General features: G+C 36.3%; 3 protein-coding genes across 3 annotated transcripts; 2 read left to right on the top strand and 1 right to left on the bottom strand.

The window, feature by feature from the left end:
- The first annotated feature begins 23,885 nt into the window (after positions 1-23,885).
- LOC138316022 (kelch-like protein 26) lies at positions 23,886-41,239 on the top strand. Its single transcript, XM_069257495.1, has 4 exons — positions 23,886-24,034; positions 28,449-28,633; positions 29,745-29,869; positions 31,708-41,239. The coding sequence occupies exons 2-4, from the start codon at positions 28,467-28,469 to the stop codon at positions 33,174-33,176; spliced, it is 1,761 nt and encodes a 586-aa protein (XP_069113596.1). The 5' UTR covers positions 23,886-24,034; positions 28,449-28,466; the 3' UTR covers positions 33,177-41,239.
- A 5,640-nt stretch (positions 41,240-46,879) lies between these two features.
- Positions 46,880-52,476, top strand: LOC138316736 (mucin-2-like). The gene is made up of 3 exons (XM_069258396.1): positions 46,880-46,963; positions 48,236-51,264; positions 51,300-52,476. Exons 1-3 carry the CDS (start codon positions 46,880-46,882, stop codon positions 52,474-52,476), a joined length of 4,290 nt encoding a protein of 1,429 aa, XP_069114497.1.
- Positions 52,477-67,282: 14,806 nt separating this feature from the next.
- Positions 67,283-70,542, bottom strand: LOC138317027 (uncharacterized). The gene is made up of 5 exons (XM_069258658.1): positions 70,524-70,542; positions 69,472-70,159; positions 68,922-69,068; positions 68,206-68,252; positions 67,283-67,403 (listed from the first exon to the last, which is right to left on the bottom strand). Exons 2-4 carry the CDS (start codon positions 70,145-70,147, stop codon positions 68,206-68,208), a joined length of 870 nt encoding a protein of 289 aa, XP_069114759.1. The 5' UTR covers positions 70,148-70,159; positions 70,524-70,542; the 3' UTR covers positions 67,283-67,403.
- Between the last annotated feature and the right edge of the window lie 1,547 nt (positions 70,543-72,089).

Raw genomic sequence — 72,089 nt, forward strand, 5'->3', positions numbered from 1 at the left:
CTGTGGAAATTGTAAACGGAGTCATTCCACAATTACTCCCTAACGATTTGGCACCTGTAAAGCCAATTAATCTATCTGCCATCATTATGAAATGTTCAAATAAAGCCAATAATTAAAAAAATATATAAATTGTGTAAAAACTCACCATATAAACAAACGCCAAACAGATTTCCTTGGACCCTGACCACGTTGCACCAGTGTATAAGTACCAGTTTTCGTCACAAGTGCGAGAAATTTCCCACACGTGTACGAACACACCGTCACTGTGTAAGGTCAACCCAGGTTCGGGGGCCCAAGGTTCTGTCCGGACTTAATTTGTTAGCTTTACCAAAAAGGATACAAATGGATGACAGGAAGACTATATCTAACGGCAATGCAAATGTGTATGACACATATATTTATTAGAAATAAATGAATGATACAATGCCTACATAACAGCCCCATCTACCTATAAATAGATGTGATTAATGACCTTCTCAGCTTCAGTCCCTTACTCCCTACATACCGCTACTACACATACGAATCCCTAACCACCACTACATGGGGTAACCACTACACTGGGAGAAAGGGAGGGGGTCATAAATACTCACCTAACTATAATATACAGGTCCACATGGGAGACCTAAGGGTACACAGCCAAATGGAGGCTTTTGGGAGGGGAGGTGAAGTCACAGCTAAATGGAAGCCTTAGACTCTACTAGAACTGGCTGGAGCAGGCCTTTTTATACCCCTACCCAGAGAAGCCCAACTCCTACGCAAAAAGGAACATACAATTATCCAATCACAAAGGGTTTTACTCCCTAACTTTGGTTTACCCTAAATTGAGATGCCCGTATGAGGGACAGCTTCCTGTACAGGTATCTATACTGCAAATATATATCTCTAATTCTAAAATATGGATATATTCTAATATCTAAAATCCAATTCTTTTACACTAGTAAAAGTTTGAAAAGTAGAGAAAAGACCCCTCTTTCCATTGTTCGACGTAGATCATTCTTTGGTGGGCGCCAAGATCTCTTTGGGATCTCTTGTTATCATAGTTTTTCATCTGATATGCTTAAAACACAGCTTACGAGGCCTGCAACAACGACACTGGTCAACACTTGTCATCAAGTAAACACAACACCTGTAGGAACTTTGTTTGGTAAACTACATAATGATCAAAATAATATTTTTGATAAGGGTAATAATAAATAATATTAGTAAATGGAACACTCAAAACGAAATAAATATGACCCAATTCTTTCAGTACGAAAATATCCGGACGAAAATTCCCCGGTACGAAAATGTATCCGGTACGAAAATCCTCGACACCTTATTGTATATGCTGTAGCTTATGTTTTCGTTGTTGAGAAATCGGCAATAGGAGATTTCAGAAAAGATGGCGTGACGTCACAGAAAGTTTACATCCGGGTCATCAAAGGTACAAACAGTATGCTCACATCCCTGCTATACAATCGATATTTTAACAAAAGTATACATTTTCATACTTGCAAATTCTGATTTTAAAATGGTTTCTTGTTGTTTCAGAGGTTATAGACATTTATATTTTTATATTTACAATTGTTTTATGCTAAATACATTTGTGTAGATTTAGTGTTGATCATGAAGCCAGCTTGCGAAGCGCTTGGTGCGGGGCCGTCACGCGTACCCGTTTTTTGTTAACACGTAGAAATCCGTGTTGTGAAAAAGTTATGAATAGATAATTGATTTTATTGTGTCATGTTTCTGTTATTGATGAAAAAGCTGTTCACAACACTATTTAATATAAGGAAATGTGAACTACATGTACCTGGCCAGACCACGGACGCTCGTGCATGGCTTCGCTGGTAGATCACCTCAGGCCACAGCCCCATAGTTGGGGAAATTAATAATATTAATACGTAATTACATGTATCAACACATATCTCAATAAGTACTTGTAAAAGATGTATATTTCGTTATCTATCGTGTATATCTTGTTTTAAAAGAATGCTATAAACCACTGTATTACACGTACATGCAGGTCTAAATGTGTACGTACACGTACATGTATGGCTGCCAATATCTCGAAAAATAAAATGATGAAATCGTTCAGTTTTAATGCTGTAGAGTTTTGTTTTTTAGTCGCTTTTATTCCATGGACTGTTATGTGAAGTCTCAAATTTAAGTATTGTTACTATTATAATAATTTGAATACATGTTAGATAGACTTTTAGATTTATGAATACAGATCGTAGTACGGACTGTAAATGCCGACCCGGACGCAGCACGCGGCTTCGAGAATCCTAAATAACTCAACTTTTGTTTGAAAATATGATAAAAAGTAACTATAAACTGACTCATTTGTATGTCATAAACTAAATTCCAAAATTTCTGAGGAAAAAGTTATCCAGAATACGTAATTCTGTGACTCTGAAAAAGGACGAAATTCGGTATCTTGGCAGTACTGTACATGTACGTAATGACTGCCGTGCGCTTGGGGTGATCTACAAAAGCATATTTTAATTTGGTCATAATCACACATCGTAGATGTTTACCAAGTAAAGTTTAGAAAACAGCAATCGCTTATTAAAATGCCAATATGATATATATTTTGGGGAACTTTGAATTTAATTTGTAAGAGCGCAGCTCTCTGTGAGGCCGAAGGCCGCATAGAGCGAAGCTCTAGATCTACTAACCATAACACGTGTGAGAGCGTATAGATTCCAATACACTCCAGTACCCCTTGGACTTTGAAATTGTGTCCCGCGGGAAAAGTCTCGCGCCTCCATGTAGGCAGCCATGTTTTAATTCTCGTTATCAACACGACGAGATTTGAAATTTCTGTACTAGACTAAGTGTGTTATCAGTATACGCTTTAAAATTACTGTAAGTAGTTTTAATTTACACATATACAAGAACAACGCAATAAATGTACTGGTCCAATATATACTGTGTATGGTCTCAAGCGCCACTAAACCTGACGCCAAAGATGACGACACAGATTCGCGCGTATTTTTGATAGCATGACATATTGCCAAGTTATCTCTGCATCTGATAAAAACGAGATTGAAGTATAATGAACTATTCCATTTGGATTGTTTTGAATTCTTTCAATCTATCGATAGTATTTGCATGTCAGTGAAATATTTTATTGTTAATCTCGTAGAAAAATATGGACAATATAAAGTTATGATGTTATAATCTTTCACATGTAGCTGCGCTCTTCTGAGGCTTTGCCTTAAATTCATATTTATTTCAAGTTGATATTCCGCAATATATCTGTCAATGTTTATACGTAATGGCGACCGTGTTTTCTCATGGTGGTCGAAAATGGAGTATAAACAGGGTAAAATATATGAATACCACATGTTTAAATATAGATATTATTGTTAAATATTGTTATTTAAACTTTTTGAAATTAAAATAACGCAATAGTTCTCGGATTGCCGTACTATTTATTACAATAAAATGTAAACAAACATCGCAAGCGGCTGTGTTCCCACCATGTGTATGTGTACAGATAAAAGTTGTACCTTTGAGCGCCCGGATGTACCTTTGTATGACGTCATCGCAATCACTGGTAGCCCTGTTCTGTTAATTTTCGTTCTTAAACTGTTATTTTAACCATATTCGTGATTTGTTAAATATTTATGTTGGTTATATCTGTTTTACTGTTATTATCAAAATTTTAGTTATCTTTAACTAAAAGCATGTTATTATTTTCTAGCACACGTTATATTTTTGCTGCTGTGTTATCTCTATCTTTGCATGCGTTTGTCTTTTTTAAATGATGTTAGATTTAGTGGCTGATGTTATTATTTATTTTGCATTGTTATTCATTTCATTTCACGTGTTAGTGTCAGCAATGATTGTTAATGATTTTGTTTCCCATGTTATTGCCAGAATGTTACGTGATTTTTATGTGAAACTTTGTTAGCATCAACAGAACATGTGATTATTTACGTGACCACGTTACGAGTATCGTTGGAAACGTTATTTTTTTTGAAAGCGTTATTTTTTTCGTGGAAATACCACTGCCTATTGTTCTCATTGACCCCCTACGGCGACAGCGCAGTGAGCCGGCGGGCGAGCTTCGCTAGTGTGTTGACCACTCACCCATAACGAGAGCACGGCTCCCAATATATAGTCGACTGGCGGTATCGCTGTCACTGTATCGCTACCGTATCGCATGTGCTGTGCAACTGAACATGGAATATATATAGTTTTCAGTTACTATATTTACAGTTCTTTTTCTCCAAAGTTTGCATTCACTGTATAAATTTATTGAAAATTCCTTACATATTAGGGTTGTGTTGGAATCGGCAAGGACGTTTAAATCCTTGGAATCGGTCATAGTTTAACTACACTGTACAAAGATTTGATGTTTTTTAACATATTGTGTTTTTCAAGTTTATTGATTATTACGTTATAAATATAATATATAGATATGTTTCTGATAACGTACGTAATCTGTTTTGATTAACGAAATTGTGTACATTTCTTGAATGGCTGATTAACAAAATTATTTGTCGAAGTTATGCATATTATGGAATCTGTTTTGATTAACGAAATTGTGTACATTTCTTGAATGGCTGATTTATATATATCACAACATTATTTGAGGCATATTTTGGAACAAGTGCTATATATTCAAAATGAACATTACAAAATCTACTATACCGATGGTAATTCTATATGATATGTCGTATCGTACAGGGAAGACACAAATAAATATCAAATGCACGTCCCTTGAATACAGTTACAATACGCATGATGCAAACTGACATGCATTTATTTAATTAAATACACTGTGTTGTACGTTTTGTCTACGTTATGAAAAGTGAAATATATATTCAAGTTCATGCTAAAATCACTGTCAAAACAAACTCCATTGTATCCGACTTGCTACCGCGCAGGGACATGTAACATGCGCAGCGACCCGTGAAAATTGCCCGCGGGTCAAGCAGTCGTGGATCTTTTATTTTCGTCAAGTATTATTATCTACGCTAGAAGGCCGTTACCATTAATTTGTATGTACTGTTTGGAATCGGCTTGTTAACTTAAGCCATTCACTTTTAACTTCAACAAAGATTTTTTGAAAAATGGTACCATGACATAGAGTCATCTAGCTAAAGGAAAACTATACTCTACTATCAAAGAATATGTGTCACGATAAAATGAGGTGTGTTCTCCTTTCAGGACAGTCGGAGTCATTAGTTGCCGGACACCTAGATATCCGCATTTCGGTGTCAGGACATGTATTGTGGTAACGAGACTTATTTGGTGCGTGACGTAATCAACCCTATGCGAGGCAGCGCAGCTCATCACTATCAATGCTTGCATACGGCGCTCGACACACCTACTATAACTGATGTGCTATAACTTACATCGACGGTCACAGGAAAAGCCGATCAAAGATTTTTTTATGATTACTTTTGAGTGAAGTTAATCGTACAATAACGTTGGCTCTAATATAAATAACTAAAAGAGTGAAATTCGATGTTTCGAATACTTTAATTTATGCTCTAATAGCAGGTATCTTCCTGTAATTATGAAAGAAAATCCACACAGAAATAAAAGTTTCAGATTTTTTGTCGAGGAGTTCAGCAACGAATAAGCTTTAATTAGATAACATTTTCCTGTAGTCTGTATCTTTGATACATTGTGAATTGCAAAGTTTGTGACTGTAAAATGAAATTTTACGTTACAATTTAGGAAATCCTTGATTAGAGCATCAAGGATATGATGCTTGACATACGTACACACCAATGTTTGATCATTACAAACATTGTGTTGTGTGTTGCTAACCGAATAAATCGAGATACATTTATTGCAATACCGTAAAACGTTTCAACATGTGGTAGAAAGAATTTACTTATGATATTATAAAAGATCATATAATTGAGATATTAAAGTGTACACGGAATGGTTTGGTATATAAGGCTTGATAAATGTGTCATTGTATAAAATTTAGAATGGAGAAAGTACGAGTTTCATAGCGAATACGGTATTAGAGATAATGCGACTTTTCTCTAGAACACACCTGAAGCCCCAAGCCATTGACCCCGATTCGGGACTCCTGACCTGTGACGTCACGAGGACAACGGGACCTACTCTACTCGCATAAGATAGAGTGGCGATTTTCTGCGTCTGCAATTTAATATAAACTATCTGCTTGTAAATATCGATCTTTACAGACACAAATACATGTGTACATATCCGATACCTATTTAATATTATCCTCAATCACATATATGAGTTTGGAATACGCTTGAAAATAGGGATTTATACCATGCATATATTGATGTACCTGTCATAGATAAATGAACATTACTGTGCATCATAATTATACATTTTTGTTATGTTTGACACTCTTCTCTTATAATACCAAAATGTATCAAATAGCAAACAAATATTAAAAAAAATAGAAATAAGAAAAAAATACATTGTTTTATAAAGAAGGGGCTTTTGTCCAGAGGGGCTTTTATGTTAAGGGGCTTTTGTCCGGAGGGGCTTTTGTCCTAGGGGCTTATGTCCGGGGGGGCTTTTGTCCTACACTCGTATCTTTGATACATTGTGAATTGCAAAGTTTGTGACTGTAAAATGAAATTTTACGTTACAATTTAAGAAATCCTTGATTAGAGCATCAAAGATATGATGCTTGACATACGTACACACCGATGTTTGATCATTACAAACATTGTGTTGTGTGTTGCTAACCGAATAAATCGAGATACATTTATTGCAATACCGTAAAACGTTTCAACATGTGGTAGAAAGAATTTACTTTTGATATTATAAAAGATCATATAATTGAGATATTAAGCAAAACAAACTATTTTTTCAGACCGTGCGGTCGCTTTCAATTTTTAATCGATATACGAGTAGATACACCGATATTATAGATATATAATTAGCCATGCCTTTGGTTTGATGGTTATGTAAGCGCTACTTCCTTGGCTCCGGAAAAAATGCTTCAAACGTGGCGACAAGAGGCGACCTTGGGTGGAACTCGTGTGCAACGAAACAGAAAATAGAAGTATGTAGGCTTTGGCTAAAACTCAAGTGCTGTGAACCCCGGCGTCTCATAAAAACAATTCATATCTGGTCACTCTCTCGAGGAAGAAGCTGGGATAAACGAGTGGAATCCATGTTAAATATACGGAACTTGAACTCTCTATTAGAACCTACCCCTTGTTATATATCAGGTCTCAATAATGCAAAACTAGTATTCAAACAGGAGGATGTAACTAACTGGTATAGACAACAATGGGGACAACCTACGTCATCGGAAGTGATATCGGGCACACAAAAACAATGAAAAAACACCCGCTTCAAGATGAAAATCGGCTGAAATTATCACATAAAAGCAATGCATCTTCTAAATCTATCGTGCGTCAAAGACAGTGTGTTGTTAGAGACTCTGTGAAACTATTAGAAATCGTCAAACTAGCTCAAATAATGCAAACACCTCGACACAATATTTTTCGTCAGCAGGGATATTGGTCACATTTTTTCACAAACACGTTATAAGTTGTAAATAAACAAATTTTGCTGTCACAAAATTGTCCCGTTGACTAAGGTATAATATATGAATGTTGAAAGAAAATATTTCAATCGTTATATCTGCTAGTGGAGAAACATAGACGGTGCTTTATTAGAAATTATAAAAGGGATATTGGTCACACTTAGAACTTTAGGGGTAACGGTCACATCCAAAGTAACTAAAACTGAATATAACAGCATTGTACATGTAGTCGTTATTTAAGCAGCATGCGACTCCAGTGGATACGCCGCAAAAAATACCTTTATTGAATTTATCTGATCTTGAAAGACGACTTTTAACCCACTATCAGCAAATGGTTGGCGAGCTATTGAAATCGCCTTTCGTCCATTGCTCGTCATCCGTCCGTTTTTTGTTTCGACAGCGTGGCTATCGGTCACAATTTATTCACTGAAAATATGTCAAGTGTAAATTTCGTAACTTTATTGTTATTTACTGATATAAATTACCTTATATTTCAAGTAGTAACTATAGTTCATTTCATCTGCTTCATAAGTGACGTACCTGTATAATTGGCGTTTTGTTGTTTTTGAAAAGAATGTCGTTCACATGGTAACGGTCAAATCCAAAGTTTTTGAAATGGTTTGTCGCTTCGTAAAGATTGCTGAAATATTGCAGCTTTGTTTTCCTTATCTAATCATTCAAGAGGAAATACTACCGAGATACATGAAACATCATTAACTATTATCGTAACTATTTTTTTGCTGAATACTTTGGTAATTCGTACAATGTATATTGTTTTGTTTTTGTCTATACATGTATTTGTACATACCCATTTGTTCTTGCATTGCCTTTGCGTGGAATGCTTGCTGAAGCAAAGTGGAACTGGGGCAACCCTTACCAAGACAAATTACATCTCCATGTAGTACCATTGTACTATTTTGAAGTACGTTTCTGTGTTAAAGTAATTATAATTTAAAAACTTCCGCAGTGACAATATACACGAAACTACATAAAACTTAAAGATGTAAAGGCATCCGATGTAAACAAAAGGAAAACCACACTGATCTATAAGCAACAGAGATACATGAATACATGATAGACAGGATCACTGAGGGTTTTTAGCTGATAGCGTTTGTACAGCTCTACATAACAGTTCACTGATAGTTTCTCCACAGATTTTCAACTCAATAATTTGCTTTATACAAATAAACACACAATAACGATTGAAAAGGTAAATAGAATATATCTTAAAAACAATATCACAAATGATCATACGTAAACAAATTATAAAAGCAAATCAGTCGATAAAAAGAGGCCCAGGAAATATCGTGACGTCTACCATTGGATAAATTAGTCAATTTGATATGTGGGTCCAATATCTTTAGCGCTTCATGTTGAATTAGCCGATGTCCAGTTGGCATTTATGCTCCCCTAATTTTCAACTGGACGCATTTTCATTTGATAACAATTGTATGATAACATTTAAAGATATTTGCATATCTAAGGAAAAAAGCAATATCGTCGGACGAAACAACTATAGCAGATCATGCACCCCTGAATGTCAAATGCACTTGGTAAGTATAAATAGTGGGGTTGCAGTGAAAAAGTAAATATATCTACATGTATATGAATGCTATTAAGCACCGTGGTAGTCAAAAATTTCCAAGATAGCCAAATATTCATTATTTTGTAATATTATCTGTCCCAAAAATGAGCATTAATAAATACAACCCTATGACATAAATGAATATCAAAATATCTATATCAAACAAGATATTTGATAATTGTATGTCTACATGGCAACGAACTTCAAGTTGTCGACTACCACGCTTTAATTGGTGCATTATGCACAACAATGGTAAAGAGAGAGATAGTACTTATAAAATTCAATATATTTAAGTACATCAATATGGATAATAACTCCTATATGAAAACCAAAGATGACTACCAGTTGGCCATTGTGTCAATGGATCGGTCCCAAAATGAAATATGCATAACTATGCTCACATGTGGAATTTGAACCATAGCAGCAAGTTCAACTATTAGAATCAAGAAAGATGACTTTCTAAACATGGAATTTAAAATAGATCCTTAATACTCTCTGGCAAATACATGTATTTGTATCAAAACAAATGATGTTTTCTTGTTTCCCCATCTCGATTTCTGATTGATCCCGAAATATTTTATACATAACTGGATCTACATATGAAACCCCTCCAGTACTTTCAGAGAAATAACAGAAACAAAAGACGGATGGATGACAATGGGGGAAAGGTTTTTTATAGCTCGCCAACCATTTGCTGATAATCGGTTAAAAAGTCATCTTTCAAGATCAGATAAATTCAATAAAAGTGTATTGGCGCTTTTCTAATGGAGTTGCATGAATGCGTAAATAACGACTACATGTACAATGCTGTAATATTCAGTTTTCGTAACTTTGGATGTGACCGTTACCCCTAAAGTTCTAAGTGTGACCGATATCACTTTCATAATTTCTAATTAAGCACCGTCTATGTTTCTCCACTAGAAGATATAATGAATGAAATATTTTCTTTCAATAGTCATATATTACATATTAGTAAACGGGACGGTTTTGTGGCAGCAAAATTTATTTTTTTACAGCTTGTTACGTTTTATTGAATAAAATGTGACCGATATCCCTGCTGTCGAAAAATATTGTGTCGAGGTGTTTGCATTATCTGAGCTAGTTTGACAACATCTAATAATTTCACAGAGTCTCTAACAATACACTGTCTTTGACGCACAATAGGTTTAGAAGATGCATTGCTTTTATGCTGCTTAAATAACGACTACATGTACAATGCTGTTATATTCAGTTTTAGATACTTGGGATGTGACCGTTACCCCTAAAGTTCTAAGTGTGACCAATATCCCTTTTATAATTTCTAATAAAGCACCGTCTATGTTTCTCCACTAGCAGATATAACGATTGAAATATTTTCTTTCAACATTCATATATTATACCTTAGTCAACGGGACAATTTTGTGACAGCAAAATTTGTTTATTTACAACTTATAACGTGTTTGTGAAAAAATGTGACCAATATCCCTGCTGACGAAAAATATTGTGTCGAGGTGTTTGCATTATTTGAGCTAGTTTGACGATTTCTAATAGTTTCACAGAGTCTCTAACAACACACTGTCTTTGACGCACGATAGATTTAGAAGATGCATTGCTTTTATGTGATAATTTCAGCCGATTTTCATCTTGAAGCGGGTGTTTTTTCATTGTTTTTGTGTGCCCGATATCACTTCCGATGACGTAGGTTGTCCCCATTGTTGTCTATACCAGTTAGTTACATCCTCCTGTTTGAATACTAGTTTTGCATTATTGAGACCTGATATATAACAAGGGGTAGGTTCTAATAGAGAGTTCAAGTTCCGTATATTTAACATGGATTCCACTCGTTTATCCCAGCTTCTTCCTCGAGAGAGTGACCAGATATGAATTGTTTTTATGAGACGCCGGGGTTCACAGCACTTGAGTTTTAGCCAAAGCCTACATACTTCTATTTTCTGTTTCGTTGCACACGAGTTCCACCCAAGGTCGCCTCTTGTCGCCACGTTTGAAGCATTTTTTCCGGAGCCAAGGAAGTAGCGCTTACATAACCATCAAACCAAAGGCATGGCTAATTATATATCTATAATATCGGTGTATCTACTCGTATATCGATTAAAAATTGAAAGCGACCGCACGGTCTGAAAAAATAGTTTGTTTTGCTTAATATCTCAATTACATGATCTTTTATAATATCAAAAGTAAATTCTTTCTACCACATGTTGAAACGTTTTACGGTATTGCAATAAATGTATCTCGATTTATTCGGTTAGCAACACACAACACAATGTTTGTAATGATCAAACATCGGTGTGTACGTATGTCAAGCATCATATCTTTGATGCTCTAATCAAGGATTTCTTAAATTGTAACGTAAAATTTCATTTTACAGTCACAAACTTTGCAATTCACAATGTATCAAAGATACGAGTGTAGGACAAAAGCCCCCCCGGACATAAGCCCCTAGGACAAAAGCCCCTCCGGACAAAAGCCCCTTAACATAAAAGCCCCTCTGGACAAAAGCCCCTTCTTTATAAAATAATGTATTTTTTTCTTATTTCTATTTTTTTTTTAATATTTGTTTGCTATTTGATACATTTTGGTATTATAAGAGAAGAGTGTCAAACATAACAAAAATGTATAATTATGATGCACAGTAATGTTCATTTATCTATGACAGGTACATCAATATATGCATGGTATAAATCCCTATTTTCAAGCGTATTCCAAACTCATATATGTGATTGAGGATAATATTAAATAGGTATCGGATATGTACACATGTATTTGTGTCTGTAAAGATCGATATTTACAAGCAGATAGTTTATATTAAATTGCAGACGCAGAAAATCGCCACTCTATCTTATGCGAGTAGAGTAGGTCCCGTTGTCCTCGTGACGTCACAGGTCAGGAGTCCCGAATCGGGGTCAATGGCTTGGGGCTTCAGGTGTGTTCTAGAGAAAAGTCGCATTATCTCTAATACCGTATTCGCTATGAAACTCGTACTTTCTCCATTCTAAATTTTATACAATGACACATTTATCAAGCCTTATATACCAAACCATTCCGTGTACACTTTAATATCTCAATTATATGATCTTTTATAATATCATAAGTAAATTCTTTCTACCACATGTTGAAACGTTTTACGGTATTGCAATAAATGTATCTCGATTTATTCGGTTAGCAACACACACAACACAATGTTTGTAATGATCAAACATTGGTGTGTACGTATGTCAAGCATCATATCCTTGATGCTCTAATCAAGGATTTCCTAAATTGTAACGTAAAATTTCATTTTACAGTCACAAACTTTGCAATTCACAATGTATCAAAGATACAGACTACAGGAAAATGTTATCTAATTAAAGCTTATTCGTTGCTGAACTCCTCGACAAAAAATCTGAAACTTTTATTTCTGTGTGGATTTTCCTTCATAATTACAGGAAGATACCTGCTATTAGAGCATAAATTAAAGTATTCGAAACATCGAATTTCACTCTTTTAGTTATTTATATTAGAGCCAACGTTATTGTACGATTAACTTCACTCAAAAGTAATCATAAAAAAATCTTTGATCGGCTTTTCCTGTGACCGTCGATGTAAGTGATAGCACATCAGTTATAGTAGGTGTGTCGAGCGCCGTATGCAAGCATTGATAGTGATGAGCTGCGCTGCCTCGCATAGGGTTGATTACGTCACGCACCAAATAAGTCTCGTTACCACAATACATGTCCTGACACCGAAATGCGGATATCTAGGTGTCCGGCAACTAATGACTCCGACTGTCCTGAAAGGAGAACACACCTCATTTTATCGTGACACATATTCTTTGATAGTAGAGTATAGTTTTCCTTTAGCTAGATGACTCTATGTCATGGTACCATTTTTCAAAAAATCTTTGTTGAAGTTAAAAGTGAATGGCTTAAGTTAACAAGCCGATTCCAAACAGTACATACAAATTAATGGTAACGGCCTTCTAGCGTAGATAATAATACTTGACGAAAATAAAAGATCCACGACTGCTTGACCCGCGGGCATTTTTCACGGGTCGCTGCGCATGTTACATGTCCCTGCGCGGTAGCAAGCACTGGTAGCCCTGTTCTGTTAATTTTCGTTCTTAAACTGTTATTTTAACCACATTCGTGATTTTTTAAATACTTATGTTGGTTATATCTGTTTTACTGTTATTATCAAAATTTTAGTTATCTTTAACTAAAAGCATGTTATTATTTACTAGCACACGTTATATTTTTGCTGCTGTGTTATCTCTATCTTTGCATGCGTTTGCCTTTTTTAAATGATGTTATATTTAGTGGCTGATGTTATTATTTATTTTGCATTGTTATTCATTTCATTTCACGTGTTAGTGTCAGCAATGATTGTTAATGATTTTGTTTCCCATGTTATTGCCAGAATGTTACGTGATTTTTATGGGAAACTTTGTTAGCATCAACAGAACATGTGATATTTAACGTGACCACGTTACGAGTATCGTTGGAAACGTTATTTTTTTTTAAGCGTTATTTTTTTCGTGGAAATACCACTGCCTATTGTTCTCATTGACCCCCTACGGCGACAGCGCAGTGAGCCGGCGGGCGAGCTTCGCTAGTGTGTTGACCACTCACCCATAACGAGAGCACGGCTCCCAATATTTAGTCGACTGGCGGTATCGCTGTCACTGTATCGCTACCGTATCGCATGTGCTGTGCAACTGAGCATGGAATATATATAGTTTTCAGTTACTATATTTACAGTTCTATTTCTCCAAAGTTTGCATTCACTGTATAAACTTATTAATGTATAAAATTCCTGACATATTAGGGTTGTGTTGGAATCGACAAGGACGTTTAAATCCTTGGAATCGGTCATAGTTTAACTACACTGTACAAAGATTTGATGTTTTTTAACATATTGTGTATTCCAAGTTTATTGATTATTACGTTATAAATTTAATATATAGATATGTTTCTGATAACGTACGTAATCTGTTTTGATTAACGAAATTGTGTACATTTCTTGTATGGCTGATTAACAAAATTATTTGTCGAAGTTATGCATATTATGGAATCTGTTTTGATTAACGAAATAGTGTACATTTCTTGAATGGCTGATTTATATATATCACAACATTATTTGAGGCATATTTTGGAACAAGTGCTATATATTCAAAATGAACATTACAAAATCTACTATAATTCTATATGATATGTCGTATCGTACAGGGAAAACACAAATAAATATCAAATGCACGTCCCTTGAATACAGTTACAATACGCATGATGTGAACTGACATGCATTTATTTAATTAAATACACTGTATTGTACGTTTTGTCTACGTTATGAAAAGTGAAATATATATTCAAGTTCATGCTAAAATCACTGTCAAAACAAACTCCATTGTATCCGACTTGCTACCGCGCAGGGACATGTAACATGCGCAGCGACCCGTGAAAATTGCCCGCGGGTCAAGCAGTCGTGGATCTTTTATTTTCGTCAAGTATTATTATCTACGCTAGAAGGCCGTTACAATTAATTTGTATGTACTGTTTGGAATCGGCTTGTTAACTTAAGCCGTTAACTTTTAACTTCAACAAAGATTATTGAAAAATGGTACCGCGACATAGAGTCATCTAGCTAAAGGAAAACTATACTCTACTATCAAAGAATTTGTGTCACGATAAAATGAGGTGTGTTCTCCTTTCAAGACACTCGGAGTCATTAGTTTCCGGACACCTAGATATCCGCAGTTCGGTGTCAGGACATGTATTGTGGTAACGAGACTTATTTGGTGCGTGACGTAATCGACCCTTTGCGAGGCAGCGCAGCTCATCACTATCAATGCTTGCAGATTTTCAAAAACGTCTTTTCAGCGATTGGGGATTGTTGCTACGTTTCTCTGATATTTTTTTATTATTAAATAGCATTGTCATGAACTTTCATTTTCTTATAAAATGTTAAGCAATGCGGGACGAAAGCGTAATTGTTAGAACCGCGATGAACAACGTAACCCTGTACAATTTCACCTGGATGCGGAAGCTGGTGGATAATTATGTATATTTAATGAGGGTAAAACTTTCGTGTAGATTTCTTACTTTTTTTTCAATGATTTATGCATTCTTTCTAAACACTGTAGTAAAAAGTAACACATACTTGTATTCATCTTAGCGATTAACATTTTTCTACATATTTAATTCTCCCTCTCGGCGTCACTAGTAGGAGCACGAAGCGAGAAAATAGCCGACAATAATTGTATACACTTTATAGACAAAGATATTGAAAGGGAACATTAACATTGAAAGTTGCTTGTAGACGTAAAAATTTCTCTTTATGAGTTGCAAATTTGTTGAAATCTTAGCGAAGTACGGGATTAGCTGGGCGGGTGGTTAAGTTATGTATAGTAATCTTTAGAATGTGCACACAAGTCATCTACAAGTATTTAAACCAGAGACTTAATAGTTTTACTGTAATTAAGTAGACATGTAATATTCTATCATAAATTTTGATTCATATATTGTATATGGGGGTGGGGGGTTATACGTATCGACATTAGATCTACATTGAAATCACGCAAAAACTGCAGATAATTATAACATTTAAATTTTGTGGAACTACACGTGTCAAAATTCATGTTGCAGAAACATTTTAATTGTTAATCTGTTTTAGTGCATTACAAACACAATAATTACTTACTTTTATTTATTTTGAATTCCAGAACGGTTTAAGAAACACAACTATGTACATGAATTATAGGAATGAATAAAAATCACGATTTTGATCAGAAATTAATATTTCCATTCCAGGTTCTGCATCCCATTGAGAACATCTTGGGAAATTTCTGTAATCGTTGAATCCATGTGTATGTGTATGCTTGCTTATAAGAAGTTTACTTGAGTAAAAAGTATTGTTTAAACTAATAAATAAACAGGCCGCGATATTTCCCGGGAGACATTGGGATGATCTTTCCTTGTGAGCTTTGAATCGATCCAAACTTAAATTGGAACCTTAAGTACTAATTGCCATCATTTATAAGTATGACATCGAACAAGTTTTATGTTGACAGCTGACGGCGGAATTTGAAGATAAAGTACATACTTTGTAGGACGTAAGACATTCGCTTCCTTTTGTTGATAAATACAGTTTTATACGGACCCAACAAAGGGCCCTAAGACCAATTTTAGAGGTTTCTAATTTTTGATCTAAACCTATTAAACGTCTATAAATGGTCTCTGGTGGGTCCATAAATAAAATATATCAAATGTAGCTAAATTTCAGATCCCTGTGATATTACCATATATACATGAAAACAAGTCGATGCTTTATTTATGTATGTATGACAACAGAAACATATACAAATGTATTGGTTTATGATAAATTGACATTTTTATCCGATTGTGTGTCAAAGAAAGATTTGTTTTCCAGCACCAATATTCAGAATTTGTTAGAATAACGGTAGAATACTTAATTTTAACAAGTTTTGGCAGGATTAGCTTATGTGCTTTTTTATTCAGTGTTAACCCTTAATATAGGAGATTTCAGAAAAGATGGTGATAACGTCACGCAAAGGTACATCCGGGCGCTCAAAGGTACAACTCTGTATATCTACACATAACCATAGAGGGAACACAGCCGCTTGTGATGTTTGTTTTCATTTCATTGTAATAAATAGTACGACAATCCGAGAACTATTGCTTTATTTTTATAAAAAAGGTAAATAAAATTAATATATTTAACAAAAATATTTAGATATAAACATCTGGTATTCATATATTTTACTCTGTTTATACTCCATTTTCGACCGCCACGAGAAAAAAACACGGTCGCCATTAGACCTACGTACAAACATTGACAGAAGTTACAAAATTGACAGAAACTACAAATTAAATTCCAAGTTTCCCCAAATATTATACTGACATTTTAATATGCGCGATTACTGTTTTCTAAGTCTAACTTGGTAAAACACCTTACGATGTGTGATTATGACCAAATTACGTACGGTACTGCCGAGATCCCGAATTTCGTCATTTTTCAGAGTCACAAAATTATGTATTTTGGTTAACCTTTTCGTCAGAAATTTTGGAATTTAGTTTATGACATTTAAATGAGTCATTTTATAGTTACTTTTTATCATATTTTAAAACAAAACTTCGAGTATTTTAGGATTCTCGAAGCCGTGCGCAATGTGTCCTGGTCGGCATTTATAGTAATTACTATCTAGCTATATTCATAAATCTAAATGTAGTCTATCTATCATGTATTCAAATTATTTAAAAGTAATATCATCTCAATTTGAGACTTCACATAACGGCACATGGAATAAAAGTGGCTAAAAAATAAAAAGTAAACTCATGAAATTGAACGTAAACATTAGGTTTGTGGAACGGGCCAAGCTATCCGATTGTAGACTACCTCTGTGATATTTATGTTTACGTCATGCATGCACTAAAACTACTTTATTTTTCTCTAAATATTCTTGCTACCTGGCGAAACATGCATTTTCAACCTTTTTTCGGGAGAGTTCCGATACGAGCGGTAAAATATGAATTACTGTTTGTACCGATGTGAATTGTGTTGATACTAAATGCTGTTCGAGGTTCTCGTTTCAGATATCGTAAGACCAGAGAAGATCGAAGAAAATACCAGGCTGACGTTATGATGCAGAACTTATCAGCTGAATAGGATTAATCTTGAAATAAATGAAATTATACGACATAAGTTCACGTGTTAATTTTTACCAATTTCCAATTTGTAAAGCTTGTCTACACACCTTGTATACATGGCTTCGATCTGCGATTGAAGACGTTTCTGTAGTTCTAGATCATTGATATTCAATTAATATAGTATACAAATGTACCTGAGGTTCTCTTTTCAGATATCACAGTGTAGGACAAGAGAAGATCGAAGGAAATACCAAACTGACGTCATCACTTGTGTTAACTGTTGAAAAGCTGAAGAGGACAATAAAATTGATCGTGTTGATTTATATTTTTTTTATATCCCTGAAAAACTTTGATATATTTTCCCTATAAATGGCGTTTTGTAACACCAATCACAGAGTTCCTTTGATGTGGTCACAGGTAACCTTCAACCCCTCACCGATCTGTCGACACCCGAATGCCAATCCCACTCGAAACTTCCAACGATTAACAATGGATTTCATCAGACCCATATCACGCTTGCGCGTCATTGCGTAAAGAAATCAATCTGATCATCAAATCCATTACAACATCTGTCAGTCTGGTTTAGACTATGTTCCTAATTTGATCAGTAATTAAAATAGTGATACCTCTGCAAACTTTGCATTTTATTACTGCTTATCCATACATCGAATTACAGATAACATATATACAAGTATTATCTATAAGTATCATATTTTAATATTAATGAATTAAGTGTATATCTTAATCAGTGCCGTCTATGAACAATAATACCTTTTTTAGAAAACAATTAGGGGCGTAATTAAATGCTCGACATATCATTGAGCAATAATACAAAGATTTTTTTTACTACATACAGTTGAGTTCTGGTGATTTTTATGAACGTATTAATCAGTATCAATTTCTAAAAATATCGAAGAAATGTCTGCATCCTCGACTCACTCATGTCACACAAACGCCACCGCCCCATGTATACAGACCGCACACCCCTCCCCGTCATGAAATAACTATCCACCCAGCGTGAACCATGATGATGACCTTTCTGTTCCTGTCAAACTTATCAGTACTGGTCATCACGTGTTAAGCCACGCGTAAACTGTAATATGGTGTGTTTTATTTCAGTGACTGCGGACCAAATCGAGTTACCAACAGAATTTAACAACTTTTCATTTCAAAATACAAGTCAACGTATTATGAGATATTTTATATAAAGACTAAATGGTAATATTTCAAAATAAAAAAGAAGTTTCACGTTCTAATATACGACTTTCTACTACACTAAACCCAGATATATGAACGATTTTAACAGATTAAAAAGAAACTTTCTATCTAGTTACTGAAGTACAGTTTTTGGTTTTGGAGTCTTTGACTATTCATTTAGGTACGACGATGTGTTCCGATAAGAATTAGATAAAATAAATAGTATTGTATAATATTAGCACACAGTTGTGTAGTCGTACTTTGGTACATGTGTACTTATGGTACATGTTCTTCGACTACTATTTTATGGTGTATGGGGAACTGGGAAGATTCCCACTCGAAGTAAATATCAAACTGAGAATGCTGTGTTTTTGGAATAGACTTATACAAAATGAAAATAAATTAAGTAGCATACTTTATAAACTAATCTCGAAGTTACATTTCGAAGGAATATACACATTTTAATGGATATCTTTCATTAAAAATATTTTTGACGAATCCGGCAGTCAAATATCTTCCTCAATGAAATACAAATGATTAACAGTTTTTATAAAACAGCGCCTTCAAGATCAGTTTATACAAAAATGGTTCTCAGGTGTGGAAAACTCCTCAAGAGACAGACTTATCTAATATATAAAAAAGAATTTGGATTTGAAAATTATCTTATAAAATTATCGGAAATGAATAGAGTTTACATAACTAAATTCCGTACATCAAATTTAAAAATTCCAATTGAGACTGGAAGATGGCATAATATTGAGAAACTTGAAAGAATATGCCATTTATGCAATGAAAATATCGGAGATGAATTTCACTATCTTTTTGTATGTAAACACGAAGAAATAAAAAAAAATATACGTATTAAATATATCCCACAGTATTATTAAATTAATCCCAGTCTTAATAAGATGGGTGGCTTTATAGGTATTTGTAATATTCAATTATTGAAGAAGGTGTCTCTATTAATTAGAAAAATGATGGTATTTTTGTAGATGTGAATAAAAGCTATGATAGTAGTACGGTATAAGTATTGTTAATTTTCAAATTAATTTTCCATATTTTAGTAATTGGTAATGATATATATTGTCCATCCTGCCACGTGTAGTTAAATAATCCATGTAACACATTTTAATGTGTCTGGGAGACTATAATGAAATCTTTGAAACTATCTTCTGAGTTGCAGTGACATGGATTAATTACATATTAGAGTACCCGTACACTGGTTAGGCAAGTCTGTGAATCAAAAGCACGACAGGTGGGCTTTCCACGTGTTTTCGTGAGGTATGACCCCGTTGTCTTGGTCACGCTAGAACCCCGCGGCGATTTACATGACAAGCCACGCAACCGTATTAGTTCTCAGGTAACTTTCTGGGTACGACTTCGCCAATTTTCGTTATGGGTTCGTTGGAATGGCCACGCGTGTGATTTAGAGAGTTGCCGCTGGCGGTTAATCGCCAACCTTTGTCCATGGTCCGTAAACATGAGGTTAAAAGAGAAATTTTAGTGATAGATTGGATTAAATATCCCTCTTGCTGAATAACATTTTTGTGAGATATCGATTTTTATTTTTTTATATATATATATATATATACAATTAACCAGGCAATTCACGCTAAAAATATGTATATAACCAGAAATATAGTTCCATAAATGCACACGATACGATATAACACGTAACGCAATAAGTCGGTGGATTTTATGAATAGTAAAGAAATTTGTAAAGTGAGTTTGACCAAAAGACATAACGGCCGAGTATAAAATAATATATATAATTATCATTACTGGGTTTGCGCTGGTGTTCCATAACTGAGGTCCTCAGATTGAATGGGGTCCTTTTAATACATCCTTGATATACAAAGTTCATTTGTTCATTTTTTTATTTCAAGTTTAATAAGATCTTTGATCAATCTAAATGATTCAACCTGCGGGCCGGTTATAAACGATCAGGTAAAAAGTGGTTTCAAAAGCATTTAGTGTTTCATGTACATCGACAAAACACATAAAATTAATGAGAATAATTAAAATAGATGACATGGGTCGTTTAGCTGTACTTTTTTTGTAGATCAATCGATACAATCCATAAATATCTTCATGCGTGCTAAAATTCCTTCCACGGTAAAAAAAAAAATTGTGTGAGTCCATATTCGTCATATCTTCTAGGTCCAAAATCTGCTGCATGAAGTCCATGAATACATTATTGTTTTTGTCAAAACTGCATACTATTTTTAAAACCACTGCTCCGTTAAATCAGTATCGTTTAGTACAGTAGTTGAGTGATGACATGCTGTGAGAACACGTGGACGACATTACATCTTTTGCTTATCCGTACAGTTAATTGAAAGAAGTCTACAAATAGTCAATTAAAGAAGTTGTATCACCTGACTGGCTATAATGTTTAAAATTATCTGAAAAATGAACATTATTCTTTATGAAAAATGTCACCGTGCCTCATGGGCTATGTCATGAATACTATTACCCAATCGCATAAGAAGCGTACCTTGATTGACTCCGCCCCTTGTCATCACTTCTCTCGCTGAATCTTGAATTGACAATTTTTTCAATTCATTTTATTTCGACCCGACTTCAGTAACAAGCGGCCCTTTAATGACCTGGGGGTTGTTTTTTCTGTGGGCTTAGTCGTCTATCTTCATAATTTTGAAGGGGGACTTCTAACACGACCATGAAGATTTGTCTCATACTGTTTTAGAGCCGATATTTCGCGATGACATAGTGACCTTGATGATGCATCATATCGATTTGATATGGTCCAAAGCTAGCTCGTGGAGTGACCGCATTTGTGTTAGGTACTTGAACACAACTAGAAGTGACTGGTTAGCTTGACAAATTTGGACGTTTACTAACCTAAGAATACGGATGTAGCATATAGTAACTAGTACTGAGGGTATATTTATATAAGATAGAGTAGCTAGAACTGTAAATATAGTAACTGAAAACTATATATATTCCATGCTCAGTTGCACAGCACATGCGATTACGGTAGCGATACAGTGACAGCGATACCGCCAGTCGACTATATATTGGGAGCCGTGCTCTCGTTATGGGTGAGTGGTCAACACACTAGCGAAGCTCGCCCGCCGGCCCACTGCGATGTCGCCGTAGGGGGTCAATGAGAACAATAGGCAGTGGTATTTCCACGAAAAAAATAACGCTTTCAAAAAAAATAACGTTTCCAACGATACTCGTAACGTGGTCACGTAAAAAATCACATGTTCTGTTGATGCTAACAAAGTTTCACATAAAAATCACGTAACATTCTGGCAATAACATGGGAAACAAAATCATTAACAATCATTGCTGACACTAACACGTGAAATGAAATGAATAACAATGCAAAATAAATAATAACATCAGCAACTAAATCTAACATCATTTAAAAAAGACAAACGCATGCAAAGATAGAGATAACACAGCAGCAAAAATATAACGTGTGCTAGAAAATAATAACATGCTTTTAGTTAAAGATAACTAAAATTTTGATAATAACAGTAAAACAGATATAACCAACATAAATATTTAAAAAATCACGAATATGGATAAAATAACAGTTTAAGAACGAAAATTAACAGAACAGGGCTACCAGTGAAGTCGGATACAATGGAGTTTGTTTTGACAGTGATTTTAGCATGAACTTGCATATATATTTCACTTTTCATAACGTAGACAAAACGTACAACACAGTGTATTTAATTAAATAAATGCATGTCAGTTTGCATCATGCGTATTGTAACTGTATTCAAGGGACGTGCATTTGATATTTATTTGTGTCTTCCCTGTACGATACGACATATCATATAGAATTACCATCGGTATAGTAGATTTTGTAATGTTCATTTTGAATATATAGCACTTGTTCCAAAATATGCCTCAAATAATGTTGTGATATATATAAATCAGCCATTCAAGAAATGTACACAATTTCGTTAATCAAAACAGATTCCATAATATGCATAACTTCGACAAATAATTTTGTTAATCAGCCATTCAAGAAATGTACACAATTTCGTTAATCAAAACAGATTACGTACGTTATCAGAAACATATCTATATATTATGTTTATAACGTAATAATCAATAAACTTGAAAAACACAATATGTTAAAAAACATCAAATCTTTGTACAGTGTAGTTAAACTATGACCGATTCCAAGGATTTAAACGTCCTTGCCGATTCCAACACAACCCTAATATGTAAGGAATTTTCAATAAATTTATACAGTGAATGCAAACTTTGGAGAAAAAGAACTGTAAATATAGTAACTGAAAACTATATATATTCCATGTTCAGTTGCACAGCACATGCGATACGGTAGCGATACAGTGACAGCGATACCGCCAGTCGACTATATATTGGGAGCCGTGCTCTCGTTATGGGTGAGTGGTCAACACACTAGCGAAGCTCGCCCGCCGGCTCACTGCGCTGTCGCCGTAGGGGGTCAATGAGAACAATAGGCAGTGGTATTTCCACGAAAAAAAATAACGCTTTCAAAAAAAATAACGTTTCCAACGATACTCGTAACGTGGTCACGTAAATAATCACATGTTCTGTTGATGCTAACAAAGTTTCACATAAAAATCACGTAACATTCTGGCAATAACATGGGAAACAAAATCATTAACAATCATTGCTGACACTAACACGTGAAATGAAATGAATAACAATGCAAAATAAATAATAACATCAGCCACTAAATCTAACATCATTTAAAAAAGACAAACGCATGCAAAGATAGAGATAACACAGCAGCAAAAATATAACGTGTGCTAGAAAATAATAACATGCTTTTAGTTAAAGATAACTAAAATTTTGATAATAACAGTAAAACAGATATAACCAACATAAATATTTAACAAATCACGAATATGGTTAAAATAACAGTTTAAGAACGAAAATTAACAGAACAGGGCTACCAGTGAATCTTTTCTGAAATCTCCTATATACATAATTCCTGGTACGCGATTTCCGGTACTGGAACGGCCTCGGGTGCGGCGTGCAAGAAATTTCTACCTTTTCATTTTTCTGACCTTTGACCTCAACAGGAAGCGATTACAATACAACAGCTGGCTCGCTGGTAAACAAAGATCGATGGAGTCACCGTGACAAAAGGTAAGAGTCTTACGTTGTGATTTGCATTATGCTAACAAGTTACTTTTTTAAATGTTTGAAACGACACGAGCTTAAGCGATTATCTTTATGTAACAACTTTAACTTACGATCGCGAGTGTGATAATCTCGAGCTCGTCGGATGTTCGTCTACTAAGATAAGATTTATTTCCAGTACAGGAACGTGTAAGTTCCTCTTCACCGGACTCAAGGTCCATCATTTACATAATTTAAGGATCACTTCCAGTGATATTTCCTTTGTAGTTGTATACTATGTCCTGATTTTGCCAGTTTTTATCTAATCTATTTTTAAAGGTGTTGATATTAGGCGCTGAGACGACGCTTTCTGCTGTTCTGGTAGACTGTTCCAAAGTTTGACAGTTCGAATTTTGAAGGCGTTGCCTCGCAGCTGGGTTTTGGCTTGTTGTGGGAAGAGCATTTTCGAGTTTCCTCTGTTACTGTGTCTTTCTGCTACATCCTTCCAGAGTTGTATGAAGGTACATGCTTCTTTGTCGTATATGCCGTTTATCATTTTATAAAGTTCTATCATATCTCCTCTGGCACGTCGGTATGACAATGTTGGGAGCTTCAGTATTCTAAGCCTTTCTGGGTATGTTAGATTGCCCATTCCTGGAAGACTCTTCTTTGCTCTGCGTTGAACAGCTTCTAGTCTGTCGATGTCCTTAACCTTGAACGGGGCCCATACCGAGCTTGCGTAATCCAGTTGTGTTCTTACCAAACTTTTATATAATGGGATGAAAGATTTAGAGTTCATGAAATTGAAAGTTCTTCTAAGTAGGCCAAAAATCTGATTGGCCTTATTTACTTTTTCGCTTATATGGTTATCAAATGTTAGCTCGTTATCAATAGTTACTCCAATATCCTTTTCCTTGTCCGTTTTCATGAGGTTGTTTCCTAGTAATTTATATGTCCCTGTTGCTCCTTCCATGATACGCTGGTGTCGACCTATGTGCATGTGTTTACATTTTTCAGGATGCATTCTCAACAGCCAAGTATCGCTCCAGGTCCCCATTGTCACGAGATCCTTCTGTAGTGTACATTCATCTTCTCGCTTACTTATTATTTTAAATATCTTGGTGTCATCCGCAAACAGGTACATGTCAGAGTTGACTATTTCCGGTAGATCGTTGACAAATATAACAAACAGTAGTGGACCAAGAACTGACCCCTGTGGGATTCCAGATGATACTTCTGTCCATTCGGAATTGGTTTCCTTAATTGAGACTAACAGGGCCATGTATAGTCTCTATATAAAAAATAGCCAAAAATACATATAAAATAACACAAGGGATTTTATATGTATTTCTGGCTATTTTTTATATAGAAACTATACATGGCCCTGTGATCTACTATACTGATAAACCTAACGTAAACTATTAAGCTGTTATGTTGATGACCAACACTATTTCGTCCATATCATCATCAGCACACGCAAAGCAAATAATTGAAATTTTAGACATAGGCCTATCACAGGGTCATGTATAGTTTCTATATAAAAAATAGCCAGAAATTAATACATATAAAAAATTTATATGTATTTCTGGTTATTTTTTATATAGAAACTATACATGGCCCTGTGGGCCTAGGCCTATTATGTATTAATGTAAGTTAACAATAATGCACATGTGCAGTGCACATGTACATTAACGTTGTTAAGTCTTAAGATCTACATGTACATGAGTGACTATGATCTGAAATTTATCAAACAAGAGTTAAATTTAAAAAAAAACTGAATGTAAAATGTCAGAATTTGATGCATTATATTACATGTTTCTATAATTAGCCTAAAGCATATTTGATACAAACTAAACCAGCTAGAATCCACATGAATAAAAAGAGCTACATGTACTATCAATATTTTAGTAATGTCAAACTCTCTAACCACTTGGTGTGCATCACATAGATGTATAACTTAATTAGGCCTAGAACAATATAAAGAAACTGCAATTTCAGTGCCAGTCAGTTTATGAATTTTATATTTTACTTATGTAGCAATATGGTGTGAAAATGAAGATAGGGTAGCGAAGTGTTCCTTGAAGTTTTTCTGATACTATGAAATGAAAAGGGGTTATACACATGTAAGAGTGATTTACTAAAATCACCATTTTGGCTTTGTTTAGAGGGCACTATTGCCTCATTGTATTGTCTCAGGATGGGATATTGCGCTTGTCTTGGGATCAAGTACTTATTCTCTCCTTGCCTTGGGATGGAGTACTTAATATTCTATCCGTCGACAATAGTATCCGGCAATAGTGCTCTCTCAACCATGTCATAATAGATAACTATATATAGTGATACAATTAATGCACCATAATAGATAAAGCACATACATTGTGTGTATATGAGGAATATTTCCCAGAGTTGTGGATCATATGCCCAAGGGAATGGATTGGAAATCAGTAAAGCATGAAGTTAATCTACAATATTGGCATGACTAATATTAGTGGTATTGTATACACAACTGCTGTGTCATAGACTTATGATTCACGGTGGTTATGCTTGGTTGGACACTATAAGGATATACATGTAATGTCCCTTTTAACTGGTGAAATAATCTTTACTTGAACTTGTACCACCTTTAGTTTAAAATATTCTATTGATACAACACATATTGATTCCTAATGTTTACTAGGCAGGTGTAGTAAACAAGTACATTATAATTAAGGCCAAGACCTACATTTGTAGAAATGACAGTAGCAGAGATAGTCCTAACCAGGTCATGTTTGTTTTAAATTATGTTTTTATTTTATAATTATAATCTTCAGGATTTGCAGTGAATATATTTGATTTGTGTTTATATAGATAGATGGTTAAACAGACATGTTTGTTACCTGTTTCTCTGTATAAATGCAATAATTCGCTTAAATTGTTGAGGTCAAAAACACAGGCACATCGGACCCAATTATTCTTTCACTGAACGTCATTCTCAACAGAAGCAGAGACAAGAAGATTATGTTACAGTGATTTGATGAAATTTTGGTTTGATAACATTTTGGTTGTTATGGAAAGATACAGAAAGTAGACATGCTATAAATATAGTAAACATTATTCCTTGGAAATACAACTTAGCTTGTAATGATACAAATCTAGCTAATTTTCAAGTACATTGTGTGCTTATCAAGGTCTCTTGATCTGAGTCCAATTCTAATCCAGATTTACAGTCTGTGACAACTTTTTTCACTGCTAGTCTTTTGGACTAGCAAACCTCAAAATTTTATTTGTCCGGCTATTTAAACACTAGTTCAAAATAAATATACAGTCATTTTGCTTCAGCACTTTGGTCATCATTTGTTTACGATTTTTTCTCAAAGTACAGTCTGAATGCACTATAAAGGCATTGAAAATGCAATTAACCACTGCAGATATAGTATTTTAAAACAATTTTAATTGGGCGGGAAGCCACTAGTCCAATCAGACTAGTTCATTACAATTAGCACTAGTCTAGCCATGAAATTACTAGTTGTGGGCATCAGACTAGTGCTTAAAGTCGCAGACTGGATTTAGGAGGTCCCATATACCATCTATGAATCCTAGACTTGTAGAGAGGTAGGGGCCCCATATATAAATCCTAGAATTGTACAGAGGTATAGGGGCCCCATCTATGAATCCTAGACTTGTACATAGGTAGAGGCCTCCATCTATGAATTCTAGACTTGTACAGAGGTAGGGGCCTCCATCTATGAATCCTAGACTTGTACAGAGTTAGATCCTCCATCAATGAATCCTAGACTTGTTCAGAGGTAGGGGCCTCCATATATGAATCCTAGACTTGTACAGAGGTAGGGGCCTCCATATATGAATCCTAGACTTAATTGTCCAGAGGTAGAGGCCCCATATATAAATCCTAGACTTGTACAGTGGTAGGGCCCATATATAAAGCCTAGACAGAGGTAGGGGCCTCCATCTATGAATCCTCGACTTGTACAGAGGTAGGGCCCATCTACATGTATGAATCCTAGACTTGTACAGAGGTAGGGCCCATCTACATGTATGAATCCTAGACTTGTACAGAGGTATAGGGGCCTCCATCTATGAATCCTAGACTTGTACAGAGGTATAGGGGCCTCCATCTATGAATCCTAGACTTGTACAGAGTTATAGGGGCCCATATATAAATCCTAGACTTGTACAGAGGTAGGGGCCCTATCTATGAATCCTAGACTTGTACAGAGGTAGGGGCCCCATATATAAATCCTAGACTTGTACAGAGGTAGGGCCCATCTACATCTATGAAACCTAGACTTGTACAGAGGTATAGGGGCCTCCATCTATGAATCCTAGACTTTATTATTAGTTCTAGATATGTTTAAGTCCTAGGTATAGTTGTGGTTTTGTCAAACCGTATATGTTGATTGCTGTGGTTTTTTTTCAAATTGCAAATGTTGATTGACTACAGATAAATGTCACCCTAACCATGCCTGACCAGGTTAAGTTTGAGGCTGCTGACCATGGCCACAGTGTCTTAGCTGGACTTAAGCACCTACGTGACAAACAACAATTGTTTGATGTTATCCTGACTGCACAGAACCAGAAGTTCCCAGCTCACAGAGTCGTGCTAGCATCATGTTGCCAGTATTTTCGGTAAGATACTAGCTGGGATACAGTGTATATGTGTCTAATTGCAGATTGGCCTTAAAAGACATTCTCCCATGTAAAATTAGAACCCATGAAAAAGTTGGGGTTTTTTGGGGTTTTATTTTTTTGGGGGGGGGGGGGGCGTTGCAGGGGGCACATATGAACTGTATAAAGGGATATTGACTGAGGAGCAGAGGTCAATATCCCCTTTTTTTCCGTTCATATCACATTGTACATGTATTTACTATCACAAATGTCCATAACTGTTTTATTATATACTGAGTAAAATAAAACAAAACAAAATATTCTGAATTCATTCAACTTTTACTAAACCTGAATAAATATTTAAAAAAATAAAAAAAAGAAATAAAATGAAGTATTTCAATACTTTTGTCTTGACTATGAACATTCCGTGCTGGGGCTTATGGATCACTCTGGCGCTGTGTATTGGTTTTTATCCCGCCTCAGACAAGAATCTTGTATTCCTATTGGTTAAAATGACGTCACGTGATATCCAAGATATAGTCGTATCAGGTTAGTAGAAATCGTATCTGGTTTGGATGATAGAGTTATTGTTCTTTGCCCCTAACGTCATTAGCAACAAGATGGCGGTCAAGTAACGCTTCGCGACGACGGCACTCAAAGAGATGGAAACAAAATGTTTGAATGATAGCGCTGATGATCACTTTCAAAGCATACCGAAATCGGCAACACTTATTTAGGATTATTTAACAGAAATGGACCATGACAACACATTCGAGTCTTCAATGAGGTGAAAATTGTTTTAAGTTTTGAGTTGTTTTGATTTCCATACTCAGTACATAATGCATTTTGCAGTTACTTCATTGAAAGGGTCTTCGACGGGATAAATTCGTTACACAGTTTGTTAGTGACCTATAATACGGGAAAAATATTGGGTCTGAAATAAACTTGTATCAGACTCGGCTTCGCCTTGCCCGATACAAGTTTATTTTAGACCCAATATTTTTCCTGTATTATAGGTCACTAACACTAACACAAACTGTGTTACTAAAAATATACAGTTTATTGAGATTTGTGTTGTATTTCATAGTATGATCATTTTTATCTTCATGTGAAATTTATACTTGTGTCCCAGGGCAATGTTCACAGATGGGTTGAAGGAATGTCAACAAATGGAAATCCAGCTGAATGGTGTTACAGCAATAGGAATAAATAATCTTATTGACTTTGCCTACACCTCCAAGATCCTTCTTAACTTTGGTAAGTTTAATAAATTATGTACATACATACATGAATATCAAAAAAAAAAAAAAAAAATCATGAACTTTGTCTACAGCTCCAAGATCATTATTAACTTTGCTTACACCTCCAAGATCCTTCTTAACTTTGGTAAGTTTAATACATATACAATGTATATAAATTATTTTTATAAGATTCATTGTTAACATTGCCTACACCTCCAGGATCCTGCTTACCTTTGGTAAGTGTAATACATATATCAACTTCATATCAAAGATACACAATTTAACAAAAAATGACAATTTATTGACTAGTGCTCTGTCCGGGCCTCAAACTCACAATCTACGGCACCCAATTGCCTTGCCAAACATACCTCCTCTTTCTACCACTGCGCCACATCCGCGTCCCCAAAAAGGATATTTCTATGACGAAGTGATAGTCGGTTCGATATGCTGACATGATCACTGTGGAAATTATCAAATTATACCTTTGGATCAACAACACAAAGTGCATATGATACATTGTGATTAATAATTATGAATATCAAAGAAACATAATTTAACAAAGTATGACAATTTATTTGATTCGTGCCCTATCCGGGCCTCGAACTCACGATCTACGGCACCCAATCACCTAGCCAAACATATCTGCGCTTCTACCACCGCGCCATATCCATGTCCCCAAAAAAGGATGTTCTTATGAAGAAGTGATAGTCGGTTCAATATGCTGACATGATCACTGTAGAAATTGTCAAGTTATACCTTTGGATCAACAACACATAGTACATATGATACATTGTGTTTAATTATGAAATATAAAAAAAAAACACGATTTAACAAAGTACATGTATGACAATTTATTGACTGATGTCCTATCAGGGCCTCGAACTCACAATCTACAGCAAACAATCGCCTAGCCAGGATAGGGGAGTATAATACATATATCAACTTCATCAACTTTGCCTACAACTCTATAATTCAATTCAATTCTTTTCTATATCATAGTTAAATCCAGTCAATTTATACATTATATTTACATTCACTTGCCACTTCTACAATATAAACTATATAACCAAGGCAAAGTGAAGTCTTTAGGGACATAACTGACACCCAAAACGTGACCATTGTGATGTCACTAATGTTGACATAGTAACATAAACTGATCACCGGCAAAATGGCTCTTCCATGCATCTTGTAGATTTATTCGTCGTTGGGTGTTTTTAGTCTAACTTTAAGCCATACTGTATGTTAAAATATTAAACTATCTTCCCAATAGAGTCTATGATCTATATAGATGTCAGAGCTACGCAGATTATGAGATGAAAGCCTGCAAAATTCTGGTATTTATACAGACCATGGATTCCATAGGAAGACAGTTTAATACTTAAATAACAACATCAGTAACTGTAGTCAATAATACACCATATAACCTATATAGCTTTGCCTACAGCCCCAATATCCTTCTGCTTTATTTATTATAATATTCTATAATATTCCAGGGGTTACTATCACAGTGCAGTTGTTATAGAATTTAATTATTATCCACCCCAGGACTATGTCATAGTAAAACTGAAGTACTTAAGGAGAAAAAGACTGACCATTCAGAGTAAGTGCGGCCTACTTTGTACAAAGTAATCATTTGGAAATTATGAAGAAAGCAACGACCAACTTTAAAGCCATACAGTCAATCACAGTATATGTTGATTTTACATTACATGACCAAACATACCTGTTTCCCTGTTGTTACACACACTGTCTTATATTGTCTTATATAGTCAAGGGGTGGGTACTCCATCTACATTTCCTTGCATGGTCACTGGTTGTATCAAATATTCTTCATAGAGTTACCCTCTTTTTCAGACAACATCGAGGACATTCTGCTGTCTGCCAACCACATCCAGATGTTACCAGTACTTAAGGCCTGCTCAGACTTTCTCCGGGATCACCTCAGTGTTGAGAACTGTGCAAACATGGCTAACTGGGCCGACCTGTTTTCCTTGGTGGAGTTAAAAGTTCACATTCTTCAGTTCATCTGCAGAAACTTCACAGCCATTACCAGTTCATCGGAATTTTTCCAGTTTCCTGAATCATTAGTAGAAAATGTGTTATTTTGTAATTACCCAATTAATTGTTCAGAGGTGGACTTGCTGTCGTCGGTGCTAATGTGGGTTTGCCATCAGCCAGATACAAGACTTAGCCAAGTTGGCCATGTGCTGGATGGTATTAAATGGGAGAATATCTCTAATGAGGATCTGAATAAACTCGCCCTTAATGTCCACTTTAAGAAATTGTTGGAATCCAGTATTTCATTAAAGAGTGTTTTATCTAGAGAAGTGTCATCTGAAGTGCCATGCCTGCAATGGTGTGGTCTGGTCAATACAAGAGGCTACAAGAAAGCACTGGTGTGTGTTGGTGGGTTTAGTCCCCGAAGTGGCATGACCAACGATTTGAGGTATTGCCTAGTTGGTTCTAGGACATGGAAATCTCTTACACAGATCCCACATGTTCAGCAATGCAATTTTGGTCTGGCTGTCATGGGCAACTGTCTTTATGTTGTGGGTGGATGTTACAATGATAACATGCAGGAAATCGTTCATAATTATGGTTTTAAATACGACCCTGCAACATATGCATGGACTTCCATTCCAGCAATGAGATCAGAACGCTGTCGTTTCTTCCTGGGAGAGGCTAAAGGAAAACTGTTTGCCATTGGTGGCGACCCGTCGGCTAATAATTCCCAGGCTGAAGATGCTGCACCATGTGAGTGTTACGATCCTGAGGAGAATAGCTGGACACAGGTCATGTCAATGCCAATAAATCGCTCACAGCATGCTGGTGTTGCAGTAGGGGATTTTCTTTATGTTTCGGGGGGATTACAAGACATTGAGGATGAAACTTTCTCAGACTTCTATAAGTACGATACAAACTGTGACAGCTGGACCGCGCTGGCACAGATGTTGATGCCTCGCGCAGACCATACTCTCTTTGTTTATAATGGTTTGATACATGTGATTGGTGGGTGGTATGAAGACCTGGCCAATCACCAACGGCGTATGGCAGCCAACATTGACCGTTTTATTGAAAGTGAGAATCGATGGGAAACTATAGGAGTAGTTCCTCATCCCCGACTGTACGCCACATACTCTGTGGTAGAAGGGAGCGTCTCAGTCATTGGTGGCTGGATCAATGGCGATTATATGAGGAAGGCAAGCACAATACAAACATATGATCTGGTAACCGGAAACTGGACAGAGGAGGAGAGCAGACAGATAGAGCTGTGGGAACATAGCGTCTGCTCTATGTACCTACCAGATTATCATCACACTTAAACATAAGGAGAAGGGGGGCATCACTGGTCGTTTAAGCGCTATCTGACCATAATTTCTTGAAACAAACATAAGTCTTGACAAAGTCAGTTTTTTTTGTTTTGAGAGTTTTTGCTAGGGTATGGCCACATCTTCAGCTGTGGTGAAAATCAAGGAACCCCTTTCTGCTGTACAAGTTTTTAGGTCATCTGACCGAAGGTCAGGATGACCTATTGTCATCGTGTTTTGTCCGTCGTCGTGCGCCGTCCGCCGTCCGCCGTGCGTCGTGCGTAAGACTATTTATACAAAAGCCTACTCCTCCTTAACCCTTGAGCGGATTACATCCATATTTGGTGTGAAACATCATTGGGGGAGGACAATCATATTTTATATAAATGAAACTGGGCCGACCCCTAGGGGCTGAGGGGTGGGGCCCCAAAAGGGCAAATTTTCTTAATTTAAGCTTTAAAATCCTACTCCTCTTTCATCCTTGGATGGATTTCATCCATATTTGGTGTGAAACATCATTGGGGAAGGACAATCATATTTTATATAAATGAGCCTGGTCCGACCCCTAGGGGCTGAGGGGTGGGGCCCCAAAAGGGCAAATTTTCTTAATTTAAGCTTTTAAATCCTACTCCTCCTTCATCCTTGGACAGATTACATCCATGTTTGGTGTGAAACATCATTGGGGAAGGACAATCATATTTTATATAAATGAGCGTGGTCCGACCCCTAGGGGCTGAGGGGTGGGGCCCCAAAAGTGCAAATTTTCTTAATTTAAGCTTTAAAATCCTACTCCTCTTTCATCCTTGGATGGATTTCATCCATATTTGGTGTGAAACATCATTGGGGAAGGACAATCATATTTTATATAAATGAGCCTGGTCCGACCCCTAGGGGCTGAGGGGTGGGGCCCCAAAAGGGCAAATTTTCTTAATTTAAGCTTTTAAATCCTACTCCTCCTTCATCCTTGGACAGATTACATCCATGTTTGGTGTGAAACATCATTGGGGAAGGACAATCATATTTTATATAAATGAGCCTGGTCCGACCCCTAGGGGCTGAGGGGTGGGGCCCCAAAAGGGCAAATTTTCTTAATTTAAGCTTTAAAATCCTACTCCTCTTTCATCCTTGGATGGATTTCATCCATATTTGGTGTGAAACATCATTGGGGAAGGACAATCATATTTTATATAAATGAGCCTGGTCCGACCCCTAGGGGCTGAGGGGTGGGGCCCCAAAAGGGCAAATTTTCTTAATTTAAGCTTTTAAATCCTACTCCTCCTTCATCCTTGGACAGATTACATCCATGTTTGGTGTGAAACATCATTGGGGAAGGACAATCATATTTTATATAAATGAGCGTGGTCCGACCCCTAGGGGGCTGAGAGGTGGGGCCCCAAAAGTGCAAATTTTCTTAATTTAAGCTTTAAAATCCTACTCCTCTTTCATCCTTGGATGGATTTCATCCATATTTGGTGTGAAACATCATTGGGGAAGGACAATCATATTTTATATAAATGAGCCTGGTCCCACCCCTAGGGGCTGAGGGGTGGGGCCCCAAAAGGGCAAATTTTCTTAATTTAAGCTTTTAAATCATACTCCTCCTTCATCCTTGGACAGATTACATCCATGTTTGGTGTGAAACATCATTGGGGAAGGACAATCATATTTTATATAAATGAGCGTGGTCCGACCCCTAGGGGCTGAGGGGTGGGGCCCCAAAAGTGCAAATTTTCTTAATTTAAGCTTTAAAATCCTACTCCTCTTTCATCCTTGGATGGATTTCATCTATATTTGGTGTAAAATATCATTGGGGAAGGACAATCATATTTTATATAAATGAGCCTGGTCCGACCCCTAGGGGCTGAGAAGTGGGGCCACAAATGGGGAAATTTTTTTAATTTTAGCTTTAAAATCCTACTCCTCCTTCATCCTTGAATGGATTTCATCTATATTTGCTGTGAAACATCATTGGGGATGGACAATCATATTTTATATCAATGAGATAGGTCCGACCCCAAGAGGCAGAGGGGCGGGGCCCCAAAAGGGGAAATTTTCTTAATTTAAGCTTTTAAATCCTACTCCTCCTTCATCCTTGGATGAATTTCATCCATATTTGGTGTGAAACATCATTTGGGAAGGACAATCATATTTTATATAAATGAGCCTGGTCCGACCCCTAGGGGCTGAGGGGTGGGGCCCCAAAAGGGCAAATTTTCTTAATTTTAGCTGGCCCACTTCCTGTTTTCAGGTTTCGGTCTCTGTTCTCAATGAAAATTAGTCTATAGGGGTTTAAATTGATGCAGAAAAACATGCAAACGTTTTCGTGAAGATTTTAGTATTTCAAGATGGCCGCTGACCCACTTCCTGTTTTCAGGTTTCAGTCTCCGATCTCAAGGAAAATTGGTCTATAGGGGTTTTAATTGATTCAGAAGGGGGAACTTCAGGTGAGGACAATCATATTTTATAAAGGACCGAGCTAAGACCCATGGGGATAGTACGGCGGATGTCCAAAATGGAAGCTTTGCTGAAATTTGGCTTTAAAATCTGACTCCTCCTTATATTAATCCATAAATGGGTTACAACCATATATGGATGAAGGGCTACCAAGTTTGTTCAACAAATGACATTTACCTATTTCAGAAACTTACATATTCATCTAAGGAGTTCCTCGTATTGTTTATATTAATCTTTAACCAATACTTTATACTGTGACTTTGTTGTTTTGTGCAATGAGTCAGATGACCGTTAAGGCCCATGGGCCTCTTGTTGTCATTAACCGCGGATGTTATCCCGTAGTGAATAGTATTCATAATGTTGATGATCATACCCTATTAAGATATGTAGATTAATTGCTGTATTGGTGCATATTTCAGCAAGAAGATGGGTTATAGATTTTTACTTTTTAGGTCACCTGATCATAGGTCACGGTGACCTATTGCGATAGTCTTTTGTCCGTCGTCGTCCGTCTTTCGTCGTGTATCGTGCATCGTGCGACGTTCGTTAACATTTCCTTGTGAATGCGATTACGCGAGTAAATACCAACTGACCTTAATGAAACTTTGTATGAAGACTAACATTGGAAAGATCTCACATAAGAAGGAAAATGAGCTTGATTCAGCGGAAATTGACGGAGTTATTGCCCTTGGCACTAATACTTTCTATTGGGCCTTGTGAACGTGATTACTTTAGTAAATATGAACAGAGCTTAATAAAACTTTGTGTGTAGACTAACATTGGAACGATCTCGGACGAGTTCGAAAATCCGTATGATTCAACGGTAATTTACAGAGTTATTTCCCTTTGCACTGATAATTACTATTGGACCTTGTGAACGCGATAACTTTAGTAAATATGAACCGAGCTTAATGAAACTTTGTTTGTAGACTAACATTGGAACGATCTCGGACGTGTTCCAAAGTCCTTATGATTCAACGGTAATTTTTGGACTAATTGCCCTTTGCACTAAAATATTATTCGATCTTATGAACACGATAATTTGAGTAGATATGCACCGAGCTTAATGAAACTTTTATGTAGACTAACATTGGACAGATCTCATTCTAGTTTGAAAATCAGTTTGCATCACTTGTAACTTACGGAGTTATTGCCCTTTGCAATTATAATTATTGAATCTTGTGAACATGATAAATTTAGTTAAGGAATAGATGTTTATTTTGTTGAGGTAATGAGGGTATAATGTGATAATGGAGCACGTGTAAATTATGTAACCCCGCCGAAGCCGGTTTACATAAAATTTACACGGGCTCCATTATCATTATACCCTCATAACCTCAACAAAAAAACATTTATTCCTTATATTTACAGTTTTTCAAGTAAATGGATATTATTAATTCCCGCCGTAGTTGCATATTGTTATTAAATACACATATTTTGTTCTCTCCCGTCATCGTCAACGAATTCGATTGAACAGCTGATTGGAATCGAGTCATTCATATGTTCCCGCCAAAAGTGGGGTCATGATCCAACGTTGCTACGCCATCGACTATTCACGTAACAATAGAATCGCCGCGCGTGTTGTGCTAACATTATACACTGATAATGATAATACTAGAAAGCATGGTTATTGAGTCCATGTCAGTGCAAACTGTAAATATTTAATATTATCAAAGCTTAATGAAACTTTGCATATAGACTACCATTGGAAATATCTCGAACAAGTTTGAAAATAAATTTAATTACGGTGTTTTTGCCCTTTGCAATAATTATTGAACCTTGTGAACACAGTAATGTGAGGAAATATGCAACAAGCTTAATGAAACTTTGTATGTAGACCTATTAGATGTATGTTCCTATTTCTTGAACAAAAGACATCAGTTGGCTTGTAAATTACATAAATCATTTGATCAAATATCAGGTGACCGTTAAGGCCCATGGGCCTCTTGTTATTATTTATGTATAATACTCAGAGATAATTATATTTCACTGTAACATATTTTTTTTAAGATATACTTTTAGCAGAGTATCGTATTAAAATGTTATTTGATTTGATTTTAACATTTTAATTAATTTTAGAGAGTGTTTTTCATAATGACATTGTTTCGGTAATACTTTTAGTATGGCACTATTTTAGTGAGCATCACCATGTTTACAGTCTTTTAGTAAAGTTTCCATAGAAAACATTCTTTTCTGTATCATGTTTATAACAATTTTCATAGGTTTTCCATTTCATGGGTTTTTTATGGATATTATTAATGGGTTTTTTTCTTAAATATTTAGCCTGGTTCCCTGGATATTTTTAGAGGAGTTTCCCTGGATATTTTTAATGGAGTTTCCATGAATGATATTTTAGTAGGGTTTCCATGGATAATATTTTTAGTAGGTTTCAAATGGATAATATTTTTTGTTGGGATTCCATGAATATTTAAAGCTGACAATGCAAGTTAAAATTATTAACATGATTTTTTTTTAAATAAGTATACTCGTTTTTCCAAGAATCGTTTATGAGACATTCCCCGGTTGAGGACAGCCATTTTTGTTTTACATTCTGACGACTCACCGACCCCTATATAAAGCGCGTGAATCGACACACGTGCGCTCATTCATGTACCTATACACCTAGCAGTCCACAGGTTATATCACCTACAAATAGGTAAACAAAACCCTCACCTGTAAAACTATATGGGACTTTTTTTAGCAAGAAAACATTTTAACTCCTCTAAGTTGTCATTTAGATGTTTCTCAAAATAAAATTCCAACGCAAGTGAATAGAAATCCAAAAATAATCCGTCCACATATCTCCACGTATATCATCGTACCCGACGCACTCAACTGACCATATGCACGTGACTATGTACCTGACCCGAACGAGCGACAAGTATCAAGGACACACACTAGTCGTTGTACATGCACGTGTAAAACTTAGTGTATATTGAAGTGTTTTATTAGTTCGTATTGGACATGTGTTGGGATATAGCTGACAACACATTCATCTATTACTTCAATGAAATATTGTCAGGTGAGTGCAGTGTTTATTTTCAATTTGACATTGTTATTTGCAATATCGGGGCATGTGTATCTGAGACAAGATATGCTTAGAATGATACACGTGTGTCAAGTGTCCCGTGCTTTATATAGGGGGTTGGCCAGTGAAGGTTACTAAGCAGAGCAAAAGAAAAATGGCTGCCACTTCCTTAGATACCACACTGTCATAACTAGGGGATGTCTCAGAAACAATTTTTGAAAAAAAAAATATTTCGTTAATATTTTTTTTTTTAATTTCAACTGCATGTTTTTAACTTGCATTGTCAGCTTTAAGTAAGGTTTTCGTGTATAAAAGTTAAAATTGGGTTTCCCTGTATGATGGTTTAGTAGGGTTCCCATATATAACATTCATTTAAATGTGTTTCCAGGGAACTTTCCCTGGAGAAGTACTCTATGTGAAATGTTTTGTTATAGTTCGTTTCCGTGAAGAACATTCTTTTAGTGATGTTTCAAAAACTGACATTTTCAAGTGTGATTTTCTTAGATGACATGTTTTAGTTGAGTTTCCCTAAATTAAATGCTCTAAATAGGATTTTACTTGGTTACATTTTTATTTTTTTTTCTCTGGACATTCATATAGTGGAATTTTTTGGTCATCTGACCCTTTAAGCGCCTTCCGTCATTCGTATACTTCGATTCGCAACAGCCGCCATCTTGAAAACATATCTTTAACTTCTTGACTAGTGCTATTTCGCTGAAATTTGCCTGAAATGATCCTGACCTGGAGTTGGTTGTTCTATTAAAAGTTAACTGAGGATCAAGTTAATTGACCTTTGAACAGTCGGTCCTTTCCAGTTGAAAAAAATTGCCACCATGACACCATATCCAATTGATTTCCTATACGACTGTTGCGAAGGTAGCCAGATGAACGTTAAGGCCCTTGGGCCTCTTGTCTTTCATGACGATGTACTTATACTGTAATTTTCTATGGTGACAATTTTTAGCTTGGTTTCTTTGCAGAACAAACTTTTAGTGTTTTTTTTAAACGGGATATTCTTGTACAGTACAAACATTTGCATTTCCCTGAAAATATGCTATAATAAAGTGACGTTTTCCGTAATTTTCCGAGTTTTTCTAAATACATATAGCGTTGGTTTTTTTTTTTAAATTTCAAAGAATGACATTTTTAAGAGGGTTTTCCTTTACAATGCTTAGTGGGGTTTCCCCTGATGCCATTCACTTAGTAGGGTTTTCCCCCAGATGCCATTCTCAAAGTAGGGTATTCTTTGATGACATATTTAGTTGGGTTTCCCCTGATGCCATTCACTAAGTAGGGTTTTCCCCCAGATGCCATTCTCAAAGTAGGGTATTCTTTGATGACATATTTAGTTGGGTTTCCCCTGATGCCATTCACTAAGTAGGGTTTTTTCCCAGATGCCATTCTCAAAGTAGGGTATTCTTTGATGACATATTTAGTTGGGTTTCCCCTGATGCCATTCACTAAGTAGGGTTTTCCCCCAGATGCCATTCTCAAAGTAGGGTATTCTTTGATGACATATTTAGTTGGGTTTCCCCTGATGCCATTCACTAAGTAGGGTTTTTTCCCAGATGCCATTCTCAAAGTAGGTATTCTTTGATGACATATTTAGTTGGGTTTCCCCTGCTGCCATTCTCTAAGTAGGGTATTCTTTGATGACATATTTAGTTGGGTTTCCCCTGCTGCCATTCTCTAAGAAGTGTTTTTAGCTCACCTTGCCTAAAGGACCGGTGAGCTTATGTCATGGCGCAGCGTCCGTCCGTCGTCCGTCAACATTTCCTTTAAATCGCGACTAGTAATAGAGTTGTACATGGATTTTAATTTGGCTAGTAACATCCTTTAGGGAATCGGGAGTTTGTATAAATTTTGGCTATGACCATCGGGGGCAAGAAATGCGGAAAATTTGAGGTAAATATTTAAATTCCTTCAGAAAAGAAACTATAAACCTATATTCAGAACATTACTTGGCACTTCAGACCAGGTGAGCGATACAGGCCCTTTGGGCCTCGTATTTGATGACAGATTTTAGATGGGTTTCCCCTGATGCCATTCTCTAAGTAGGGTTTTTTGATGACATATTTTAATTGGGGTTCCCCAGATGCCATTTTCTAAGTAGGTTTTTTATGACATATTTTAGTTGGGTTGCCACTGATAGCATTCTCTAACAGGGTTTTCTTTATTACATTGGTTTTTCTGGATATTCGTTTTTTCTATGATGACATTTAGTGTTTAAGTTTCCTGTCACAAAAAGTGTAGTTCTGAGATTACATAATATTGTCACTTTCTTCAGTAAACATTTTAATTTTAAAGTTTTTTTTATATGGAGCTCAGACTGCTTCATTTTCCTTATCTCATCATACTAGTATGTATCCTTTGTTCGGAACCGAGGGAAATAGGCAAGTTCGAGGGAAACTAGAAATTTGCTATATTACCCAACTACCTACTTTATCTGTTTTAATATACCGATACATACAAAAGCTATGATAAGACTGAAATGTTTTTTGGTCTCATACGTTATATCCGTGTCGCGTACGTCCTGCTAATATGATAGTCATTAGAGATTATACATTATTAAATTATTTTGAGATGACAATTGTGATTCCATGTCCGTTTTGTTATACTTCTAATTATACCATGTGTTCAAGTTTGATCTGCTATAAGTTCTCAATATTTCAACATTTTAAATCATTATGTATAATTATGAAATTATATACATTGTACAATGTACATGTACTGCTGGAATTCTGAGACGTTAACCACTTACAGGTAGCCTACATTACAAATGTACGTATACGTACGTATTAAAGGTATTGTCCGCTGGTCTCATTACATTTTCCACAAACATTTTACTTAAAGATAAATATGACGACGTGTTAAGTAACATTTTCCGACCACTACAAACGTCGTTTGGTTACGTCAACGGAGACGGTGTGATCGGAAACAAGCCCCGCCCACTTTGAATCTGATTGGTTCGACAAAATACTCGATTGCGGGTGTGGGTTAGCTTCTAGGGGTGTGTGAGCTTGAAAAACTAACATACAGCTAGCGAGGTTTTTGGAAAAATAGTAGGAAGCTGGTAAATTTAACAAAGTAATAGGCCATGGGCTAGGAGGGTCCCACATGCACCCCCCCCCCCCCCAAACCTCCGAACCAATATTTTTCTGAACCCTTATGACCCACTGATCACAAATCAAAATGTTAACATTGCATAAGTTGGGATGAACTTCCGGTTATGACGTCATCAAGATGGCCGCCATCTCGAATTTGACTAAAAATTGAAAAAAATAGTCATAACATTGACATTTTTCAACCGAAGTAGATAAATGAGGTATCAAAATGACCACAATAGAACAACAAATACATATCAGGACCAAAAAATCCAATATATGTAGTGATTTCTACGCAGGAAATGAAAAAATCTGATTTTAACCTCAAAAATGGAGATTTTTCAGCAATTTTTTTCATATTTAGCTTGACGCAGCAAAAATGTTTCCCAACAGCAAACTATTATTTCTAATAAGTTTTTTGACCACTTATCAATCAGTTTAAGCAACAAAAACAACAAAAATCAATGTTAACATCGTATAAATTCCGGTTATGACGTCATCAAAATGGCCACCATCTCGAATTTCACTGAAAAATGCAAAATAGTTATAACACTGATATTTTTCAACTGAAGTAGACATGAGGTATCAAAATGACCACAATAGAACAACAAATACATATCAAGGCCAAATAATCAATATATGTAGTGATTTGTACGCAAGATATGAAAAAAATAAGATTTTAAGCTCAAAAATGGTGATTTTTCAGCAAATTTTTCATACTTGGCTTGACGCAGCAAAAATGTTTCCCAACAACAAATTATTACTCGTAATCAGTTATTTAAACTCGTATCAATCAGTAAAAACAACAACAACAACAACAAAAATATACAGGAATGCAAAAAAAATTATTGTTATACCCTCAATTGTGTAGATTAGCAGCGCCTCAAAAATAATTATTATAGCACAACGCCTAATGATAGCGTAACAAATGTAACCTAAGCTAAGCTTGTGTTTCCGTTAATATCATTAACAGTTTCCAAAACGTTTGTGTCTTTGAAAATGAGCAGATTCATTGTTTATTTTCTATGCATAGCATAAGCAAAATGTAGGATGGTTACTACAGTGTCACATATGTCTTTCACTGGTTCTCAATGATAACCATTATCATTGCGCGTGCTTTCTCGCCTCACTGCACTATCCACTGAAGAGACTCGGCATATCTGGTAGCTGGCACATGCAGTCCGAATCAGAGTAATCGAGATATCGGTATCCAATTCGTTGAAAGTCAGAGCGTCGTCTTCGATGTCGATGAGCTGATGTGACACTACATTGCCAGTGTTGTTCTAGCCTGTCTTCTTTTATGACCCATCCATGGCAAGAGTTCATATTAGGAACAACAGGTTCAGAGATGTGGGATCTCTTTCAGATTCTAACATATCGTACATATATGCTGTTTCAGACTTCTCCGGCATGATGGGAATTACACCAGATCCACATTCATTAGTTCTCCTTAGCGCATAGCTCCATAATTCGTATGAAGTACTATTCATCAATCGTGTGGACCCTCGTGCAACCATAAATGGCACAGGTGATATCGAGGTCATTAATGAGGCCATAAATGTTAAATGCTTTTCATTGGTCTGACTTTCCCACTCCCTTGAAGGTGCTGGTTGTGTCACATCTGGTGTATGCGTAAAGAGAACATTGAAGACTCTTGAAAGTTCTCTACAGTGCTTTCCAGACTTGGCAAAGATTGAAACTTCACTGCAGACCTCATCTATGACCTCAAAGAATCCACCTGTGCCACCTATGGTTACTGAGGTTCACAAGAATGAGGAATTGTGCTTCATACGAATTAAGGAGAACCAACCCAACCCTCCGCAGAATGTGGATCTGGTGTCTTTTCCATAATGCCGGGGAAGTCTGGAACATCATATACGATATGTGAATCTAGGTGAAACTAGGTAGGAAAGAGGAAGAGCTCCAACATCCCGGAATCCGATGTTTCTGATGTTATATCATGGACGGTTGACAAGTTAGAACCACGATGGTAACCCGATAATGTAATGTCACATCGGGTCATCGAGGTCGAAGACGACACTCTGGGGAGAAAGCACGCACAACGAAAATGATTATCATTAAGAACTAGTGAAAGAAATATGTGACACTGTAGTAACCATCTTATATTTCCTAACGTTATACACAGGAAGTAAATAATAGATGTGTTCATTCTAAAAGACACAACATGTTTCGAAAAGTGTCATGGTATTTGCAGAATTTTAATTTGATACCCTATAGCTATTAGTTGGCGTTTTGCTGTAATAATTCAGTTTGAGAGGCTACTAGTCTACAATAATTCGAACATGAAAATGAATTATTTTGAAGTCCTACTTAGATATTCAGCCAACTTTAAATTCAAATTTGTTAAGATATAAATCGTCAATAGCCAATGTTATATTCAGGAAATTCCGAGACACCAGGAAACTGTAGTGTCAGTGGTTTGGAAAAAAATAACAATCATATGCCGCATCCGGTGATGTTTTGTAAACCAAATGATGGTATAACAACAATTCTCTTTTGCATTTCTATATTTTTTTGTTGTTGTTGTTGTTGTTTTAACTGATTGATAAGAGGTCAAATAACTGCTTACGAATAATAATTTGTTGTTGGGAAACAATATTGCTGCGTCAAGCCAAATATGAAAAAAAAAATTGCTGAAAAATTACCATTTTTGAGCTTAAAATAATATTTTTTTCATTTCCTGCGTTCAAATCACTACATATATTGGATTATTTGGTCCTGACATGTATTTGTTGTTCTATTGTGGTCATTTTGATACCTCATTTGTCTACTTCAGTCGAAAAATGTCAATGTTCTGACTATTTTTCATTTTTCAGTGAATTTCGATATGGTAGCCATTTTGATGACGTCATAACCGGAATTTTTACGATGTTAACATTGGTTTTTGTTGTTTTCGTTGCTTAAACTGATAGATAAGTGGTCAAAAACTTATTAGAAATGATTTTTTTCTGTTGAGAAACATTTTTGCTGCGTCAAGCCAAATATGAAAAATTTGCTAAAAAATCTTCATTTTTGAGCTTAAATTCAGATTTTTTCATTTCCTGCGTAGAAATCACTATATATATTGTTTTTTTTTGGTCCTGATATGTATTTGTTGTTCTATTGTGGTCATTTTGATACCTCATTTGTCTACTTCGGTTGAAAAATGTCAATGTTATGACTATTTTTCAATTTTTAGTCAAATTCGAGATGGCGGCCATCTTGATGACGTCATAACCGGAAGTTCATCCCAACTTATGCAATGTTAACATTTTGATTTGTGATCAGTGGGTCATAAGGGTTCAGAAAAATATTGGTTCGGAGGTTTGGGGGGGGGGGGTGCATGTGGGACCCTCCTAGCCCAAGGCCTATCTGAACCGAATACAAAGCTAAAATGCTCTTATAAAAATCTTTGTACTAAACCATGTAATAAAAAAACAAAATGGCGGATTTCGCGACCACGAGTCTGTGATTTAAAACCAAAGCTCGGAAGTGGCTATTTTGCAACCGATGATAGCTGACAGTGACTAAACAATGTTTAAATGCCAATCTTGATGTATCCGGATTGAAATCAATGTATATACTATCAACGACTGATGGGGCCGGTCCCATTCTCTACGTCAACATGGCGAAAAATTGTACTCACTCTCACCTGTATCAACGAATCCAATAGCTTATTTTCCATATAGTGATATTTAAATATATTGTCAGACGGCAAATCTGAAATGACAATATTAATATGAACAGCATATTGAGATAAGCTGTAATTACTCCCACTAACTTATGGACCTGTGTCGCTTAGAACACCATTAATCCACAACACGTTCACCTTAACCTGACACTGGATCCACGGACGAAATCTCAATTCTAAATTACATAATGGAACTATGTTAAGACATCTTGTGATCTAAACTCAACGAAATAACTCCCTTTAATGAGTATTGTATCGAGTACATATACAGAGGAGGAGCAACGGCTGCGGATAGTGAACTTCAAAGAAAACTCCAGCGATTAATTTGTAGGCCCAAAGTTACCAACCCAATAATGTTGATATGGTTTGGTACGTGTGAACTGACAACAAAGTCAGACGGCATTGTCAAATTAGACAATAATAAGACAGTCGAGTCAGTAGTCTATGATTACTCAAACCTCAAATCCTACATACACAGATGGAATAACGACGCTGTAATCATCTATTTGGATGTTCCTTATCTCAATGTCAACATCTGAAATAAAACAAGAAGTCACTACTCAGAAGTCAATGACCTATCTATTCTGTGCGTTAATCAATCTATCGACACCCTGAACGTGGAAATTAAGAACACCAAGGTGAAACACAAGGACCAAGGTTGTCACAGGATATAATAAAGTGTCCAAAAAAAAAAAGAACAAGAAAATCAAATATAAAAAAAAAAGATCTTTATACATATGTATAAAGATGGTATCCACCCAGGCCAAATCCTGATTGATCTTTGGTCTACTAAAATCAAATGTTTGTAAGATAGACTCTGCGAGTATGCACTGTGAACTAACTATGGCTACAAAGAGTGCATCATTACAGTCACGAGTTGATAAGAGACCAAGGCGTGGCAGTGAGACCTGCACAAACTGTGACAAAGATTTAACTGAATCAACCCCTTACACGAGCTGCACAATTTGTGAGATGAACTTTTGCCTAAACTGTGCACACATCACGGAAGCCTTTTTCAAATTGATGAAAAACGAAGAATGTGCAGCTGCTTTCATGTGGACTTGACATCATTGTAAAACCACCTTCCCAAATCTCCATAGTATGAAAAATACGCTAGACAGGCTAGACACCAATACTACCACCAGTTTTGATTCCCTGCAGAACCAAATGAACCAAATAGAAAACAAAATCCAGACACAGATCAAAGAAGAGATGCCACTAGTTAAAAAACAAATACAAACTGAAGTTTAAAAAGACATCAAATTAGAGGTTCAAAAAGAAGTGAAAAATCAATTGCCAGACAATCTGTCTCAACAAGTCAGGGAGGAAGTTAAATAATTAGATGATCAACACCATCATTCACGTAGTCGCCTTCAACCTCCCCGAATCAAACAAAACTACAGGGGAACTAAGAAGAAAAGATGATATTAAAGCCTTAAAAATGATTTTTGAAGAATTGGAAGTTGCAGTAGGAATAGAAACAGCAATAAGGCTTGGTGAACAAAACCCGCAAAGGACACGTCCGGTGAAAGCCATTTTAGACAACAAAAGAGGACGATACGAACTCCTAAAAAACCCAAGAACTATCAGTTCAACGTGTACCATTTACAAAAAAGTCATGATAGTTAAAGACCTAACTCTTAGGCAAAGACTTGAAAACATCATCCTGTAAGAAAACAAACTCAACCACCAGCAAACAGATCAAACTCCACGATTTCTGTACCTACAACAGAAAGCGCACATGATCCAAATGCATCATCGCTAATAGGTAGCCCAATCTCAACAGACGAAATACTCCGACAACTATCATAACTCCACGATCATAGACACTTCCAGTGTAGGCAATAGAGATTGCTCTGTGGTCCCATTGGAAGAACGTGTGACTGATATAAGTACCATCCAAGGACAACCTCAGAGGCTAGATGCAACAGACACCTCACATGTGCTGAATCATTATCCATAAACAATTTTACCCATTTTAACCTAGGTGTAAATAGGACTGTTTTAAATGTGTCAAATGGAGATCAAACTAAATCCTTGAAAGTACTATATACAAACGCTGATGGTCTACTAAATATGATGGATAAACTGGAAAATACAATTACCGACAGTTATGACATAATCGCAATAACTGAAGTACTCCCCAAAAATAGGACTAGTTCTCAAATACAGCTGTCTGCATACCAACTACCAGGCTTCAATCTACACATGAAACCAATCGAACACTATCAAGGACGTGGCATATGTATATACACTAAGTCTGAATTAGACGCCTCTACAATTATTAAAACGGGACATTGGTCTGGAGCAAATTGCGTTTGAACTAAAAATTAACAATTCCGACGATACGCTAGAACAGTGGTTCAGGAACGTGTTCCTTGAAGAATGCGGCCCTGCTAGACCACAACTTCGCATGAGTCATTTGCCATCCTCCAGTTAGCACTGGAAAATGAAATACATATTATGTGCTACCAACACACACGACCCACGTGTTACAGCCCCTTGACTGTTCAGTGTTTGGCCCCTTTAGTGCTGAGTACAAGGCATCATCGTCTTTCATAAACGAAAATGCACTCAACACTTTAAACAAATACAGTTTCCCAGGGCTCATCACAATAGCATGGGAGAATGCATTCTCAAGGAGAAACATCACTAGTGGTTTTACATCATGTCGCATTTACCCGTTTAACCCTGCAGCCATTTCTGTCGCATATTTTATACCATCTAGACCTACTGACATCACGCCTGTATCCCTGTATCCACTTTTGCACCTACTGACATATTCTGTCACACGGAGCCCGCCAATGTCACTTCCCCGTCTACATGTACTATTCCCGCCAATGTCACTCCCCCGTCTACATGTACTATTCCCGCCAATGTCACTTCCCCGTCTACATGTACTATTCCCGCCAATGCCACTTCTCCGTCTACATGTACTATTCCCGCCAATGTCACTCCCCCGTCTACATGTACTATTCCCGCCAATGTCACTCCCCCGTCTACATGTACTATTCCCGCCAATGTCACTCCCCCGTCTACATGTACTATTCCCGCCAATGTCACTTCCCCGTCTACATGTACTATTCCCGCCAATGTCACTTCTCCGTCTACATGTACTATTCCCGCCAATGCCACTTCTCCGTCTACATGTACTATTCCCGCCAATGTCACTTCCCCGTCTACATGTACTATTCCCGCCAATGCCACTTCTCCGTCTACATGTACTATTCCCGCCAATGTCACTTCTCCGTCTACATGTACTATTCCCGCCAATGCCACTTCTCCGTCTACATGTACTATTCCCGCCAATGTCACTTCCCCGTCTACATGTACTATTCCCGCCAATGCCACTTCTCCGTCTACATGTACTATTCCCGCCAATGTCACTTCTCCGTCTACATGTACTATTCCCGCCAATGCCACTTCCCCGTCTACATGTACTATTCCTGCCAATGTCACTTCCCCGTCTACATGTACTATTCCCGCCAATGTCACTTCTCCGTCTACATGTACTATTCCCGCCAATGTCACTCCCCCGTCTACATGTACTATTCCCGTCAATGTCACTTCCCCGTCTACATGTACTATTCCCGCCATTGTCACTTCTCCGTCTACATGTACTATTCCCGCCAATGCCACTTCTCCGTCTACATGTACTATTCCCGCCAATGCCACTTCTCCGTCTACATGTACTATTCCCGCCAATGCCATTTCTCCGTCTACATGTACTATTCCCGCCAATGTCACTTCTCCGTCTACATGTACTATTCCCGCCAATGTCACTTCTCCGTCTACATGTACTATTCCCGCCAATGTCACTTCTCCGTCTACATGTTTTATTCCCGCCAATGTCACTTCTCCGTCTACATGTACTATTCCCGCCAATGTCACTTCTCCGTCTACATGTACTATTCCCGCCAATGTCACTCCCCCGTCTACATGTACTATATCCGTCAATGTCACTTCCCCGTCTACATGTACTATTCCCGCCAATGTCACTTCTCCGTCTACATGTACTATTCCCGCCAATGCCACTTCTCCGTCTACATGTACTATTCCCGCCAATGTCACTTCTCCGTCTACATGTACTATTCCCGCCAATGTCACTTCCCCGTCTACATGTACTATTCCCGCCAATGTCACTTCTCCGTCTACATGTACTATTCCCGCCAATGTCACTTCTCCGTCTACATGTACTATTTCCGCCAATGTCACTTCTCCGTCTACATGTTTTATTCCCGCCAATGTCACTTCTCCGTCTACATGTACTATTCCCGCCAATGTCACTTCTCCGTCTACATGTACTATTCCCGCCAATGTCACTTCTCCGTCTACATGTACTATTCCCGCCAATGCCACTTCTCCGTCTACATGTACTATTCCCGCCAATGTCACTTCCCCGTCTACATGTACTATTCCCGCCAATGCCACTTCTCCGTCTACATGTACTATTCCCGCCAATGTCACTTCTCCGTCTACATGTACTATTCCCGCCAATGTCACTTCCCCGTCTACATGTACTATTCCCGCCAATGCCACTTCTCCGTCTACATGTACTATTCCCGCCAATGTCACTTCTCCGTCTACATGTACTATTCCCGCAAATGTCACTTCCCCGTCTACATGTACTATTCCCGCCAATGCCACTTCTCCGTCTACATGTACTATTCCCGCAAATGTCACTTCCCCGTCTACATGTACTATTCCCGCCAATGTCACTTCCCCGTCTACATGTACTATTCCCGCCAATGTCACTTCCCCGTCTACATGTACTATTCCCGCCAATGTCACTTCCCCGTCTACATGTACTATTTCCGCCAATGTCACCGCCGATGTCACTTCCCCGTCTACATGTACTATTTCCGCCAATGTCACTTCCCCGTCTACATGTACTATTCCCGCCAATGTCACTTCCCCGTCTACATATACTATTTCCGCCAATGTCACTACATGTACTATTCCCGCCAATGTCACTTCCCCGTCTACATGTACTATTCCCGCCAATGCCACTTCTCCGTCTACATGTACTATTCCCGCCAATGTCACTTCTCCGTCTACATGTACTATTCCCGCCAATGCCACTTCTCCGTCTACATGTACTATTCCCGCCAATGTCACTTCTCCGTCTACATGTACTATTCCCGCCAATGTCACTTCCCCGTCTACATATACTATTTCCGCCAATGTCACTACATGTACTATTCCCGCCAATGTCACTTCCCCGTCTACATGTACTATTCCCGCCAATGTCACTTCCCCGTCTACATGTACTAATCCCGCCAATGCCACTTCCCCGTCTACATGTACTATTCCCGCCAATGTCACTTCTCCGTCTACATGTACTATTCCCGCCAATGTCACTTCTCCGTCTACATGTACTATTCCCGCCAATGCCACTTCTCCGTCTACATGTACTATTCCCGCCATTGTCACTTCCCCGTCTACATGTACTATTCCCGCCAATGTTACTTCTCCGTCTACATGTACTATTCCCGCCAATGTCACTTCTCCGTCTACATGTACTATTCCCGCCAATGTCACTTCCCCGTCTACATGTACTATTCCCGCCAATGTCACTTCTCCGTCTACATGTACTATTCCCGCCAATGTCACTTCCCCGTCTACATGTACTATTCCCGCCAATGTCACTTCTCCGTCTACATGTACTATTCCCGCCAATGTCACTTCCCCGTCTACATGTACTATTCCCGCCAATGCCACTTCTCCGTCTACATGTACTATTCCCGCCAATGTCACTTCTCCGTCTACATGTACTATTCCCGCAAATGTCACTGTATTCCCGCCATGTCACTTCTCCGTCTACATGTACTATTCCCGCAATGTCACTTCCCCGTCTACAGTCTATCCCGCCATGTCACTTCCCCGTCTACATGTACTATTCCCGCAAATGTCACTTCCCCGTCTACATGTACTATTCCCGCCAATGTCACTTCCCCGTCTACATGTACTATTCCCGCCAATGTCACTTCCCCGTCTACATGTACTATTCCCGCCAATGTCACTTCCCCGTCTACATGTACTATTCCCGCCAATGTCACTTCCCCGTCTACATGTACTATTTCCGCCAATGTCACTACATGTACTATTCCCGCCAATGTCACTTCCCCGTCTACATGTACTATTCCCGCCAATGTCACTTCCCCGTCTACATGTACTATTCCCGCCAATGTCACTTCCCCGTCTACATGTACTATTCCCGCCAATGTCACTTCCCCGTCTACATGTACTATTCCCGCCAATGTCACTTCCCCGTCTACATGTACTATTCCCGCCAATGTCACTTCCCCGTCTACATGTACTATTCCCGCCAATGTCACATCCCCTCTACATGTACTATTCCCGCCAATGCACTTCTCCGTCTACATGTACTATTCCCGCCAATGTCACTTCCCGTCTACATGTACTATTTCCGCCAATGCCACTTCTCCGTCTACATGTACTATTCCCGCCAATGTCACTTCTCCGTCTACATGTACTATTCCCGCCAATGTCACTTCTCCGTCTACATGTACTATTCCCGCCAATGTCACTTCTCCGTCTACATGTACTATTCCCGCCAATGTCACTTCTCCGTCTACATGTACTATTCCCGCCAATGTCACTTCTCCGTCTACATGTACTATTCCCGCCAATGTCACTTCTCCGTCTACATGTACTATTCCCGCCAATGTCACTTCTCCGTCTACATGTACTATTCCCGCCAATGTCACTTCTCCGTCTACATGTACTATTCCCGCCAATGTCACTTCTCCGTCTACATGTACTATTCCCGCCAATGTCACTTCTCCGTCTACATGTACTATTCCCGCCAATGTCACTTCTCCGTCTACATGTACTATTCCCGCCAATGTCACATCCCCGTCTACATGTACTATTCCCGCCAATGTCACTTCTCCGTCTACATGTACTATTCCCGCCAATGTCACTTCCCCGTCTACATGTACTATTCCCGCCAAGGTCACTTCCCCTTCTACACGTACCAGACCTTCTAGACCTCATCGGCAACGGCGATGTTAAACTTGACACCGAACCAGAGCCAACACTTCTATGGAATTCGGAAATTGAATCAATGTTTATCCCTCCCAAAACCCCCAAACAAGAAACTAAGTCAAACAAAAAAAGAAACACCGTCTTCTAACAAGTGAAGATGTCCTACAAGAGAAAAGAGAAATTATGTTAAAGAGAGAACAGAAAGAAAACCAAAAAAGAGAAAGAGAATTGAAGAAAGAGTTGAAATGCAAATCTCAATCATAATAGAACATCACTGTACGTGTTTTAAATCTTAATATCAAGTTTTGATTAATTTTAATTATTGTCTATCTCTTTGTCCGTTCTACATTGTAAGAATATATCAAATTTCTATACAAGGTGCATACCTTTTTTTAACGTGACCAAAATATTATCTTAATTTGAAATGGCCACGATTTTAAATGGCGGGGAACATCGCGAGCATTTTTGTCGTCTTTTCTTATGATGCTGATCAGCTCCATGTTAATTAAGAATTCAAACAAAATTAGCGTCTGGTCACAAATAAAGGAATAGCGATCTTATAACATTGCACATCACGATAATATGTTCATCACGATAAAAGGAATGTGCCCTGTATTCTGTTGAGATTTACAACGGTAATTTGTGGACGCGTGCTTAGTATAATTAATTGCTATATTACTTCATAAGCTTAGTTGTTATTATTATAATTAGCATGTGTTGGATCCATTCGTTTCGGTGTCTGGTCACAATTGAAAATATTTTAAGAATACAATTTTAGCTAAACTATTGCTTCAAAATATATGTCCGGGATTTCCCGTCGCGTGTCCGACTTTACCCGTCTGGGATTTTCCACGCATCGATTCTTCTATTATAAAAACCAAACGCAACCAATCATATTTCACTACGTTCAATTGCAGAAATTTTGTTCCCTTACCGGCTTAATAATGTTGTTAGTGAAGACAAGCGTTCTAGTGACTTGCAGGGTAGAGTTAAAGTCGGACAGTCAGAAAAGTGTCCGAGATTACCCGCATTGCTATCATCTGAAGGGAAGTAACTCGTACAGGTTCTATTGACAAAAAATGACGGTACCGTATCAATTTTCAACTGTAACAGTAATTTAGGCCCTACTTGAGATTTTATGTTTACTTTCTTTTGCTGGAAATGAAAAATCGTATTACTATTTCTTGTTGGAATATCAATGGCCTTGGAGAGAAATACAAAGATGATAATTTCGTTTCTAAAATAAATCATGATACAAACATCTGTCTGGAAACTTGGACCGGTGAAACCTCGATCTCTAAAATACAAGGGTTCAAATCCTTTTCGAAAATAAGAAAAAAGAAAAAGAATGCTAAAAGGAATAGTGGTGGAACAATAATATACATTAGGAATACCATATCGAAAGGGATCACATAACTTATAAATGGGTCCATCTCAAACAACAGAATGTGGATAAAACTGGATAAATCATTTTTTGGTAGGAAAAACGATATCTATTTATGTTCAGTTTATGTGCTTCCAGTATCATCTGCATATTATGACGATTATTTCATCGAACTTGAAAATGAAATATCTAAATTCAGCTTGGATGGTGAAATCTTACTGGCAGGTGATTTTAATGCTAGAACTGGGAACTTGGTTGATTTTCAGAATCATGATGACGTCTCACCGCATGTTTCGCCTCTACTACATTTTTATACCATTGATCGCGATATGAACAAACGCGAGTCACTAGATCAAGTAATTAACGTTCAAGGGCGGCAACTCATAGATTTGTGTATTTCTTCAAGGCTACGGATATTGAATGGAATATATCTAGGGGATTTATTGGTAACTGCAATTGTATTAAACACAATGGCAGTAGTGTTGTTGATTATGTTTTAACTAGTACAAGCCTGCTTTCCTCAGTTAACTTTTTCGTTGTAGAAGAACCAACTTACTGGTCAGATCATGTACAAACAGTTACTTATTTAGATTGTAAAATAGTCGAAAATCCGAGAGTGATATTGCCTCCTCAAAATACAATATGAAAACATATCGATGGGAAAATTCCTCAAATGGTAAACTTATCGAAGTATTGGGGGATATAACTATAAAAGAAGATATTCTTAGGCTTGAATCTACTGATATGCAATGTACTAATGAGGGAGTGAAAAATTCAACATCTTTGATTACGGACATATATGAAAAATTACAAAGACGATGTATGCCGGTTAAAGAACGTAAAAAAGTGAAACCAAAGCGAACCAAAAAGGCACTTTGGACAGACAAGGAATGTATTAGCCTGAGGTCAACAGCTAACAGCCTTGGTAATAAACTTAAAAACTTGGAGAACATAAGCAACTGTCAGGATCCAGAATTTAAAAAGGAAATAGAATTGAAACTTAATCAGTTGAAAGAGCAGTTGCATCAGAACGATATTTCGGATGAGCTATAACAATAAGAGAAATTAAAGATGTTATCAAGCTCCTTAAGAAAAGAAAAATGAAATTATAAAATATTCTATAAATGTTATGATTCCGTCGCTAGCAAAGTATTTTAACGCAATTCTAAGCTGTGGTTGCTATCCTAATTCCCGGAATAAATCATACCTTATTCCTGTTTTCAAATCTGGTGATGCAGATCTCCCTATTAATTACAGAGACATATCTCTTCAAAGTTGTCTGGCAAAAAATATTTAATTCAATTTTGAATAATAGAATTACTGTCTTTATGCAAGATATGATATGTCCAAATCAATTTGGTTTTCGGAAAAATAGTAGAACCACTGATGCTTTATTCGTTCTTAAAACACTGTTAAAGAAATACTCACAGGCGAAAAACAAAGTATATGCTTGCTTTGTTGACTGTAACAAAGCTTTTGATAGCGTTTGGAGAACAGGTTTACTATACAAACTTGCCGAACAAGGTATCGGTAAAAATATTTTCAATATAATATGCGACATGAATTCAAAACGTTTACGACGGACTATTTTGATATTATCAGAGGGATAGGACAAGGAGACAGTTTAAGTCCTACACTTTTTAATATGTATATAAACGACTTATCAAGCATTCTGAAGTACGACCCACTCAAACTAGGAGATGTAGAAGTAGGTAGCTTATCTTTTGCAGATGATTTAGTGATTTTATCTGAGAGTCCAGAAGGGTTACAAAAATCAATAACCGAGCTCGAAAGCTACTGTGCAAAGTGGCAGCTATCAATAAATACAACAAAAACGAAAACGATGATTTTTCGAACGAGAAGCACCACTAAAAACAAATGTATTAAAGTTAAACCATTTCTTTTTAATGGCAAAGAAATTGAACAAGTAAATGAGAATAAATATTTGGGTACAAAATTATGTAATAACGGAAAATTTTCGCTTGCTGTTAAGGAACTTTGCGCGAAAAGTAAAAAGGTTTTATTCTCAATTAAAAAATACCTTAACGGAATAGCTGATATACCCATATGGCTTTGGAGAAAGTTATTCAATTCCCTAGTCAGACCAGTTTTGACGTATAACTCTGAAATTTGGTATGCTGATTATTATAGCAAGATAGCAAATGATAGTAAAAGAGCTTGCTCGAACAAAGCATTGTTTGACCAATTTTCCTTAATTAATAAAACACCATTCGAGCAAATTAATTTGAAATTTTGCAAAATGGCTTTGGGTGTTGGAAAGTATGCATTGAATATAGCTTCCAGGGCTGAACTATGACAGTTTACTTGAGATTGTTTCATAAATACACAAGCTTTATGCTATTTAAGAAGGATCTCACAAAAAGACATCAACGTCCTGTTGAAAAAAGCACTGGCTGTCAGTAAAAATATACATGCAAATGGAACGTATTCTTGGTTTTCCTATGTTTCTAATATCATAAAGGAAAATATATGGTGGCTGATTATGGCCATCTCGTGTTGTTGTGTTGTCGCCTTGTCGTGTTGTAGCCTTGTCGAGTTGTCGCGTTCTCAAACTGCGACAATCCGAGATTTAACAGTTAAAATGTCGACTTGTCGCGTTTTCGAACCGCGACAATTCGACAACACGACAAGACGACAAGTCGACAACACGACAAGTCGACATTTCAAACACGCTAATTAGCGCGTACAGAATCTCGTGTTGTCGCGGTAAAATGTCGACTTGTCGTGTCACAGTGTCGAGTTGTCGACTTGTCGTGTTGTCGCCTTGTCGCCTTCCTGTTACACATGCGCAAACAATGGATAACACTCGCCATATTGGATTGCTATTGAAAATAATTGTGTCCATGTGTTTGTAGCTAGATGAAAATATTATTTGATGGCAATTTCTTTACCGAGAGTTGTCAAAGTATTTTTCTCTGTACTATGAATTTCAATAATTTGTTTATTATATGATAATCGTGTAATAATGCTCTGGTCATGCCGTCTGATTAGTACTCAGTAATCGTCATCTGTTAATTTTAAGGTCACTTGAACCGCTAAGGCCTAATAGTTCGAAGGCCCGTTAATCCGAAAATCAGAAAATATTGCAATTTATATAGTTGTTTTACTTCATGTAAATTGATAGTTTGACATGTTTTCAATAAATTGTGATAAATACATTTTTCGGCAATTCTTTAAAGTTATTTTAACAGCAAACTTCTATGGACGGCAAGTTGTGATTTCTTCAATGAGCATTGCATGATAAAAAATACATCAAAATTATAAATAAAAAAAATCATAAAAAGAAAGAAAATATCTTACATTTTATAAGATGTCACATAAATGCACAATTTACGAATTATCTTACAAACATATGCCTAATGTAAAGCTTTTGTCCCATGTAATTTGATTGCATTAGGGATAACATGGCTGCATGAATGGATGATATATATCACCAATTTTAACCTGCATGCATGTATGAAATATGTATTTCACGACTTATTTTTGTGTTTCCGTCTTCTTCCTTTAACTTGTTTATTCTCCCCTTTTTTCAATGATGAAAATGGTTCACATAATGGTAATATCTGGGAAACTTATAACCAGAATTGCAGTGTACATATACACTCTTTCATATCGGATACGTTTACGTACATGTATTGCAAGATTATGCTTTTTTCACAATTCTTAAAATTAGTCACATTTATCTTTTTGTCGGTGACCCTACGTACGCTACATTTGTGATAAATGTAGCGTAGTGTAGTGCAATCATCCGTGGGTCACTGAAGATGGTGTCAATTAATCTAGAGTTACACATATCTTAGCAAGTTTACTACTGAGTCTTGTAATTAAAGTCTGTACATTTATATCGGTTATCGGACTATCAGACTTTCGGACTAATGAGCCTTTGGGCTAACGGTCGTTCGGACTAACGGACGTTCAGATTAACGGGCCTTCGGACTATTAAGCCTTAAGAACAAGGTGGTCACTCAGGCAGGTGACCTATCTACATCACTTTTATTTGTCGTCTATCACCATTAAACATAACAATTCCATCATCTTCTCAACTGTTCCGAATTCAACTAAACCTGTTAGGAAACATGTTTAGGATAAGGTAAAGTGTAAAAAATCAAATAATTTTCAGTTCATATTCATACTAGTAAATGTAATTTTCAAAAGATTGATGGTGAATAAAATATCCAAAATCTCTTGATTCGTGAGTATGAAAATTACGGCACATTCATAAAGCTTTAAATACCAACTACCTTTCCGAAACGAAGAATTCAATTAGCGTTTGTTTCTTAATAGTTTTCATTTTTATAATATGAATAGCAAAATAGTAGCACATCTAAAATTAAAACAAAATCAATTTTTTTTTCACAAATTGTTAATCAACAGCTGCATCGTTTATTTGATACCCTGAGATTTGAATAACACTGACTATTGTGGTAGAATAAGTTTTAACCGATTATAACACAATATTTTTAAAGGATTTTACAATATTAAGTTGATATACATTTGTCGTCTCTGTTACAGTTCATTGTACAAGCATTTTTGTTCTGTGTTCTGACACCATTCTTTGTTTTGTTACTATTCAATTAATTTAATATTATAATTCCGTTAAGTATAATACATTTCAAAAGAGTAAACAATGGGGAAAAATATCATTTAAAACAATTTTGTACATCGAATATCTTACAAACACACCAAATATTCACAAAGCACTGGCTTCAGTTTTCTATATTCAAAGACAGTGGCTATTTCATATGATTTGCGCATGTGTAACAGGAAGGCGACAAGTCGACAACTCGACAACACGACAAGTCGACAACACGATAAAGCGACAACACGACAAGTCGACAACTCGACAACACGACAAGTCGACATTTTACCGCGACAACACGAGATTCTGTACTCGCTAATTAGCGTGTTTGTATGGTGGCTGATTACGGCCATCTCGTGTTGTTGTGTTGTCGCATTGTCGTGTTGTCGCCTTGTCGAGTTGTCGCGGTCTCAAACTGCGACAACCCGAGATTTAACAGTTAAAATGTCGACATGTCGCGTTTTCGAACCGCAACAAGTCGACAACACGACAAGTCGACATTTCAAACACGCTAATTAGCGCGTACAGAATCTCGTGTTGTCGCGGTAAAATGTCGACTTGTCGTGTTGTCGCCTTGTCGTGTTGTCGAGTTGTCGACTTGTCGCCTTCCTGTTACACATGCGCAAACAATGGATAACACTCGCCATATTGGATTGCTAATGAAAATAATTGTGTGCATGTGGTTGTAGCTAGATGAAGATATTTGATAGCAATTTCTTTACCGAGAGTTGTCAAAGTATTTTTTTCTCTGAACTATGAATTTCAATAATTTGTTTATTATATGATAATCATGTAGTAATGGTCTGGTCGTGCCGTCTGATTAGTAAGCAGTAATCGTCATCTGTTAATTTTAAGGTCACTTGAACCGCTAAGGCCTAATAGTTCGAAGGCCAGTTAATCCGAAAATTAGAAAATATTGCAATTTATGTAGTTGTTTTACTTCATTTAAATTGATAGTTTGACATGTTTTCAATAAATTGTGATAAATACATTTTTCGGGAATTCTTTAAAATTATTTAACTGCAAACTTCTATGGACGGCAAGTTGTGATTTCTTCAATGAGCATTGCATGATAAAAGATACATCAAAATTATAAATAAAAAAAAATCATAAAGAGATAGAAAATATCTTACATTTTATAAGATGTCACATAAATATACATTTTATGAATTATATTACAAACATACGCCTAATGTAAAGCTTATGTGTACTGCAATTTGATTGCATTAGGGGTAACATGGCTGCATGAATGGATGATATATATATCACCAATTCTAACCTGCCTACATGTTTGAAATATGTATTTCACTACTTATTTTTGTGTTTCCTTCTTCCTTTTACTTGTTTATTCTCTCCTTTTTCAATGATGAAAATGGTTCGCATAATGGTAATTTCTCGGAAACTAATAACCAGGATTGCAGTGTACATATACACTCTTTCATATCGGATACGTTTACATACATGTATTGCAAGATTGTTTTTTTTCACAATTTTTAAAATTAGTCACATTTCGTTTTTTGTCGGTGACCCTACGCTACATTTGTGATAATTGTAGCGTAGTATAGTGCAAGCATCCGTGGGTCACTGAAGATGGTGTCAATTAATCTAGAGTTACACATATCTTAGCAAGTTTACTACTGAGTCTTGTAATTAAGGTCTGTACATTTATATCGGTTATCAGACTATCAGACTTTCGGACTAATGGGCCTTAGGACTAACGGTCGTTCGGACTAACGGACGTTCAGATTAACAGGCCTTCGGACTATTAAGGATAAGGTGGTCACCCAGGCAGGTTACCTATCGACATCACTTTTATTTGTCGTCTATCACCATTAAACATAACAATTCGATCACCTTCTCAACTGGTCCGAATTCAACTAAGCCTGTTAGGGAACATGTTTAGGATAAGTTGAAGTGTAAAAATCAAGCGGCTGATTTCAACAAGGTAGCAGATTTACATATATATGTAGATATTTGAAAAATCTTATAATGTTGCCACGCCTAGGAATCAAAGTTCAATATACGCTATTCGGATAATATATACATGTACCTATATCATAGATGAATGACGGCTGGGAACATTTTGTTTTATTAATTACCCGATTTTATGTGTTGATTAATTAAGTTATATGTGTCGTAACTAGGCATGCATTTTTTTCTTCAAGAAACTATTGAAAACCATCAGGTTGTTTTAAGGTGTGATAATCATTCAAATGGTCAGAAAACCATGTACGATGCCTTGTAAACATTATTTACAAGTCAGAATTTATGTCTTATGTATGTTAAGATAAATGCATACCTGCAGTAATCACTTTATAATTTCTTATGACTTTATAAAATTGTTAAATGAAATTGTAGACCACATTTTGGCTTCATAGCCTGACCGCATATGTACTGTCAAAATCATTTTCAGTTCTTATTAATACTTGTAAATGTAATTTTCGAAAGGTTGATGGTGAATAAAATATCCAAAAGCTCTTGATTCGTGAGTATGAAAATTACGGCACATATATACAGCTTTAAAGACCAACTACCTTTCCGAAACGAAGAATTCAATTAGCGTTTGCTTCTTAATTGTTTTTATTTTCATGATATGAATTAACAAAATAGTAGCACATCTAAAATTAAAACAAAATCATTTTTTTTCTTATATTGGTGATCCAATATAGACACAGGATTAATTGTCTACATGTAGATGGCGATCCAATAATTTGGACCCACAAAAGTGTCATGCATAGACTATTTTGGACGTTTTATGAGTTTAAATACAAAAATCGGTAAAATCGTAATCTACATGGTGATATATATATTGAGAAGGATGGATAGATCCCGAGACAAACAAAACTTAGTCCACCTACATGTAGTTTTAGCGGTTAAAATCATATTTATAGTAAGTCTTCACAAAAACGGTTACTGCCGTTGGTAAGAGCAATAATTTCCTTTTCAAAATCCTACACAACTAAACAAAGTGCTGTCACTAAGACGAAATCAGCCGAAAAATTATGCAAATATTATAAGCCGGAATTGATCTTCATTATATAAATGTTTGCACATTATATAAAGAAGGTTGCACATCATATAAAGAAGTGTGTACAGAATTTAAAGAAGTTTGTACCGAATATAAAGTTTAATTTTAGCTACATAATATAAAGGAAAAGGCATCGAATATCTCGATATAACGACGGAGCATAATGGTAAATGTATCGAATATAACACAGGAATTACCGAATATAAAGATAAAAGCACTGCAGATATACATGCATAAGGATGTATATATGTTGTTGTCCCGCCCTGGTAGAATAAATAATAACCCAGACCGTAGCCCGAGGTCATTATTTTTAATTATACCAGGGCGGTATAACGCCATATGAACCGAAACTGAGGTCCTTATTTTTTATACTAGATATTATTTTCTTTGGCATGTATCAAACCATTCTCTAATGTGCATGTTACTTACAAGAAAAAACATCGACCATAGGACACCACCCTGAAGAACTCAATGTTTGCGTAATGTAACTTGAGTTGCTTTTATTGACTTTGCACTCGTACCATATTGACACAGGTCAATTATACTTGGATGTATCATAATTAGCCAAGCCTCTCTTAACCACAAATTGATCGCTTTGAGAAAGATTATTGTATAATTATGATATTAATTTCGTAAAATGAACACATGTTTTGTGTATTAGGAATTTCTAGACCCAGAAATACTAATTGTGTACTTTTCTTTTGCAAGAGTTCCATTTTATTAGGGATTTCCATTGAGGATGGAAATCCCTATTGTTATTGTTCTGTTTTTTCTTCTTATTCTTATTTTTCTTTTTTTTTCTTATTTCCACAAATCTTGTTAGCAGGATATCTCAGGAACGGAATAAGGTACGACGCTCAACTTTGGACATGTTATGAATGTACATAAGATCTGGAAATGTACGTTCGATTTTTTACAAAAATGTTCAAGGTCAAGGTCACAGACGTAAAAAACAATTTTTTGGAACGAAGTTTAAACGCTCATAACTTCATTACCGTACGCTGTACATCGTTCACGTTTTGTTATTCAGACTGATCGTGACATTGCGCGTGCTTTTCCCATGCCATGTTATCAGAGATTATGTCAAGGTCAAGAGTTCGCTACGGGGTCAAACAAAGGTCAAAAACGAAATTTACCACAGAAAAAATTTGAAAGTTGAATATGAAAGGTCATGCCCTCAGAAATATATAATGACAAGTTTTAAGGTCATGAGATCCAAAATGGCGGAGATATAGGCCTTTGAAAAAAGGCTATTTTGGCGTTTTTCCCGCCAAAAATTTTAAAGGTTTCAGCGCCTCTAATACTTAACATACATGCTTGAATTTTTGTATAGATATAGCATGGACGAATGTCTACAGAACTTATTCCTTTTTATTGACCTTGACATTCATTCAAGGTCACAGGATTCAAAAAGCTTTAAATCTTTAAACGACTTCTTCTTTATAAATAAGAGGTGTAGAGCGCTGAAATTTGGAGACGTTATGTACGTACATGAGTTCTTAAAATGTACTCTCGATTTTGGAGGATAACGTTCAAGGTCAAGGTCACAGACGTAAAACACTGCTTTTTTCGAACGAACTTTAAACGCTCATAATTTCATAACCGTACGCTACACAACATGTACGTTTCATTCTCCATGTAGATCACGATAATTCACGTTTTTTTTCTCATTACATGTTATCAGAAATTATGTCAAGGTCACGAGTTCACTAGGGGGTCAAATGAGGTCAAACAAAGGTCAAAAATGAACTTTACCATAAAAATGTTTCGAAGGGCGCATATGAAAGAGCATGTTCTCAGGCACATAAAATGACCAAATTCAAGGTCATATGATCCAAAATGGCGGAGATATAGGACATCAAAAATCGAAATTTTAGTTTATATTTGCCCCTGCCCGAGACGTTTCAGCGCCTTAATACCTGTATGTACAGTGTTGATTTTTCATACCTATGTTGTATTAACTTTTGTCTTCACAAGTTATTTATTTTTAAAGGGTTATATAGAAAAATGGCGGAAATATAGCTCTCCAAATATGGCAATTTGTTTCATTTTCTTATTTTTGTCCGTTATTTGTGAGCTCGTAGGGCCTTTATCATCTCATTTAGAGTGTTGATTTTTTGTAAATGTAAGCTTTAGCCTATTGTCTGTACAGGTTTTTAATTTCAAAGACATGAATTTGAAAATGGCGGAAATATAGACCTCAGAATATGGCGTTTCGTTCATTTTTTAAGGTAAATTTTAGGGTAATTCATGAAAATTCAAAGGTGAAATGTTTTGAATTGGCTGTGAAAGATCATGCTTTCAGACACATAAAATGACCAAGTTCAAGGTCATAAGATTCAAAATGGCGGAGATATAGGATATCGAAAATCGAAATTTTAGTTTTTATTTGTCCTTGCACGAGACGTTTCAGCGCCTTTAAACCTGTATGTACAGTGTTGATTTTTTCATACCTGTGTTGTATGAACTTTTGTCTTCAAAAGTTATTTATTTCTAAGGGGTTATATAGAAAAATGGCGAAAATATAGCTCTCCAAATATGGCAATTTGTTTCTTTTTCTTATTTTTGTCCGTTGTTTGTGAGCTCGTAGGGCCTTTATCGTCTCATGTAGGGTGTTGATTTTTTGTAAATGTTAGCTTTAGCCTATTGTCTGTACAGGTTTTTAATTTCAAAGACATGAATGTGAAAATGGCGGAAATATAGACCTCCGAATATGGCGTTTCGTTCATTTTTTAACGTAAATTTTAGCGTAATTCATGAAAATTCAAAGGTGAAATGTTTTGAATTGGATGTGAAAGATCATGCTTTCAGACACATAAAATGACCAAGTTCAAGGTCATAAGATTCAAAATGGCGGAGATATAGGACATCGAAAATCGAATTTTTAGTTTATATTTGTCCTTGCCCGAGACGTTTTAGCGCCTTTAAACCTGTATGTACAGTGTTGATTTCTCATACCTATGTTGTATGAACTTTTGTCTTCAAAAGTTATTTATATTTTAAGGGGTTATATAGAAAAATGGCGGAAATATACCTCTCCAAATATGGCAATTTGTTTCATTTTCTTATTTTTTTCCGTTATTTGTTAGCTCATAGGGCCTTTATCATCTCATGTTGAGTGTTGAATTTTTGTAAATGTAAGCTTTAGCCTATTGTCTGTACAGGTTTTTAATTTCAAAGACATGAATTTGAAAATGGCGGAAATATAGACCTCCGAATATGGCGTTTCGTTCATTTTTTAACGTAAATTTTAGCGTAATTCATGAAAATTCAAAGGTGAAATGTTTTGAATTGGATGTGAAAGATCATGCTTTCAGACACATAAAATGACCAAGTTCAAGGTCATAAGATTCAAAATGGCGGAGATATAGGACATCGAAAAATCGAAATTTTAGTTTTTTTTTTGTCCTTGCACGAGACGTTTCAGCGCCTTTAAACCTGTATGTACAGTGTTGATTTTTCATACCTGTGTTGTATGATAAGAAAATGGAGCATTTTTTGCACTTTAAAAAAACTAATGTGTTTGTCCTATTAATTTTCAAAAATTATTTTGAACCTAAAGTCTCAATCGGGAATCCAAATTTATCACTGAATAATTACCTGTCAGTAAGTGATATCAAACAATCCAATGATAAATTTCTGTCCTCGGCTCTAATTATACGGGCGTTTTCTATTCTTCTTGTTTTGACAACTTTTCAATAGTTCTACTGTATAATAGTGTTTTGGTACATTTAGTTCACGTAACATGGGGAGGCCGTCCTTACGTGACCACCTGAAACATACAAACAATATAAAGTAATTCACAGGGTTTTAAAAAACTGTTTTTTTTTTAAGTGTTGTGCAAGACACCGGATGTTCAAACCAACAACCGGTTCTATTTAGAATCTTGAGTTACAGTAACTTCACATAATTTAAGGTATATTTTTGAAGTTATCAAAAATTCTTTACATTCTATGTTTTGTTTCATTGTAAGGTCTACATAGAGTTTTTCTTTTCACTTTTTCATTCTTACCTTCCCATATAAATTTATGGATAATAACTTTCCACCTCTATTATAATATTTTTTGGGATACTTAGTACAAATATAAGATAGGTTAACTGGGGTATAAGTAATGATTTAACAATTTGTATTCTTCCGATCATTGATAATTTCCTAATTTTCCAAATATTAATTAGTTTATTTATTTTTTCGATTTTATTCTCCCAGTTGACTTGGAGATGATTGGAAATTGTTAAGCCCAAAGTATACTCCTAATGCTTTTATAACACTTTGGGACTAGTCTATACATTACTTGTATTTCCAAACTTTAGACCTAGAGATTTTTTTCTATTAAGAATTAAGCCCGAGAGACTTCCAAATATTTCTATAAGATTCAGGGCAGTAGAGATATCAGTTTTAGACTTTAGAAATAATGTAGTATCATCTGCAAGTTGAGAAATTTTGAAATGTCTTTTCATTGTATATTTAACTTTGATACCATGAATATTTTCATCTTGTCTTATTTTCATAGCTAATGTTTCAACTGTGATAACAAATAGCAGGGCTGATAGAGGACAGCCTTGCCTGATTCCACGTGTAATCTTTACTGGTTCTGATAACCAACCATTGTTTGTAATTAAACAATAGATATTACTGTATAGGATAGAGACCCATTTTCTAAAACTATCTTTAAATCCAAAACTTTTCAAAGTATGAAACATAAATTCCCATTCTATTGAATCAAAGGCCTTGGCGAAATCTAAAAATAGAATTGATCCTGTGACATTAAATTTCTCTGAATAATCTATTATATCTTTGATTAGCCGAATGCTATATCTAATATCACAACCTTTGACAAAACCATTCTGGTCAGTATTTATAATTTTATGTAGGAGGGGTTTTATTCTTTCTGATAAACAATGAGCTAATATCTTGTAATCTATATTTAGAATAGTCAGAGGTCGCCAATTATTTAGGTCTAATGGATCATTTTTTTATACATCAATGACAAAATCCCTACTCTTTGTGAATATGCTAACTCATTATTTAAATATCCTTCATTAATAGAGTCTAGTAATAATTTTTTAAATAAGGCCAAAATTTCCTATAAAATTCTGTTGTTAAAATTCTGCAGGATCTTTGTTAAAAAGTCATTTGAACTGAGGAAAGCTGGCTTGATAAATGTTTAAGTTGTTGTTTTGATCTACTGTGTGTTATGTACGTGTATGTTTAGCTATCGATCCCTATTGTATGGATGTAAGGAAGCAATAAAGTTGAATTGAATTGTATTACTGAATATATATTTTTTTTAAAGAGTTTATGAAATGTTAAATTACTATAGCCTTATTACCAAAAATTGAATGAAACCCTTTCTTTTTCCAGACGCACGACACAAATCATCCATATACCGAGGCTTTTAACGGTGTTGTGTCATCGGTGGCAACCGTGATATAACATATGCAGTCCCTTAATTTCAAAATGGATGCGCTCGCATCACATCCGAGGTCAATGTACGAAAGTTACATCCGAGGTCAATGTAAAAGTTACATCCGAGGTCAATGTACGAAGAGTTCGATTGTACGATTTAGAATAAAACCCAATGCTTAAAATAATCTTGTAAAGGCACATTACCTTTCCGAAACAATTATAACCCCAAAATGTGCTAATCGAAGGTCTTTGATGATTTTTGTATGAGTCTATGTTAACAATGAAGCATGCTTTAGCTCATTGTTATATATATTTCCATTGTTTTATCATCATTCTTGAAGTAAGAGAAACGGATATACTGTATGTATTGACAATGCTACATTGAATGAAAAATAAGAAAGAAAAAGACAACTGTTCAAAATGAGAAAAAAATTTAATGAAGAGGCTGACACGACACCTAACAACGGGAGCAGGGTGGAGGGCGATAGTTTACGGGTCCAGGTTTTCTCTAGTGGTCTTCTTTCATGTGTACAATCTGTGAAAACCGAAACACATCACTTACATACGATGTATCTTACATTGGTTGTACCTCCACAATTACATACGATGTATCTTACATTGGTTGTACCTCCACAATTACATATGATGTATTACATACGATGTATCTTACATTGGTTGAACCTCCACAATTACATACGATGTATCTTACATTGGTTGTACCTCCACAATTACATACGATGTATCTTACATTGGTTGAACCTCCACAATTACATACGATGTATCTTACATTGGTTGTACCTCCACAATTACATATGATGTATTACCTGTAATCCACATTACATTACATACGATGTATCTTACATTGGTTGTACCTCCACAATTACATATGATGTATTACATACGATGTATCTTACATTGGTTGAACCTCCACAATTACATACGATGTATCTTACATTGGTTGAACCTCCACAATTACATACGATGTATCTTACATTGGTTGTACCTCCACAATTACATACAATGTAACTTACATTGGTTGAACCTCCACATTTACATACGATGTATCTTACATTGGTTGTACCAAAAAAATTGTTCATTGCAATTAGTAAATCCTTATTTATCACTTACAATGTCTATTGGCCGAATTAATTCTAAATTTCCACCACAAACCATGAAAGAAACAAAATGATTTAAAGATAAGCAATAGAAGTTGAGGGAGGTATGATTAGTCACCATATCAGTTGTGTACAGAATCTTCATATGAAAAAAAATATATGTTGTGAGATCTTTGTTTAATAAGTTAACCAATTGTGTATCCAACCATCATACATACCTACCTATTTCAAACTCATCAAGGCCGCTCTCATTTGATGTGGTATTTTTGCTAGAAAATACAAAATAAGGGTGCATGACCAGGATTTGAGACTAATCTAGATTATACATACACTAATGGTACGTCTAATGATAAATGCGAGGATCGACATTAACTAGTAGGTTTTTCGTTAAATCTTGTAATAAAACAGTATCATAAGTGCCTTATTCCGATACTAAAAGGAAACGGAGAGGATATCATATGAGTGCTTTTCCAGAGAAATCAGTACGCTTTGTATCATTCTGTTGTGTCAGACTCCGTATGCCACGTGATGCATCGTCTATTTATGAGAAATTGATTGCTAATTTACTTGATATTTAAGGCAAGGACATATGTTTTTTAGCGGTATCATATTGTTAATGTTGTGGATATATATCTTGGTATAGTCTGAATAAACTACAGAACGGTGTGTAACGATTTATAGCATACTATGTAATGGAGTTTTACAGTTAAATCTAATACACATAATTCTTGAAAATTCCAAAGTGATACAGGGATTTTTTGTTACATTTCGGTATCAGCCAGTCAGAAGTTACGTTATAACGGAAACTTGTTTTTTTCCTTATGATATAATAAGTTATATTTAAGCCAATGAATACTCGTTACAAGCAATGTTGAAATACAACAAAGGTCATATTTGTATATCAACATGAATTTACACAAACATTTAAAACAACTTACAGGGAGGGATACAGAAGACTTGTTCGCCACTGATGGGCACATTATCATTCATTCCCGTAATGCCTTGGTTGAATGTAGTAAATCCAGGATCCATGCTGAACATGCTGGCAGAAGGCATGTACATGTTCATGTTAAAAGGATCATTAACTGGAACAAAGAATTCAATGGGAAACCATAGCTTTGTGGATGTCAAAAAACGTCATAGGAAAAACAAGCAAAATATACTCTGATCCTTGTTTAAGAACAATACGACATTAAAGAAAGGAAAAGAGTGAAAATATGCATTGAGTTCAAATGATAATCTGAATACATCTATTTACAGAAGGTATATAATGGTTACAAACAACTATTTAGGTTAATTAGACTAGTTTTCGTACACATGTCCTTTATCGTCTTGCAGAAAATGTTGAAAAGGATATTATGGCCTTCAATATTTCTTCTGACGTAGATTAAAGGAAATTAAAAAAAAATAACTTCTAAAATATTAAAAGCATAAATCACTAAGAAGATCAAACAGTTGAATGTTGAACTACATAAATGCAATACTTACAATACTGAGTGCTTCCCATATGAAAGATCGATGGTTGGAACGTGTTCAACGTATTTGGGGTGTTGTAAAACATGGACGGGTCCATGGGAGGAGCACTCATTGGACTCATAAACGTGGGCGTCATGGGCATTCCAGCATCAAGTGAGAAACTGACAGGGTTGGCAAGCTGCGTGGTCAACGGCGATGAAAATTGATTTAAAAAGGTGGAGGAAGCAGGGACTGAGCTGAATGTGTTCACAGTCGCAGTCGACGGGAACAAAGAAGCAGCATTGAATGCATTTTGGCCAAAGGTGGGCGTCGTCATGGTGTTGAATGCGTTTAGTCCATTAAGGGTTCTGAATGAAGTAGTGGTGGCCCCTGGCTGAAGAGGATTGAAAGATTGGCTGGCAAGTGTAGTGGGTCCTGAGTAAAGTTGATTATTAAGTGGATTGAGTTCTGAGTTGAATTGATTGCCAACTGTATTGAGTCCTGAGTTAAAGGCATTGTTGAGGGAGGACCCGATTGTGCCAACAGGACTATTAAAGGCTGTCGAGTGGGGGTCTAATGATTGACCTGGTATTTGCCAAGTGTTGCCCGCGAGAGCATCATTCGCTTCTTGTGATACAAGGGTACCAGATTGCCCAGACACGGCGGCTGCTAAGCACACCCCGACGACGAGTAGCCCTAGAAACTTCATCGTAATATCGACCTGTAAGAATACAGTTTAATCATTATAAGTACTATGCTGTTTCTGATCTGGCCATCAATCCTGAAGTATTCTGGGATCAGCTGTGAAAAATGATCATTTAATTCTTTTCAAGACTAAATTGTTAACACATTGAAAAACAAACTATCGTAATAAAGGAGTAATAGTTACAAGCCTCGTCACGGCATATAGACTGTTTATTTTTTTTTTAATTATAAACGAAAGTTATCAATAGAAATACACCAAAAATATAACCATAGCTTGGCCAAAAAACTTTGGTTCCTCAGTACCTATCGGGTGGAAATCATAAATTCTATACAAGCCTACAAAAACGTAGGTGCGATAAAGACACTTTAGTAGTACATACCCCTTTCTCACCAATAGAACTCCCGTGGACTGACGTGGTATGGAACATGTGACAGCTACGTTTTATACCTTAACTTGCGAGCCCTACTATCACGTGACTTAAATAAATTTGCATATCGAGAATATTCCTCGGTTTGATGGATTAGAAGGCAAGATTCCCCGGGGGAAACCTTCCTTTAAATTTTGAACCAACTAAACTCTATCAATTATATTCGCGTATAAATATGTTCGTTCAAACATCGATGAGACGGTTTGAAATGCTTCATTCTAAGACACGGATGTAAAACTAATAAAGTATTTAGTTACATACATGATGACTATTACAACCTGCCAGAAATAACGCCTAGCTTCCAATATTCAGCTTATGTCATGGTGCGGCGTCCGTCCATCAACATTTCCTTTAAATCGCTACTAGTCATAGAGTTCCGCATGGATTGTAATCAAATTTGGCCAGAAACCTCCTTGGAGGAAGGGGAACAGAGTTTGTATACATTTTGGCTCTGACCACCACCCCCCCCCCCCCCCCCCCCCCCCCCGTGGGAAGGAGGGGCAGGGCCCAATAGGGTAAATAGAGGTAAATCCTTTAAATCGATACTAGTCATGGAGTTCTGCAAGGATTGAAACCAAGGCCAGAAAAATCCTCTGGGGAACACCCCACCCCCCTGCCCCTACCCCGAGCAGAAAGAGTAGTGCCCAATAGGGGAAATAGAGTTGATTCTTCAAATTCCTCCAGAGAAGAAGAAACAATTATCCTGTTTTCATAACGTTACTTGGCATTACCAACCAGGTGAGCGATACAGGTCCTCTGGGCCTCATGTTCACAAGTTGCAATGATTCTATTTTGAGATTAGACAGGAATAACCAGATATGAAGCAATCATGGTAATACTAGGAGCCTAACACTATCAAATCCATAATAATATTTACTCACTTAATCGTATATATTCAGAAGTAGTAAGAGATTAATTCTTATATTTACAATATTTTCTTTGAACAATAAAATCAACAAGAACGTCAGATTCAACTATTTACTGTGTGTTAATCGCCGTCAAAATTATACTGCTGTCATGTTTATCGATACAAAACAGCCATTCAGAAAAAGCGCGCCGTTGGCTGAAAGCTTGATCCCGCCCTTTTCTCAATGACATCACAAATAATAGTTCCTATATTTCAGTTACTTTATTCAGGTCAAATAGCAATAATACTGGACTTTTATTATTAATTGATTTCGAAAAGGCATTTGACTCTGTTTCCTGGAATTTTATCAAAAAAAACTTATATTTTTTTTAAATTTTGGACCCTCTATCATTAATTGGATTGAACTTTTTCAAAACAACATTAACTCTGCTGTTAATATAGGTGGAAACTTATCCAATTTCTTCGCTATTGAACGCGGTTGCCGACAAGGGGACCCAGTCTCATCGTATATTTTTATTCTCTGTGCGGAAATTTTATCAATCGTATTAAGAAATGATTCAGATATAAAAGGTATTGTTATTAACGACAAAGAAGTTCTTCTTTCTCGGTTTGCGGATGATACATCAGTGATTCTTGATGGTTCAGAAAAA

The sequence above is a fragment of the Argopecten irradians genome, chromosome 2 (assembly GCF_041381155.1).
Source record: "Argopecten irradians isolate NY chromosome 2, Ai_NY, whole genome shotgun sequence".
In the NCBI taxonomy this organism is placed as follows: Eukaryota; Metazoa; Mollusca; class Bivalvia; order Pectinida; family Pectinidae; genus Argopecten; species Argopecten irradians.

Excerpts from the sequence above, each read along its gene's own strand:
- LOC138316022 (XM_069257495.1), top strand. The coding sequence starts at position 28,467 with ATGCCTGACCAGGTTAAGTTTGAGGCTGCTGACCATGGCCACAGTGTC. Across the intron at positions 28,634-29,744 it reads TCATGTTGCCAGTATTTTCG|GGCAATGTTCACAGATGGGT; the intron begins GTAAGATACTAG and ends CTTGTGTCCCAG. Across the intron at positions 29,870-31,707 it reads CAAGATCCTTCTTAACTTTG|ACAACATCGAGGACATTCTG; the intron begins GTAAGTTTAATA and ends CCTCTTTTTCAG.
- LOC138317027 (XM_069258658.1), bottom strand. The coding sequence starts at position 70,147 with ATGAAGTTTCTAGGGCTACTCGTCGTCGGGGTGTGCTTAGCAGCCGCC. Across the intron at positions 69,069-69,471 it reads TATGGGAAGCACTCAGTATT|TTAATGATCCTTTTAACATG; the intron begins GTAAGTATTGCA and ends TCTTTGTTCCAG. Across the intron at positions 68,253-68,921 it reads AGTCTTCTGTATCCCTCCCT|CAAAAATACCACATCAAATG; the intron begins GTAAGTTGTTTT and ends TGTATTTTCTAG.
- LOC138316736 (XM_069258396.1), top strand. The coding sequence starts at position 46,880 with ATGATTTTTGAAGAATTGGAAGTTGCAGTAGGAATAGAAACAGCAATA. Across the intron at positions 46,964-48,235 it reads ACCCGCAAAGGACACGTCCG|CCCGCCAATGTCACTTCCCC; the intron begins GTGAAAGCCATT and ends TGTCACACGGAG. Across the intron at positions 51,265-51,299 it reads TGTCACTTCTCCGTCTACAT|TCTATCCCGCCATGTCACTT; the intron begins GTACTATTCCCG and ends CCCCGTCTACAG.